A 60,948-nucleotide genomic window follows, 5' to 3' on the forward strand; every position below is an offset into this window, starting at 1 on the left:
GTGGTGGGGGTGTGCTCAGAGCAGCCTGGCAGCCCGGGGTAATTGAGCTGTGCGGGGCTGGGAGAAGGGGTGAGGGTTACACCGCCACAGCTCGGCTTCCCAGCCATGGGATCTGCTGCTTTCCTTGCAAATCATGGAGAGTTTAAAAGAGAACTGAGGCTTTTTTTGGTTCACTGGGTCTTTCTCTTCATCTTGGCTGATTGTCTGGCTGAGGGTCTGTAGGCTCTTTCTTCTCCTTTGCCCTGTGTGTCTTTCTCTCAAGTCCCTTAAAAGGTGTTTATTTCCAATGGATTTGTATCCATCTTTGTATACACACATACACATGCAATCACTCACACAAAGCCCCAGTAACAAAACCTCCGCCTCTTTCTCCAGAAAGGGAGTCAAATCTGCTACCAGTTACAAAATATGGGAGGGAAGTGAAGCGTGTGGGTGCCAGGGGTGGAGCAGTGAAAACAGGCAAATAGAAATGCAGAACAGGAGTTGGAGAGACAGAGATAACATGCTCTATAAAGGATTTATCAACATTTGCTCAGGATATAGTTATTAATTAGCAATGCAGAGAAAAGTCTTTTTACATCCCCAGCGTATGGACCAGCACATAATGTCATTCCTAGACTGCTGTTATCATCCATCCATCCGTCCATCTGCATTCTGTAGGTTCACACAAGAATTCATTGTATGTGTGGGGATGTAAACATCAGTTCACATCTAATTAATTTCCTGTCTAAATTAATTTTGCATCCTTTCCCTTAAATCAACAAGACTTAAGAGCCCACATACATTTCTTGAGCAGAATAGGAAGAAACTCTTGAATGGGCCAAGATGTCTTTTCTCCCTGTGGTCCCATCTGAGCACTGCCAGATGCTGAAAGAGCAGCGATTTACACGGCACAAGGCTGCTCTGAAGCAGAGGTCATTTTGGGAAGTTTACTGGAGCACAGCTTGCCTCCTGTGAAGCTTGGTAGCGCCCAGCTTCACGCTGGCTCCAGTTTGCTTTGCCTTTTCTTCCATACTTGGGTTCTGGTACAGTGAAGGAATGAAGAGCAGGAGCTGATGCACAATGGAGCAGGGCTGGCCCTGCAGGGAGCCTGGGTGAGAGATGCTTGGTCCAAGCAGCAGAGCATGGGGTTTGCTCCTGATGGGCTGGCTGGGGAGGAAGGGGAAGGTCATGAACAAGGTAAGGTGGCTGTTGGCATCAGCAAGGTTTTGGTTGGGTGGGGCTGATGCCTCTTCCCCCATTGACTTTGTAGTTGCGCTGGGTTTTCGTCTATTACTGGGAGGGAAGCTGGGAAATGACATAGAAAGATGGTAGAGTAGCCAGGAAGCAACAAAGCCACCTGCCTGGAGGAGAGCTGACAAGTCCCTGTGGGCTGCAGGAGGAGCAGCTCTCCTTTGTGCTCAGAGAAGTCCAGGAACACGGGCAGGGCCAGGCTACACCTCCCCATCAACCTGCATGGGTTATCTATGAGGGCCAGCCCAAAGAGTGCCCCAAAATCCTCACTGCCACTCCAGCAGTAGGTACAGTGGCCAGCTCATCAGTAACGTGCAGGAAAAAAGGGATTCCCATGAAATGCAGGTCTTCCAGTTGGAGAACAAAGGCAATTTCGTGTGACTTATCAGCGGTGCCTAATTGCGCAGGGTGAATAATGAGCAGCTGGAGAGGCAGCACCGCCGTCCCTCTGCGGGCTGCAGCCGGTGGCCACGGCTGGAAACCCCCATCAGTGCCAGCAGAAGGTGGGCATCCTCAGAGAGGGGCAGCCCCAGCTCTCTGTGCCCGTTTCAGAGCTGTTTGGGCTCCTCCATTGCAAGGAAATTGTGCTAATCCCACATGGATGTAAGAGGGGAACCTGCTGCTGGAAAAAGTCTCTCTGCGGTTGCTCAGACCTTTCATTTGCGCAGAGGGTGAATGTGTCATCCATGCCTGACCCAGATGCAAGGTGGCCTTTAATCACAAAGAAGAACCAGGCACCAGCATCCTGCAAAGGGCTTGCAGTTCCCTCCCTGTCTGCTGCCTCATCTCTGAGCAGTGGCCATGCCAAGGACCCCTTCCAGCTGACCTGCCACCCCTGTGCCCTCCTCTTCTGTTTGCACATCCGTATCTCTGCTTAATTCTGCTCCCAGACCTGGGCAGGGCTGTGGAAAGCGCTTTGTCAGAGCTCCTCACCAGGCTGATCTGCAGAAAGGGTTTTTTTCCCTTTCCCCATTGGGATGACTATTCCCACACAAGCAAAGCCTCTTAATGAATCCGTGGCAGCAAAGTAGGTAACGTGCTCTCCCTGCCAAGGCTGCTTGGCACAGCTGGAGTCACGTAATCAGGCTAGGCTGCCAGTCGGGGACAGAGTGGGAAGAGTTAAACTGAGGACAGTGCAGGGACAACTAATCCCCAACAGGAAGAGCAGCAGAGACCTCCCTGTCCTTCATCATCCTCCCCCTCCATTCATGCACTTTTCCTCCCTCTCCACCACATCCTATTCCTCTCCCACATCCTCCCTCTACTTATTTCTTCTTCCGTCTTTCTCACCCTCCTCTCCTCCGTTGCTTTCTCACTCCTCCCCCGTGGTTTCCCTCCGCCCCCCCATCCCCGGCCCCGTCTCCTCTCTCATGCTCTGTCATGTCTCCAGAGCTGCTTTTCGAGTGGGACCGAGGGACGGTGTATTTGGGCTGCGGTGGAGGTCACAGCTATATGGGGATTGTTTAAAAGAGATTTGCCCACATCCCAGCCCATGTGACCAGCCTCAGCTGCAGGTCTCTCTTTCTTAATCTGGAGATAAGCGTGATTATCCGAGGAAGGGCTGTTCGGAGCTTTGTAACTGTGACAGGGGAGCTTTCAAGTCGCACTTTGCTGGCAGAGCAGCGTTTAAAGCCGGGGAATCAGATTCCAAGCGTGGCTTTGCATCTCTTTTCTGCTGGGAGCATGGTGCAGGGCTGGCAGTGGGGATGGGAGCTTTATTAGGACTTTGCTTATGATGCGGAAAAGGAGTTAGGGGAGGGAAAATGGGGGAAGAAGGAGGTGAAAAAAAAATTCCAATTCGCTTTTTCCCCATCAGTGGTGGCCCAGGAGAGATTGGCACTGAGTCAAGGGGACAGGCCAGCCTGAGCCCTGGTGCAGAGCAATAAGGTCCATCAAACCTGGGGTCTGCCTTGTTTTTAGCCTGGGGTTGTGTCTCCTTGTTCTGCTCTACCCCGCCTCGCTCTGTTGAATCCTTCACACAAGAGGTCTCTGGGGCCCTGTTTGGAAATGAAATGCTGTTTTAGCAGCTCCCATGGCACAGCTTCCCTGGGAGAGATGGCAGGGCCAGCTTTGCTGCCCGATAAACACATCGGCCCCAGCACTCAAGGCAGCCAACTCCCTGTCCAGATAAATATTTGCTGGAGATGAGCCCTTGTGGGGCATCTCTGCAGCCAAGGTAAAAATGCAGGGACATACAGCAATTGTGTAGTTCAGTATTGTATCAGTGTCTTGTGTTGCTGGAGGTTGAAATATGTAACATCTCCTACAAGTGACACGGTCCCAAAAGATTTCTTTGGCCGGGACAGGCATCAAAATAGAGTTTAGTGGAAATGTTCAGCTCCGGAGCAGGTGCTACTTTGCTGCTATTTGTAGACTAGAAGCCCAGAGCAGAGCCTCGTAACAGCGCTGCTTTTGATGGAGATGGGTCAAGGAGAAAGGAACCTGGATGTGAGCCAAGGGCGGGAATCTGGGGCGAGGTTGAATCGGGTTGGAGTGCCAGCGCTTTGGGCCGTCGCTTGGGCAGGACTCACTGTTCTTGCCATATCCTCCCTGGAAACGCTTCAGCTTCCAGCACAGCAGCTGAGGCCAGCCTGATCCAAAGGACACCCTGAATCCCATCTGCTCTCCCCACACCACCCATTCCCAGAGGGTGGGAATTTGCAGGGAGAGCACCAAACAGCCCCTCTGCCTGGATTTGCTCATGGAGGGGCAGTTCCTTGCCTGTGTCAGAATACCAGGGGATGGAGTACATCCCTCTTCTTCCTCTCCCACAAAGGCACATCTCATTTTTGCATCATGCTGCCACAAGGGCCAGCCAGCCTTAAAGCAGCCCAGGACAAAGTCCTGTGCCTGGAGATTGAAATGTCTCTCTGCAGGGCAGGTAGCTCAGTGTACCTCCAGTGGTTGAAGAAGGGAAGCGGTTGCAAATGTATCATTTTGAGAGCAAGCTCTGAAACATCTCCCACGTTGCCTGCCTGTCTCCAGAGCCCCACACAGCTGCTCTGTGGGTGGAAGCTCTGTTTTTCATGTGCCCCCGTGAACTTTATTTTTTGCTGTTTTTCTTTGAACGCTGCTCAGATGAATCCTCTTCAGTGCCTACAGCTTATTCCAGGGCTTTACTGAGGATCTGGCCAACACTTGTAGCCTTACTCCAGGGCATGGTTCTTGAGGAAACCAAGTGGGTACAGCATCTTTTTAGTCTAGTATCTGTAAGACCAAACAGCCCAAATCCCAACCTGCAGCCGTGCTGTGCAGATAATTCCCGTGCCCCATTGGAGAACAAGAGCTCCCCTTGAAATCCCAGAGCCTGGGATGTGGCAGCGGGAACGTGGGCAGGAACATGTAGGTGTTGGCATGTGCAGGCAGGAACACGTGTATGCCAGGGCAAGCATGCCCATCTCTGCAGGCACCGGCTGTCTCTGCACCAGCCTCACAGGAATCTGCCCCACACCTGCCTGAAATGAGAGTTATGGGGTGTAGGGCTGATGGTAAATTAACCAGTGGTAAATGGAGGGAAGCACAGTAGATGGGTTTAATGGAGAGAGCCATTTGGGATGCAGCAAGGGAAGGTTTCCTGATGGAACGAACAGAAGGAGCTAGAAAAGGGAGCAGAGTGGTGGATAGGAGTGTGAGATCAAAGGCTGTGACGGGGCCAAGAGCGATGAGAGGTGGGAGCCAGGAGCAGTTTTTGTTCCTGGGTGTTGAGCAATGCTGAGGAGAGTGAAGGAAAAACACTGGCTGCTCTGAACAAAAGCCACTGAATGGGGAGATGGGAATGGCACGGAGGGGACAAAGCAGGAGGCACAGAGCAACCAGCACCAAGCTCAGGCGTGGGTGGCTTTCCTTGCTGGGTGGAAGATGGGCTGGAGAAGGGGCTTGCACCCAGTGAGGATGTGCAAGGTGGTCATGGCCCATGGCAGGGAGCCAGCAGAGTGCCACAAGTTTGGGGCACAGAGTGGCTTTGGGAAAAAGAAGCTGTCACAGTGACAAGGTGGGTGTTTCCCCAAAGGAGGCCAGTGTTTCCAGGATAGGGAAAAGGAGCCCTACACCTGGGATGGGAAGAGCGGAGTCATTTCTCCAAACACCAGGTTAGGGCAGTGCTGGAGTTTGAGCACAAGCTGGGCAGTAACACAAGCCTGGACAGGAATGCCTGCACAGCCTCCCTGAGCTGCACTGGGCCTGCCGCTCACCCTGCAGCACCAGGACTCTGCAGGGTCCAAGGGGAAGGGAAGAGCTCTGGCTGTTGAATTTGGATTCTCCTTTCACCCACCCAAGCATCCACCTTCACTGCACGGGCAGCTGAGACCCAAGGGCAGTTTGGGCCCTTGCTATCATTGCTGTTGGTCAGAGCCTTTTCTTACAATGCCCTGGCACCTCCTTACATGAATCTGGTTTTTGTGGTTGATGACAAGCAGAACTCTTGTCCAAAAGGCCATAATGTTTGGTTGCACCCTCATTGCTATAGTAACAGAAGTTCTCAGGACACCTCTGAAGTAGGTCACCACAGACCCCATTTTGCTGCGTCTCCCAGTGCAGCACAGCTCCAGAAACAGAGTGCACCCACCCCAGTCCAGCTGGGCATCACCGTGGCACAGCCCAGACCCTTTCAGGGAAGGCCAGGCTGCAGAAATGCCCTCCAGTGACAGCACCCAAGGGTACAAAGGGCTGTCCTGCACCTGGTCACAGGAAACTTCTGTTCCTCATGCAGCCCAGTGCCAGCTAATGGTGTTCCCCAAGTCAGGGCTCACTTCCAGCCTCCTGTCTCCCCATCCCCCACCTCCTTGCTGCCTCCCTCCCCCCTTTCCCCCAGTGCCTCTCCTCCTGCTTTGCATAATTTTCCATTTTCAGTGTCCCCTTTTCTTTTTCTCCTCTCCATATGGTGCGTCCCCCTCTCTGCCTGGCGCAGGAGCCATCCTTAACAAGCTCGGCAAAGCCCTCTCTCAGGGGCTGCACATGAAAGATGCTCTGTAAAAACAGAGGCTGGGATGGAGCTCCCCCTTTTTTCCCCCCTTGATTTATATGGGGCTGGGATGTGGGAACGTTTCTGGGTCGCATTTTAGAGCCGCCGGGTGCTTGTGCCTGTTCTCTCCAGCCATTCAGTGCAGACCCCTAAGGCCAGCTCGTCCTCAGCCTTTGATCTGCAATGCAGAAAGAGCATCCAAGGCAAGTTTGTGCCTCTCATCCAGCCCCTGCCCTCATTTTGGCTGGCAGGGAGGGATGCCCTGTCCCACCACACCGGGGAGAGGCCGTGCCCTTTCCTCTCAGTGTCCAGTAGCCTTTTCCAGCTGGCTACTTTGGCTCCCTCCCACATCCCTGGCACCATGAGGACCTTCCCACTCACGAGGTCCAAGGCACTGGGTCGTGGTGGAGCAGCAAGTCGTGGGATTTGTGATGCACGTCGATTCTGCACGTGTAACCCACCCCTGCCCCTCTCCAGCTCCGCTGCAGATACTGGCCAGTGAGCTCCCAGGGGTGCCTGGAGGGTGCTGGGGCCGAGCAAAGGGTGCTGGGGCTGGCAGCGCCTGCCCAGCATTTGATGGGTTAAGCCAGTCTCTAGCTAATTTCTCCCAGCGGCTCCCCTCCTCCTCCTCGTACTTCTGTATGCAGCAGGCAGGGCCTCAGCGCAGGTTCCTGCACTGAGCTGTTGCCAGGGGAGTAGTTAGGCGAGTCTGAGCTATGTGGGGAAAAGGCCCGGGCTGTCAAAGTGTCTGAGATGAACCATAGCCCGGTCCCCCTGCAGCTGGGCCCAAGCATGCATCAGCCCTTGTTTGGAGCCTGGGAATGGCAAAGCCCAGGGAGGTTCAAGGGCAAACTTGCTATTCATTAGTCAGGGGTCCTTGACGTTCCCACTCTCTGTCTCCCTTCTTCTTCTTCTTCTTCTCTTTTCTGTCCCTCTTTTGACAGATTCCTGGGTGCTTTTGGGGAAAACTCCCCTCCTCCTCCTCGCCCCAGCAAAAAGCCCTCCACATAAACTTCCCCAGCAGACAAGGCAGGAGGACAATAACGTCAGGGCCGCGATGCAAACGAGAGCCAGCGGAGCAGCCGCATCCCCCGGGTGTCCTTTCTGCCCGGCCCTTCCCGCGCTGCTGCGGGAGCCTCAGCCGCCGCATTCATTTCGCTCATCTTGCCCATCTCCGATGTTTTATTATCTTGATGCTTGCAGGAAATTGTAACTTGAGATAAGGAAAATGTCAGGCGCCTTCTCCTCTCTCCTGTAGCCCAAAGCAGCGCCAGGTTGCTCCGTAGGAAATGTAAATGCTTTGCCCAGGTGCAGAGGATGAGCACGAGATGGAGGGAGCCTCGAGAGGCCGCGCGAGCATCTCCGTCAGGAGATAAAACTCGCGGCGTAGGCGGAACACGGAGCCTCCCTCCCGCCCCGCTGAACGGAATATTTCATAGCTCTTAGAAGCCGAAGCTCCCTTGTAATTATCCAAAGCAAACAGCACGTGTTATTAGTTTAAAATGATTTTTTTTTTCCCCCTCCCCGGGCCCCTGGAGCAGAATGGACGTGTAATTGTGCTAAGGAGTTAGCAGGGGAGAGCACAGCTTTTGGTCACATTCAAGTTGGAGGGCTTGAGCCAGGGAGGCTGGTATGAAAGGCTGGTATTTGCATAAGCAGCGTGCATCCCTACAAAAAAGAAAGATATCAGGGGCTTGCAAAATTCAATCAAGGCTGGGAGGGAAGAAAAAAAAAAGGGGGGGGTGGAAGGGAGGGGGGAAAAAAATTGACAGTGAAAAAGGTTTTTCTAAGTAACACCCTGTCGAGATTAAATTGTCCAGAAAGTTTCTCCGTGTGAGCCGGTGAAGCGGAGGCTGGGCTGAGGGCAGGGGAGGAGCAGGGTCCCTCCTTCCTGGCCTCAATAGGGGACAGGAATCTGATTAGGCAGAGCGTTCTGCATCCATTTACCATTATTTGAGGGGTTTTTTTTTTTCTCTTCCCACCGCCCAGAATTGCTGTGGCAGGGCAGTTTATCAGCATATAAACCTCAGTGCTGGCTTTGTAAAGGCACAAGGAGGCACTGGAGCAAGTGTTGGGGCAGAGGCTGAGCTATAATTGCAATTGTTTATTCAGCTTTAAAAAAAAAAAAAAGAAAAAAAGGACAGTAAATCCACACACAGAGCAATGTTTTCCCTGTGCAGGGCACTGGGGAGGGAAGGCAGTGTTGGGGCTGGAACTGGGTCCTGGTGGAGCCCTATTTTTGCAGGCACCCTCAGTGCAAGGCTGAACTTTGCACAGAGAGAAAGTGCATGCAGGACATTTGAGTTTTCCTGAAGCTTATGTCGAGTCAGTTGGGTTGGTCCAGCCCCTCCTGCCCTCAGTTACTGAGTGCCAGAAGTTTCAAGCCCACCAGGCAGGCAGTGGGTGATTTCCAGGCTGGGTTGATGTCTGGTACCAACGAGCATCCCCTCTATCCACACTACAGAAGAGTTTCTTGTAGGACAAAACAAGTTCAGCCAGGACAGGGGACTTTACCTGCCAGGTAAAGGCTTTTCCCTGGTGAGAACAAGGATTCATCTGCCTCCTCCTCTCCTGGGCTTGTGAAAGCACCCACCATCATCATTCAGATCTCATCTGTCCTGACCTCAACATCCATTCCAGGCTTGGGGCAACATTTGGAATGACTCCTAATCTCACATAGGATAAAGAAGTGCTGAGCCTTGGCTTTTTGCAGCCTGGGTCTCCCTAAACACATGCAGCATGGGGTCTGTCCTCTCAGCACCAAACCCAACCACACGGGGTGGTTTTGGCCTCTGCCTCTCTTAAGTTTTAGGCTTGCTTCAAAGTTGCAGAAGGGAAGGGATTTTCCTTGGATTTCCATCAAGTGCTTTATGAATATTGCAATAAAGGGGTTACAGAAGATCTATTTTTAAGAGAGAGAAAAAATACCCATGAAAATTGCAGCCTGGACCCCAGAGTGTAGAGTATTTGCACAGTTCAAAGAGTTACGGTGGTTCATCCAGTCACAGCCTGGGAACGTCGCGGTGCGACCTACAGCAGATCACATGCCGGCTGCTCCCAGGGCGGCTCATTAGAGAGCCATACACAAGATTTATCTCTTAAAATGGGCCTGCAAATATTTTATAAAATTTGCAATATTTTATAAAATTACAATTTGGTGCAATAAAAAGAATAAATTAGCCAGCTGATGGTTCCTTTTGCAAGTGTACTCAAGGATTTGTTATATTAGTCTTTGCTCCTTCCAGTGTAACTGTTTGTGGGCAAAGCAAAGGGAAGATAGGAAAAGGGTGGGACTGGTTTGGGGGCTAGGGAATACACACTCAACATGGATAAAGTGTAAAGGAAATAGATGAAAAAAATCAGGAAAAAGGGAGGAGAACGTGCTGCAAGGTGTGAGATGTGGGAGGCGTGGGGAAAGCCGAGAAGGGGACTTGGGCTGAGCGTCACAGCTTCGGCTCCAGCTCGGTGGCTTGGTATCACTTTCTCCAGTCAGGCAAGGGCGCCGAGGGCAGGGAAAGTTAACACGAAGATTAAAACATCAGAGGGCTGTGCCTTTAGTGGCTCTGACATGCAGAGTAATCCCATGCCCCAAAGCCTAGGGAGGAAGGACAAGCCGCGAGCCCTCCCCTGGCTGGCGGTGTGCGGGGCAGGCAGAGGTAGTGGATTGAGGAGGGTGCAGGGGAAGCTTGGCATCTTGGGGACTACAGTTTTCCCAGTAAGGAAGAGGGTGAGGTGGTCCAGAGCCATGAGAAAGGTGTGGTGGGGAGGGAAAGAGGATTGGAGTTCTGCTCCACCAGGGACAAGTTGGTTTGTTCTCAGCCAAGCACTACTGGACCATTTCTCTGACGGAGATCATAACCACTCCATTTTCTTTCTTTCCTTCCTAGATCCCAGTGAGTGGACAAGGAACTTTTGAAGCCTGTGAGTTCCTTCTTCTAGTTGACTGCCACCTGCCTGGACTTGCCATCTGACTTCTCTGAGTTTCTCCAGAAGTGTCCCAACCTCCTTCTCCATTGGCCCCAGAGAGGAGACAGCTTTGTCTCGTGAACACAGTGGATTTCTGCATCACTTCGGAACACAGCGGTGCAGCCATGGGGAGGGAGCCAGGGCAGCACAGGGAGCCAAGGGATCATCCCACATCATCACTCCTGTACGTTGCCTTCAGTGCCCTCAATACCCCAGAGCAGGACCAAAGTGCTCAGGCAGAGAGACCTGAGCCAGTCACTGTCTCACCTGGTGAAATACCAGCTGTGTGAAGTTTGTCTTTGCTCATGGAGCAGAGCTCAGCCCTTGCTGCTCTTGATCCCTGGGTCTGTGGAGCTGTGGGAGTGCAGCCTTCCCAAAGGCACTGTGCTTGGGGCCCAGAGGACCATGAGCTTTTCCAGGCCATGCAGCCCTGCTGCTGTTGTACCGCACCCTCTCTGTTCCTGTAAGAGAAATGTACTGCCTGTAATTCTCTCCCATTCAAATCCTCCCAACCCCATGCACTGTTGAAAATAAACTCTCTCTTTTGCAAAAGCCAGCGTGTGATTTGGTGCAGTCTCTAGACGGAGGAGGCAACAGGCACAAAATAAACCCAGGCAAATCAAGAGGGAAGGGGGAGCAGCCGAGGGCCAGGCAGCCGGGCTGCGCCGTGCCCCGCATCAGGCACATTTCCCTGAAAGCCCGAGCGAATCCCTCGCCGCTCAATGATCTTTATTTGGTCTGAACCCCGTCTGGGAAGTAACCGCTAAACCCAATGCAAACAGACCCCCGTGAAAGAATATAATGAATATGTCTCTCAAATGATTTGGAGCCCTTCTGCCTGCAGAGCAGGGTTCCCCATTGTGCCCCGCTCCCGGCGTGCTCAGGGCAGGCTGCGCGAGGTGGCCGCTTTCCCAGCTGAAATCCGAAAAAAGCAAACAATGGGTCAAGGCCGGCATTGTGCGAGCCCAGGCAGGCAGAAGGAGCGCAGCCCGGCATGGCCAAGTTCAAGGCTGGGCAGGGGGCCGGGCGCGGGGATGCTAATGGGGGCTGCGCGGGGGCTGCGGAGCAGGGGGGCCGGGGGGGCTGCGTGCTCCTGCCTGTGCAGCCCTGAGCACCCAAAAACCACCTCACAGAGAGGCAGCGATTGCCAATACGGCGAGGGGTGCTGGGTGGGGACACCAGTGGAACTGGGAGGAATTTGGGTTGCTGGGGGGCTGATGGTGCTTGAGGGGGTGGTATTGCTGTGGGGGATTAGCGTGAGATGGAGGAGAACTGATGCTTCTGGGGGCAGGCTGGTGCTGTGGAGGCGTTTCAGGGGGAACTGGCGCTGCTAATGGATATTACTGGGGGAACTGGTGCTGTAGGGGGGCTGCAAGTGATGATGGCACAGTGCAGGGCCCTGCTGGTGCAGTGGGCATCCTGGGGGCGATCTGGGCTTGAGAGCCTCGCAGAGGACGCAGCTTCTTTGGGTCTGCCTGCCGCTCCAGGCCCGAGCAGAGACCCCCCCACACCCCCTCATCTCCCCGCCGCTCCCCCCTCCCCGGATGAAGTGTGCGGAGACAGGCGGAGCGGCCCGTGGAAAAACACCATGGAGGGCCTGCACAAAGGGGGTTTTATTCAAATTTGTTTAGAGTTTAGCGGATTTGCATGAAAAATGTGTGAGAAAAGCCGGCTCCAATGACCTCATCCCCAGCTGCCATTAATGTTCAATTAAGTGCTGAATAGTAGCAAAGGGGGGACCGGCCGGGACGTGCAGAGAATCCAGGCTCGGGCGCAGACTGTGAGAACCGGGCGGCCCCCCCGACCGTCTGGCCCCGGCCAGCCCCGACGGGGTCCCCCCGCCGCCGCCCCGCTCTGCGCCGCGAGGTGCGCTGAGCCCGTCGGGCCTCAGCCCGTCTGGGTTATTCCCCGGCTCAGCCGCATTCTGAAGCAGAGTGCCCCCTCGCCTCGTCTAAGGTGCGTGTTTGGAGGGTGTTTGCTCCCTCTCTGCGTTGCCGGGGCTGTTGTCGCTCCCCCCGCAGCCCGCCTCGCCCGGCCCGAAGCCGCTCTCCGCCTGGCAGACGGTGTCAAAGCCCAAGTTCAAGTCCACGCCGAGGGGCTCTGCCCTGGGATTCCCAGCTCCTTTCCATCCTCCGCCTTTTGTTCGCTTCTGACAATTGCTCTTTATTTCTTACACACCCCCAGCCTCCCCCCCGCACCCCCCTCCCTGCCCGCACTTGGCACCGTTTAGCTGTCTGCCTGCAAACTTAACAACCCCGGTTCTTGGTATAAGCACTCAAATTACCCTTCTTTCTACATATAAACACGGCCCGGGGTGTGCGGCTCTCCCCGGCCGCGGGGTCCCCCCGGCCCAGCCCGGCTCCCCCGCACGGACCCCGGCCCCGGCCGGAGGGAGTTTCTGCTGCGGGACACGGCAGGAGAACGCGAGCCGAACACAGAACCCCCGCTCCGCGTGGCTCCCCCGGGCTAGCGCTCAGGTAAGGGAACACACCCCCCCGTTCGCTTTTGGGGGGCTGCCTCTGCTTCGGGGCGTGATGACACAGCAGCTTTCGGGGAGCGATGGGAGGGTGTCTCTCTGTAGGGGCTCCCACATACTCCTGGCAAAACCAGCCCTGCCCGGGGCACGCTCCGAGCCGGCCTTCCCCGGGCGTGCGGACCCACCCCGGCCGGGCGCGGCTGGGACACTGCCTGGCGGGGGCAGTCGGAAAGCCAGGGGAGGCGGCCTTCCCAAACCTGCCTCTGCCCCGGCCTGCCTCTCTCCGCCCCCCTCGGGAGGGGAACACCCACCCGGGGAGCGGAGCGCGGGGCTGGGGGGCCTTTGAGGGCCGGCACCCCCCGGGCTCCGCAGCGCCGACACCCCCGGAGCCGCTGCCCTCTGGGACGGGGCCTGGGGCAAAGCCCTCGCCGAGGGTCAGCGGCGCCGTCCCAGCCGGGTCACACCTCCCTGTGCACAGGTGTGATGGCATGGGGCGGGGGAGGCCACAGCGTGCTCAATGACCCCACAAATACACCCCTTCCCCTACCTGCGGCTGGGTAGTGCTGGAATAAACTGGTCGGGACGGGGCGAGTCTGGGGGCCTCGGGCAGATTTAGGTTTTCGGCTGATTTATTTTTTTTCTAAGATAATTTCGGGTGAAGGAGGGGAGGGTAAACACGCATGCCCCTCCACCTCCCGGGGCTAAAATAGAGATAACGGATGCAAGGAGCAAACACACCTTCACCGGGGAAGTGAGCGAGGTTTGGGAGAGCGCGAAAAGAGAGGAGGGGATAAGAGGCAGAGAAGGGACAGGGAGGAGGAGGAGGGATAACGGGTAGGGAGACGGGAGGGGATCCCCCGAACGCCGCCGTCGAGGCCAGCGCAGCGACGCGGGCGCCCTTCCCGGCGCCTCGGGGCGGGCCCGGGGACAGCGGCGGGGCCGTGCCGTGCCCAGGGCCGGGCGCTGTCACGTCGCATCGCGTCACGCAGCACCGTGTGGTATAATACGGCGCCATAAACCATAGCGGAACATAAGGACGTACGTGTTCTTTATTTATGTACGGAGTGGAGCGCATATAAGGCTGTATTGCATTGCAGGCAGGAGTCGTCCTCGACGCCCCCGGGGTGTGGGGAGGTCGCGCTGTGCCGCGTCCCCGCCGAGGGTGCGCTGGGGTGGCCGCAGCCTCGCTCGGAGAGCGGGGACAGAGCGTTCCCCGCTCCGCAAACCATAAAACATCCCTTCTCTCTCACGTGCGGGTTTGAAAATAGCGGCGTGGGCGCACTCCGGCGCCGTGGGAGAGGCCGCGCTTTTTGTGCCTTTTTTTTTTTTTTTTTTTTTTTTTTTTTTTTTTTTTTTTGGTGGCTATTTCAAAACCCCACACTCGCACCAGTGCCGCCAATGCCCGTCCCTTCCGTGGGCCCGCACGCGTGAATGTACGCACGGCTGCTTCTCCCCACCCGTGCCTGGGAACACCTCTCACCCCCTCAGCAGAGGAACCAGGGGCGAGCCCCTCGGGGCACCCACTCGCACCCACCGCGGACTGTACACGGTGCCGGCCGACCCACAGAGATCACAAATTGCCGGGGATCAGCAGCCGGGGGAGACTCGGAACCCCTTGGAAGGATGGGAAGGATTTTCCCCCGGTTGATGGGAAATCAAAAATATCCCCGTGCGTGGAAACAGTGGAGACTGGGGTCTGGGTTTGGGGAAAGCGGGACAAAGTGGGGGAAAAAGGAGGGATGGTAAAAGGAATGGAGAGTTGAAGGAGAGGATGGAAGGAAGGAAAGGGAGAAGGAAAATGGAAGGATGGAAGGGGAGAAGGAGGAATAAAGGGTAGAAAAGAAATGGAGGGTGGAAAAGGAGGGATGAAGGGTAGAAAAGGAAGGATGATGGGTGTAGAAGGAGGGATAGAGGTGGGATAAAGAAATGGATGGAGGCGGGAGAAGGAAGAGTATAGAGTGGGAGAAGGAGGAATGCAGGGTGGAAAATGAGGGATGGAGGGGAAGAAGGAGGAATGGAGGATGGAAAAGGAGGGATGGAGGGAGAAAGGAGGGATGAAGGGAGAAAGGAAGGAAGGAGGGGGGAAGGGTACCGCGCCCCCGATTGGCTGCTTAAGCACAAAATCCGGAGGTGGCTTTGCGGGGTGGGGGCGCGGAGGGCCCGGGCGCTGCTGGGGGGCAGAGGTGGGTGCTCGGGAGGCTGCGGGCCCCCCCGGCAGCCATTTTGTGGCAGTACCTGCCTCGGTGCCAGGGCTGGGCGGTGGGGCCGGAGCCGAGCCCTGCCCGACCCTCCCCGGCCCGGCGGGGCGGTGAGGGGCGCGGGGGGGGGGGGGGAGGCCTCCACGCCACGGTGGGAAACGTATTACCGCGCCCGCCACGCTTGCCCATTGACAGAGATAAACATGCAAATGAGTCTCTTTGCATGTCATTAGCATACAGGCAGATTGTGGGGGGAGGGGCCGCAGTGTGCGCACTGCAGCGTGCTTTAATGCAACACCCAAACAGCCATTGCGGGTCTCTCCCGCCAGCAGCACCTGCGGCTCCCCGCGCCCCCCGCCGCGGGCACCGCGACCCCATCACCCCCTGGCACCCCCCTGGCCCTCCGAGCCAGCACCGCGGCTGTCCCGCCGGGCGCCCGGCTCGTCCAGCCTGCCCGGGGCTGTAAGGCACAAGGATAGGCAGGGATAAATAAAGCCAAACCTCGGGAAGCGGCTCTTTTTGGGGCTCTTTCTGTGTTTTCACCTTTTTTTCGTGTTCTTTCACCTTGTGCAGGGAAGGAGGCGGGCGGGGAGCCCTCGGCCACCGCCTCTTGCAGCCCCGCTCCCGCCACCGCCCTTAATTGAGCGGGTTGGGTGGAGTGGGGAAAGGGAGTGACAAAGCCGAGGAATTTGGGGCGGGAAGGTGCCGGGGAATGGGTACCCGGGCTAGGGGATCCCCGCGGCTGCCGGAGCTGGGCAGCGGCCGGGCAGGGAGCGCGTTTGCAAACGACGGGTGCGAACCCGGGGGCTGTGTCCGTCTGAGGACGCGGCTGTGACCGCGACCCCCGCGAGTGCCGCCCCGTGCGTGCCCGCACACGCGTGTGGCATTCCCGCGCGTGTCCCCGCTCGGGTGGGTGCGTCACACCGGCGGGGTATGAGCGTGTCCCGCACACGCGTGTGTGCACCAGAGCGCAGGGTGTTGGCACACACTCCCCGGGCACCCTTCCGCAGCGTTTCCCCCACGGGCGAGCACCGCACCCACGGCCAGGGGGGTACGGGAGAAGGGATGAGATGCGGGATCCCTCCCGGCCGCGTTTCCCCTCCGTGCCCGCCGTGCTGCGGCCGGGCTGGCACCGCACAGGGCCCCGCCGTCACCGCCCCGGGTTTTCGTTGAAGGGGGAACAGCTCTCCCGTCCTTGCCAGGAGGGCAGGAGAGCAGCGTGCGACGGGCCGCGGAGAGAGGAAAACGCATCCGAGGGGCAATTCAACCTCAGCGGGAAAAGGAGGGCACCTCCCGGGCGCCTTTTTGTGCCACTCTCTGCCCCCCAAATTCCCGCACATCTGCGGGGACAGAGCGAGGAAATGCCCTGGAGCCGCGGCTGCGGGGCTGGGTGCGGGGCTCGGGGGGACCCGCTGAGGAATGAACCCCAGCCCCATTTAGGGGGCACTCGGCTGGCAAGGCACCCCCTTTTCTTCTGCGTGCCCCCGAGACACGGCACAGCCCCCCGTCCCACACCTCCCCGAGCAGCGGCTCCTCCCTCTGCAAAGAAACCGGATTTTTGGTTCCGCAAGTACACCCGATTTTTATTTTTGCAGAGGAACACACTTTTCATTCCTCCAAATAAACACGGATACTTAAAAAAATTCTTGTAAATAAGCTTGATTTTTATTGTAGCAAACAAGCCAGCTTTTCTCCGCCCCGGTGGTTTATTTCTGGCCGGGAATGACAAGGCGGGGAGAGGACGTGGGGCCGGACCGGGCAGTGTTTTGGGGAGGGGAGAACCCCAACTTCGGCAGGCGTTGAGAAATTAAATCGCCCTGGCTCATCTCCGTGTCCCATCATAGAGGAGATAAAAGCGCCGGCGAATTTGTTTTCTAACACAATTTTTAAAACCCCGAGTATGTCCTTTGCCCGTATGTCCTCGGGAGAGCGAAAATTCACAGAGCATTCCCGTAATGAATTTTTTTTTGCTGAAAATTCCTCCCAAACTCAGTTAATAGATTATGATTACAAATAGTGCTGCCTCTTTTTTCATCGACTAAGTATACCATTGGAAATTAGAAACACCGATGTTTTGGTATTATTATTAGTATTTTTATTATAATTATCATTTTTATTATTATTATGTATATAGTTTGTTTTGTGTGTAGTGGGTTTTTTTAAGTTTAGAGGTTGGGTTTTTTTTTTTTTTTTCCAAATAAACCTGAAATATAATTTTTTTAAGCTTTAGCAGCCTTTCAGAAGAGGACTCCGGATAAAATTCGGAGCTTCTGCCTTTTAAAACGACAAAAGTGTTGGGCGAAGGTTCTGGGAGAAGCCCCGTAGCACGGACAATGCCGAGCGGGGATGGCTCTGTCCGGCGTGTGCCACTCACGGAAATCATCCTTTTAATTTCAGTCTTGAGTAAGAGAATTCCAAGAGTCTGGAAAAGTGATTTATGGAGACCTTGAGACCTGCGGCCGCTGGGGCGGCCCCGGCAACCCCGGCCCCGGCCCGCAGCAGCCCCCGAACCCGCTCTCCATCCCCCTGTGCCCGATTCCTGCAGGATCAGGACGGCAGGGACAGCGCTGAGGTGCCGGGCAAAGTTGGCAGCGCTCGGCAGGATTGCTGCCAGGGCTGTGTGGGGACCAGGGTCCGGCCCGGTTTTGCGGAGCGGGTCCCGGTGTCGGTCCAGGCTGTCACCATTTCATGCCGCCCATCCCAGGCACAGCCCTCACTCGGGGCATCTCTGCCTCCGGTTTGGGGCAGCCACGGGCGGGGAGCAGGAGGGGAGTGCGGTTAACGAAACTGGGCTCTATTTCTGGCCGCAGGGCCGGCTCTTTGTCGCTGGGACCGGGCAGGGCGACCCCGGGTCTGTGGCACCCCGTTTCACCGTCGGGGCACGGCGGGGAGTCCGCACCGTGCCCAGCCCCGGGAGCAGCCCGCATGCCGACGGGGGCGGCGGAGGCCGCCCGAGCCGCTCGATAGCCATTAAATCAGCCCCTCGGCTGCACTGGCGTCCCCCACCCACGATTCCCGCGCACTGGCGGGTGTGTTTGCGTTCGAGTGGGCTTCCACCGGTGCCAAACCGCGGCCCGTCCCCACGGTACGGCCCCGAGGCTGCGGCGGGCGATCCCAGCCCGGTAAAGCGGGGAAAAGGAGGCGAGAGCCCCAGACCGGGCCGGCCCAGGGAGGACCGCTCCTCCCTCGGCCCGCCGGGACGCGGCCGGAGGATGCGAGGGGACCTGGAGGCGCCGCGCCCCGACGGCGGCCCCGCCCCTGTCCAGGGTCCTGAAACTCTCCGGGGCCGCCGAGCTCGCCGAGCCGCCGACGGGACGGGCCCGGCGCGGGGGGCGGCGGAACCCCCGCGGGGCGCGGGTGGGACCCCTGTGCTGCGGGGAGGGACTGCTCGGGTGCGGGGCGGGAGGCGTCGGTGCACGGGAATGCCACCGAGGAGACGGTGGCTCTCACGGCGGCGAGACGGGCCGGCAGCTGTAGGGCCGGCCAGCGGCCCCGACGGCGCGTTTCCATGCGCTATTCTTCCCCGATTTACTGCTTGTCACCGGCAGCTCAATGGGGGTCCCCCCGTCTCCGGGACCTGCGCTGCCTTCCCCCTCTCCCGCCCCCGCCGTGCCCGGGGCCGCGCAGAGCCGACCCCCCCTCCCCACCCCCCGGCACAGCGCTCTGCCCGTCGGCCGCTCCCCTGCGCGGCTGCGGGGAAGTTCAAGAAGTTGCCTGGCCCCGCTCCCTTCCGAGCAGAGCCAGCCCAAACACCAGCGCCTGCCCCGGAATATTTCACCGTCGGGCAGAGGGAAGGGAGGGGGGAAGACGGCTTAAATCCACCCCCCCAAGCCCCTCGGGCTCTAATCTCCCATGCATCGTTACAACTGTCCGCAGCGAGGCGGGGGAGGCCGGGCTGCAATTAGCTATAGAGCCGCTCGCCTTGCAAACAGAGGGGCTCGGATTATTGCAAATTCATTTCTATTTTCCAGGCCAGCGCTTGTATTCTCTGTTAGCATAAGAATAGAGCCAGGCCCTGTGAACTCCTCCGACCTACTGACCCCTCTCCCCAGAAATGAATAGCAGCACTTTCCGTCCCCCCCCCTCGCCAGCCTCTCCAGCAGACTCGAGCCACGGCCTAAATTCCTAATCAGGGTAATTTAATATATCTTAAGCCCCTGGCTGCTTTATTTTCACTCCTTTTTTTTAGTTTGTTTTAGGCATTCACTGGCTCTCACCCCGTCATTAGAGATCCTTATTTGACGGATATAAGAAGCTGTTATGAGACTACAAGTCTCTTTTTATCTTCTAAATAAGCTGTGCTTCCCCGTAATTAGAATGGTGTTCCCAGCCTTTGAGGCCTTTCAGGGCCGCCTAACAAAAAACTTGCAGGAGCTGAATAATCCCGAAGTACAGACTCCCCGGCCCAAGCAAAGAGCCGGGACAGAGAGCCGCGCCGGGCGGGGCAGGGCAGGGCGGTGGGAGGCGGCGGGGGCACCCACGCGTGGGTGTAGGGGTGGCCTCGCCCGCACCCCCGGAGCGCTGCGGTTTCGCTGGGACCGGGAACACCGCTCGTCCTTTGTTCGGGGCTCTGCTCTTGGCGCCTCCACCCCTCTGCGAGGGTCTCGCCCCCTCGCACACCCGCCCTTGTGGCAGCGTGGCCCAACCCCACGGGATAACCGCGGCACCCGGCGCTGCCCCGGCCCCACGGCCCCGCGGTGTCGCCGCTCTCTGCACCGGGAGAAGCGGCCCCAGCGCGGCCGGTGTGGGTGGGGGGGTCCCGGAGCGCCCCCCGGGAGCCTCGAGCCGTCGAGGGGATCCCGCCGGGGCGCGCCGGCCGCCCCTCATTGGTCAGCGCGGGCTGACGGGCGCGCTCGGGGCCCGCGGATTGGCTGGCGGGGCGGTCGGGCTCGGTGTCGTCACGGCTGCTCGCTCGACGGGGCTCCCGCGGGCGCGGGGACACGGGGGGCGCGTCCCCTGCCGTGAGCGGAGCCGGGCCGGGCCGGGAGAGCACCGCGTCCCCGAATATAGACACACATAGGTGTGTGAAATAGATGTGGAAAGTGGCTTTGGGATAATTAGCCTTCTTGATGTGGTTGGAGAGTTATCTAATCCAGAGGAGCCTAAAGGCATCATTACGGAGACAATATTTCAGGAAATCCAATTCATTGGAGCAAAAATATGACATTCATTTTGCTGGTTATGTTATTACAAATATCCTTCAAAGCCGACATTTCACACGCCCTCCCTCCCCCCCAGAAAAAAAAAAAAAGTGAAATAAAATAAAATAAAATGACCAGACTAAAAGCCGCAAAGCTATGGGATGGGAGCTGGGAGGAGGAGGCCGACGGCAAAGGGATCAGTCCTCAGCTTCCAGGACCCGAACGCAGAGGGCTGGATAGGATACGATTGTGTTTGATGCTGGAGGGAGCTCCCGGAGTGGGGCAGGGAGCTGGAGGGGTTCAGACAGAAGCAGCCTCAAACACGGACACCAGCGCTGCGGCTGTCGAGGGCCGGAGGAGGCCGCCCCATGCTCGCCTTGCGCTGGGCTGCGCCCTATTTTCAGCTCTTCGCGGAGGAATTTGCGGTGCGAGCGGCGGCGGGCAGCGGGCAGAGGGCAACGGGCAGGACGGCTCTGCCCCGTACCACCGATCTCGGAGCCGAGCGGGGTAAAACCACGGCCCCTCCGGGCACGGCTTCGCCTCTGCCGGCGCTGCCCGGAGCTCCGCTGCCCGGGCACGGCAAGCGCCAGTGCCACTGGTGACACCGGTGAGACTGGTGCCCGCCGGGGAGCAGCTGGCCGGGAAAGGCTCTGCCCGGCTCTCCCTGCCCGGATCAGACGTTTCCCACCGTTTGTGTTTAGGGCCGGGGACAGGCGCGGAGCGGCAGCCGGTGATGGGGTGGCTGTCGGTCGGTCAGCATCTCCCCAAATCCCACTCAACGAAATCCGCTCCTTGGAGCGTCCCTCGCCTCCGCTCCGCACCTCACACCGCCGGGCACCCGTCCTGCTCCACTCTGGGGCAGGACACGCGTGGGCCTCCGCCGTCGTGCTGCGCCCCGCGCGTCTTTTTGTAAAGAGACGGGCAAAAGGGGGGAGGAAAACGCTGTTTCCCGGCCCTGGTCGCCAGCCTCGGCGGGGAAGCCGGGCCGCCCATCCGGCTTCGGTTTCCCGAGCCATGCCGGGCTCCGAGAGGCCGATGTCGGCTCGTCCCGGCGGGGCGGCGGCGGATGCGGGTCCCGAACCGCGCCCAGCCCGGCTCCTCCAGCTGCTGCCACGTCCCCGCTCCAGCTCGCAGCCTGGTTGTTTTGTTTAATTAAACTCAATGTCAGTGTTAATTTTCCGCCTGGCCGGGCAGCCCTGCCTTTGCCGGAGCCGGAGTTTGGTTACAGATGTCAACGCGCCCCATCGGGGCTGCGCCGAGCCCGTGGAGACGCGCCGCGCCCGCCACGCGTGGCCACGGCCACGGGTTCATCGCCGTGGGTTGCGGGACCGGCAGAGAGCAGGGGCCGGACTCTCCGGGACCCACCCCTGCCACTGGCGTCTGGGTCCTTGCAGGGGCAAAAAGGGTGGACACTCATCGTTGTGATGTGTGTGGTGTAAAGTGCTGTCCCTGTGTGTCTCGCGTGGATTTCCACGGAGAACGGGGGAACTGGTGGCAATCCGTCCCGGCAGGGTGGGGGGACACGCTGGGAAACCTGGAGATGCGTTTTGGGAGGGAGGAGATCCTTCCTGGTGCTGTAGGAAAGAGGTTCCCTACCGAGGTTCGTGCCTGGCTCTGGAGCGTGGAGATGCTGCAGGGACAAGTGTAGGACCCCGGGCCACTCCCAAACCAATGCCAGCTCTGGAGATGACCCCCTCCCTCCCCAGAGGTGTCCCAGGCCAGCCCAGGGCACAGGACAGTGACAGGGAGGGTACGCTTTCTTGCCTGCTCTTGCCCTACTTTCTGCAGAGTCCTCAGCCCCAGCTCGTTCATTGCCTTTCCTGTAGCCAGGCACCTCTTTGCTCTCCCCAATTACTTTTCCAACCTTTCCAAACTTTTGGTGGCTGCAGCACCCTGGGTGGCTGCAAAAGCAGCTTCCTGTGCCAGGCATCCAGCTGGAGCATCCAAGCCCCTCTTTCTGCAGGCTGGACGCTCTTTAATTCCTCCTCAGACTGCAGCTATTGCCCAACTCCAAGATGCCTCCTCGCCCTGCCCTGTGGGATGCCTTCAGTGAGGCAGTGACCCACATGGCACAGGGTGAGCCTGCTCCTCACCTATCCTGCCCTCTTCTCTGGTCTATCCTGAGTCATTCCTGACATGGCTCTTGCCAGTGCCCAGGTTAATCTTTTCAATCAAAACCTATGTCTTGGAGTGCTCTTCCTCCATGGATGTAGCTGTTTCCTGGCCATGTAGGTGATGGATTTATTTTCTCTGTGCTCAACACTGAGTTCCTCCTCCCTTTGAAGGCCAAGTTCATTAGCACGATGAGTTCCTTTCCATAGCCCTCCACACAGTGCCAGGTCTTACATTGGAGCAGCAGTGGATATTGTCCTGTTGCTACTTCCTCCCTGCTCCTGGCACTTCTGAAGGCTCACACTCCTCTCTGCTGCGGGGCTCCGGCACTGACTGCTCTGAGCTGGGAACCCCTCGGGTTTGTTATGCCACTTTGTCTCCTAACTTTTAACCGGTTATTCATTCCCCAGCTGCTTTTCAAACTTCCCTTCTCGGCAACAGGCTCAGCCTTATTTACCAAACAATCAGGTTTATTGCTGTTTCTCCCCATTCTTTGTTGCCATTTCTATCTGTTTTCCCCATTAAACTCAGGACGTTGTGGTTTTCCGGACCCCCCGTAGAGCCCTTTTGGGGAAGTTGGCTATCCTCCATTCCTATTTACAAAGACCGATTCACACAGGAGGCTAAACTACAGCTACTGAAATAGCCATTTCATATTTAGCTTCTTCTAAAAGCCTCCCCTCAATCCCATGCTTTCTCACTGCCTGTTTCTGTGCACTCGATCAAGCTGTTTTGCAACCAGGGCATCCAGGCCCCCATAGGACTGGGAGATTTTCTGTGAGAGGATGGTAACACTATCCAGTGCAGGGGAGTCTTCAGTGTAGGGGTTCATACCATTTTCTTCTCCTTCCATTCTCTTCTCCTGCAGATTGCAAGCCCCCAGACACCCACCTTTGGTGCTTTTTATTTGTTTGTCATCAGCAAATCGTTCCTAGAAATTCCCTTTGTCCTGCTTTGTTTTTTTATGTCGATACGGGGGAGTTCACCTTGGAGGGGAATTTGGGATGGGATCTGGGGGCTATAAGGGGTCACAGCCCTTACATGGGTGACTGGTAGAAACGAACCACCACATGCTTGCCCCACTCTGATGGGGGAGATTTACTACTACCATGTATCCCTAAAACTGCCCACACAGATCCCTCTCTTCTGGGGGTTGCCACGATCCAACTATCCCAGTCCCTTTTCCAAGACAAGCATCACATCCCAGGAGATAAAGGATGGATGATAGTGGGCTCTAAACAGGAGAACCCAGAGGGGCTGCAGGGTTGGCCAGTGCCGGTCCCTGAGCAGATCCAGCCCCCTGGCATGTGTCCACCCTGTGCCTTGATGGAGGTGCAGGTGTGAAGAGCAGGAAAGCGGGCCCTGCCTTATTGGAGCGGCTCGTAAACAAAGCCACTTGAGTGGAGAGGATTCAGAGAGCCCAACAGCCGCAGGAAACTATAATTACGTTTAAATATTGTTAGCATCATTATCTTTTATCCGCCATCAGATTAAAACAATTATGGCATTTTCAGGAATCGTCCTTGGCATTCTCTTGACCGACGTTATCTGTCAGGCAGGAAATGTGATTTTCACTTGGAGAGGTGCCAGCCACCGTGCGGCCGGTCCCACAGCCCCTGCGATGGGAGAAGCCAGCAGCCAGGGTGAATTCCCATTTTATGGAGAAGCCCACGTTCATCCCATTCCCTGTGCTCAGGCATCAGTCACTCCATCCTCGTCCCCATATTACTCTGAATTTCTACCGATTTGCCTTGGGATTGCCGAGCGGTGGCGAGGGGAGGCAGAGGTGGGGACACCGGGCTGTGCCATCACCTCTGCCGGTGGCTGTGGCAGCGTGCCGGAGCGGGTGGCCTTGGCAAACACAGCTCCGTGCCTGAAAGCTGTGGTGAGCAATTTACCCGAGGAACTCATTTCAGGAGATCTAGTCTAAGTTAATTAAAGATGGCTGGCTGGGGTCATCGCCTTGGCAACAATTAAGGGCAGGAAAGACGCCTCATTAGTAATAGTTTTTAACAAAAACCATAATTTTTCATATCAAGACAATCCCGGACGCATAAGACGGGGGGCAGGAGGATTATTTCTATCTGGCTTTCTCTTTCCCCACCCTGCCTGTGGGTTAGCTCATAAGGCAGGACTGAGAGATGAGAAAACAGGATTGAGAGGAAAAGCCCCTTTGCAGATCTGTGTGCTGGTGAGGGTCTGGTGGCCAGTGGCCAGTGCCTGGCAGCACCAGAGCTATGGAGAAAGGGGCACATGGATAATGGGGCTTATGCCTGGAGGGTGAAATCCAGTTTCTTGGGAAGGGGAGAAGCCACAAACTGGCCATTGCTGCTGTGCAGGGGCTGCCTGCATATCCTGACCCAGGGAACATGGTGCCAGGCTGCCACCCCCAGCCACCAGCGATGAGGTTATTCCTCCAGCTGTGCCTTTGTTTTTTAATTTCCCCCTTGTACTCCAGAAATCTTAATGCCGCTGCCTACTAATGCCAGGCTGGGCAGAGCAGCTTTATTTTCTACTTAATTAACTGTCATCCAGTGATTGATCAATTAATGATGGAGCCATCATGGTAATGCTCTGGGAGCTGGTGCGCCGGGGCCAGGCCGAGTCATGTGCTTGCCTTCCCACTCCTACCTGCTCCGGCACCCGGCGCGCTCCCCCCGGCACCAGGGCTGTGCCGACTTCCCTCCTGACAGCAAAGGACACTGTGACAGATGGAAAATCCCTTGCTCCCAGGAAATTTGGCCATTTACAGGGCAGCTGCATGAGGGATTGGGGATGAGCGACTGGGGAGCAGGAGTGATGCTCCTGCCCTGCCATCCCTGACTGGTGTCTGGGGGTGGCAGAGGGGCCACTTCCCTGCTGGACACAGTGCCTGCTGCTTTGCTAAGCTTTAGCTCAAGTATTTCTGCAGCTTCCTCTTGCCTTATAGTGGTATTTTGGCTGATTTTGACCACCTGGGTGATGCTCTCACAGCTGACCAAAAGGAGTCAGGGTTCAGCAGAGCAAACAGCAGGGCGGTTCTGCTCTTGGCCTCCTCCTTCTCCTCCAAAGTTGCACACACGGCTCAAACGGGAGAGATAAATATAAACTCCACTCAGATATCCATAGAAACAGAGCTGGAGATGGAAGACCCCATGCAGATAAAAACCTTTCTCCTTCCCACACACTGCTATTCCCAGTATTATTCCAGAGCATTTTATAAAACCAGTAGAGCTGGGCAGGGAACAACAGAAATGACCAATGAGGTGTTAGCAGGAAAATCCCGGAATGGGGGAAACACTTTTTCTGCTGAATAATTCTCTGTTATAAAAAACCCCATCAGGATCGTGTTTAAGAAGAGGTGAGGCTGCACCTGGAATAGCGGGGCCCGCCGGCACACACGTGCACGGGGCTGAGAGGGATGCAGCGAGGAAGTGGTGTAAGTCCTGTCGCTTAATTACTGTTTCCTCTCCGCGCCCTGCAAAGTGCTGAGATGCGGATTTGATGTGCTGAAAAGCGTCTGGCATCTTGTCATGCACCAGCCCATCTCCAGCATTCAACAGCTGGAGAACAAACCTCCCCACGCACCCCCAGGTGTATTCCTGCACCTACAACATCGCTGCCTGTTTATCCACGGATCGGTCCCGGTGATAACGTGTTTGTTCAGACAACTCTGACGGCTGCTGGGGAAGAAACCGAGTTGGTACCAAAGGGAACCAGCCGCTGCTCAGGGCTGCGTGTGCAGCTCCTCCTCCCCACCGGCTCCAGATTGAGTTGTTTGTCTCATTACATCTCTGCACACACATCCGCACCCACACACCGACACATATATAATCCCGTGCGTACAGCCAGGAGAAAACCTTATATAGTATTATAAACATCGTGCTATTTTTTGAATTAAAGCTCAAAACCGTTCATTGGAGATGACACACGCAACACGTTCAAGCCCAAGAATAGGTTTGGAAGCAACTCGGGAAAATATCAATATTCTCCAGCGTTTCCTTACATCCCAAAACCAATCCAGCATAATTTCTGCTATCAATAATGCATGTTTACAGGGAGAAGACATTCAAGGAGGCCCATGGCTCCAGCCCATCCTCCCTTTAGGGGTGACGTTTCTGCACTTCCCTGGGCTGGGAGAAAGATTTATTTCACCTATCCTTATGGCAAGGAAGCTGTTTGCGGAATTAACCCCCCTGGGAGTTTTTTGGGTGAAGAATAGAGCCTTTTCTCTGCCTGCTCGGTGCCTGGAGGTGCTCGGTGGTGTGAGGTGTGGTGTGCCAAGAGAAGCTTAAGGCAGTCCCTGGGCTCGTGCCGGCTGCCGAGCTCCCACATGTCGTGGCCATGTGGAGCCTAGAAATAAGCTGAGGTTTGGGTGGCAAGGAGGGGTTTGCAGTGTGCCAAGGTGGGGGATAAAGTGGGGAGTGGGTGGCAAAGCAAATCTCCCTCGTAGTCACACAGGAGAGAGCAGAGAGCTGGAGAAATTGTGAATTCATTTGGAAAAGTAAGGGCTGAGCACCCTCAGCATCTCCCTAGCTTGTCTCCCCATCGGCTGCACCCTGTGTGAGGTAGTGGGAGCTCAGCACATCCTGAGGGATTTTTGTAGGACTGAGCACGGGGTGGAGGAGGAGGAGAGGCCATGGGGAGATGAGCTGGCTGCTCACCCACACAAAGGGGCCCAGACCAGTGGTGCCCAGCATGCTCTGACCCCATGTGGGGCAGTCAGGAGGGCACAGATATATTGTGGCCAGCTCAAAAAGATGGTTCAAGGCAGAGCTGGAGCAATTTAAAACCAATTAATAACTGTAAACTGTCCTGGCCATTGCTGTTCATTAGGCAACCACAAAGAAACTTTATTTTAGAGTTGCAAGTCCTCTTTTTTTTTTTTTTTTTTTTTTTTTTTTTTTTTTTTTTTTTTCCAGAGAGAAACTTTTTAAATATGTAATTGGCTCTGGGAACCAGGACCCAAAGGGGTTGCAAAAGCAAGGGAAGCAATTGCCTTAATCAGTCCAAGATCTCTGATTTATTTATGTATTTATTTCTATTTCAAAGCAGTGCTGCTCATCATATCAGAGCCTTTAGAAGCACAATTATTCTCTCGACAGAAGAGCTAACCTAGGCTGCGATTATTTGCCTTTCTGAAAGGCAGCGGTTCCCCGTCAGCCGTCCTTCCCACGAACGCAGTCCCGCTCCCGCATCTCTCCGAGCGATTTTAGCATCTGAGAAACATTCCCCCCAGCCTTCCCAGAGCCACAGCCTGCCTGAACACCCAGCCTTTCTGCCGAGCTTCCCAGCTTCAAAGAGTGGGGCGAGCGTTCACTAAATAATAATTCTTTATTCCTGTTCTTTGGCTGCTTTTCAATCGGTGGTCGGCAAACGTGCTCACGCCTTTATGGCTTGTAAAAGACGCTCGAGGTCACAGGTGGAAGGAGCTGGGCAGACCCAGCCCCAGGTGGGTTTTGGAACATGGGGGTTTGCTTGTGTTTCACCCCTGAGAAAAGCTTTATTTCCGGGCTGTGCCTGGAGCTGGGATCGGGGTGGAATTCAGAGGCGATGCTCTGCTGGCCTGCAGAGACAGAGGGTGTTCCAGCAGCGGAAGGGAACAAGTGGAAAGACAGGAAAAGAGGGAGCTGTCCTTTGAAAAGAAACCTTCTGGAAGCTGCAGCAGGATGCCCGGGGTTGGATCAATGTCCCAAGCCCTGGCTGCCCACCCTGGGAGCACCCATCCACAGGGTGAGTGGGCAGGTCAGCGCTTGGGATGGGCAGGCTGGTTCCTGCGAGGTCAAGGGGGCCACTGGGGTGGATCCTACTCCATTTCCTCCACCAGCGGCAAATTTTACCCCATAAAGAGAAAAATCCCTTTTCAGTGCAAGGATCCCCATCTCGGGGGGCTCAGCTGCCCCATCCCTGGAAGGTTCCCACAGCGAGCACAGATACAACACCGCGTCCCCAAGCCACCACGGGACTCCTCCGCAGCAGCACGAGCCATCCGTGGGCTCGGGAGAAATCCTCGCGTGTTGTTTCCCCCCCATCCCCGTCCCTGCAATGCATATTTTGCGAAGGTTTAATTGGCAGCAATTATTAACTAGCACAGACCCTGGAAACCTGCCAGTCAGGAAAATAATGAACCATTTTAATACACATTCAGCCCGTAAACAAATGTGGCTGCCAGAGCCATTGCGGCCGCCTGGCACTGGGAGAGGCAGCACAGAAGAGCAGCAGGGAGACCCAGGGCAGCTCCACTGTCCTTCTGGCACTGGGCTTGTGTCTGTGTCCCCAAGGCCACCCCGTGTCCCTGTGGGAAAGGCCTCACTTTTTCCTGGGGTCTCTCCACATGACCCTAACGCTGCCCTGAAATAGGAGCATCAGCAATGGAATGGAACCAATCCCCTGTAAATTTAGGGTGTAGATTTGGGCTTTGGGATAGTTTTGGTGGGTAGAGCTGGGTCTGTGCATTGGGAAGTGGGCACAGAAGAGCCCCAACACTGAATCCTGCATCTCTCCCTTGCTCCCTGCCTTGCCCTGCATCTCTCCCTTGCTCCCACGAGCCCAGATAGGGTCCTGGCCCCTCCATCCCAACTCCCAGAGTCAAAGGCACGGGGAACAAACCCGCTGTCCCCTGGCAGATCCCTCCTTTATCTGCGGGCAGGCTCCCCCCAGACAGGCTTCCAGGGCATTCAGGCAGTGGGCAAACAGCCTCTCTGCCCGCTGCAGGCAGGAGAATGGGACGCTGTGTCCCTAGAACATCCCCGGGGCACTGGCATCCTCCAGCACCTCTCAGCATCCCCCTGGCATCCAGCTCAAAAAGGCAGGAGCCCCCTGCTAAAAAAAAAAATATATATGGGACACAGGCTTGAAATTTTTCATTCAGGGAAATATTTCTGCAAAGGAGCCGCTTTAGGTTTATTCTACAAGGGATACATTTTTCCGTGTTATTTTTAAATTTTCTCTCTCTCTCTTTTTTTTTTCTTTTTTTTTTTTTTAATAGTAAAATGGGCTGATGGTTCTTTTAACTTTCAGTAATTTGTGGAAATTAAAAAAAAAAAAAAGAAAATCATTTGCAACGCGACCCAGATTTAAATGGCACTCTGAAATGGATGTCGCCTGGCTTTGTTTTTTTTGCCTTTTTTTTTTTTTTATGAACTCACTCCCAGAATGGTGAAAAATCTCTCAAATCTAGATCATGAAAGTGTAATGAATTGTTTTCCTGTTTTTTTTAAATGTTCCTGACAAATAATTATTCTGTATCTGAAAGGAGATTAAAATAATCTTCGTTTTACATGTAGCTCACAGAAGCATATTTTACCATTGGAAAATAAAGTAAAATAGTATAAACCAGAGAGACTTAAAATATATAAATTAGTAAAAAGGTGGAATCAGCTCTTTCCTCAGGTTCATGTGTGTAAAAAGGCATTTTTATATCTTGCCTGAGCTAAGACTATTGCTGCCTGCTTTCAGAAGTGGTTTCTTCCCTTGAATTAAGTACCAAGGTAGTAAAGATACAGTATTTATAAGCCAAAAAATAAAGCAGGCACAATTTATTAAACAGCTACAATGTGACAATAAATAATTTTAATGTCAATCAAAATCGGATTATTGTCACTGAAATTTGGATTGAAAAGATAAAAGCCTGAAAGGAAGAATTGAAATCCAACACTGGAGACGATTCCAATATCTTTGTTCCTTGCAATAAATATTTTGGGTGAGAGTTTAAACCAGCTCATTCTTAATTTGGGGGGAAAAAAGGTTGGCTGTGGTAGACTTTTAAGAAATATACTAAGAAAATAAATTCATGTTTGGGATTGGTGAGAAGACCTTTTTTTTTCTTGTGAGAAATAAAACAGTTTTATTTTATTGTATTTTTTAAAAAAACCGCTTGGGTTTAATTTTCTTTTCAGTGTCAGGCAGTGTGGAGAGAGGGATGCTTTTCTTGACCCAGTGAATATTCCTCCTTCTTCCTCCTATTTTGGAAAACCCAAATCAGCACCTCTTGAATTAAAATCAGGCACAGCCGCCCATGATTTGGGATGGGAATTTTTTGGTGCAGCCTCACTCCAAAGGCCCAGGGAGCCCTGGGTGCTATGGGGTGCTCTGTCCGCATCAGCCCCAGCCCCAGCTCCCTGCCTGCCCTGCTGGGCCTTGGGGACAAGGGCCCTCTTCCAAAACCCTCTCTGCAACATTCCCCTTTGCTCCCAGGGATATTCACAGGGGTAGTATGTGCATCCAGGATGAAAAAAGCCCTTTCTCAGGGTGGTAAAACCCGCAGTAATTCTCCTGGTGGGGAGCAGGGCATGTAGGAGAGCGGAGGCCAAAGACACAGCTCTGGGAGACACATCCTCATCGCCTATTTTTTAACCCCAAAATGAGGATGATGAGGACGGGGTGCAGGCAGGGCTTCTGGCCTCTGCTGGATTCCCCTGAGGGGCTGAGACCCTCTGGGCAGGAGAAGGGTCCCTTCCTGACAGCCTTGCCCAGCTGCCCGCCTTGGCACCGAGTTCAAACCGTGCCTGGAGCAGCAAACATTCAACTGGAGTGGCCGAGGCAGGAACACTCCGTGTGTCTCTAGGGCAACGTGCTCGTTCTGCATCCCAATAATGCCCAATCCTTCCTCGAGACAAAGCTCCCAATTGTTTTTACAGGGATTTAGGTGCATGGTATAAATAAATATGCATATTTATATATATTTAAAGGTGGGCATGTGCTCACCAAATTAATATCTGATATTGGTGTAAAGGCAGGGTGTCAGAACACGCAGGGATGGAGGTGTGGGTTAGGAGTGGGATGTCTAAGTTTGTCCCCAGAGCGGCTGATGGATGGACAAGGAGGGGGCCGGGTGGTTTTAATCAGCATGTGTGTGTGTGTGACAATAGTTGGGTGAAGAAGGGGACCTGACACCGGCATCCTTGATTTGTTATAAATCACACACATAAAAATTAGGGGGGGGGGGGGAAATTAAATCTTGGGGATCGCAGTGCTTTTAGTGCCAACTCAATCCCCAAGCTGGAACAAAGATTTGCCAGCCCTGAAATAAATGATGCTTCACCTAATGGCTCTTATCCCTTCCCCACTGCCTCCGACCAGGCAGCTTTGGGGTTTTAACGATGCCGACGTGATGAGAAGCAACGTCTGGGCCTGGTGCTGATTTTTACCAGCAAAGGTAGCCCTGCCAGGTGGGGTGGAGGCCCTGGGGGACTCGTGGTGGGGAGGGGAGGCTCGTCCCCATGTCCCCAGGTCCCCGCTCGGCCGTGGCTCCGCTGATGCTCCGCAGCCGCCAGGCTCCTCTCTCTGCTCAATTGCACAGCGCGCAAATGGAATCGCTCTCCTCGCTGTGTTTGTGGCCATGGGAGTGGAAGAATTACATTGGGCTGAAAATAGTATTTACTTTTACTGATTGAAAAATAGATGTTAGGGAAAAAAAAATAAAAAAAAAAAAGCAAAAGCAGGAATTGAAACTATAATTACAACAAACCATATGTAAACTCCCAGGTAAACACTGATTATACTGTGTCATTTCAGCCAGACTTTATTAGCGAGGGAAGAACAGAATCTTCTTTCTCTCTCCGCCCGCGGCGGATGCAGCACGCAGGATCCCACTGCCTGCCATTTGCAGAACACTTTTCACCCTAAAAAATCTCAGGTTTGTGACCTGATCCTGCCTAGCTCTCATCAGCTGTGTTCCCTAGATGAGCTGTGCCATTCCCCTTGCATGGCTGCAGAGTGGGGCTCCCAGGGTGCTGCTCTGGGTGCAGGTCTGAGCTGCCCCCGGCACATCCTCTTCTTTGGGGAGAGGCAGGGAAGGGACTGGAGCGTGCCAGGGGAAGTGAAACTCAGGGTGTGGGACCCAGCTGCTCACTCCTACAGTATCTTGGGGTGGGATGGGATGGGATGGGAGGGATGGGATGCCCCAGCTGCAGAATCCCCTTTCTCTCAGGCAGTTCACAGGCCTAGCTGCAGGAGGACGGGGCTGGTCGGATCCATCCTCGGAGGAAAGCTGGAGGAGATGAGTGGCTGCAGCCTTGCCAGGCCCTTTGCTTGCTCCCTAGCAATGGAGCCAGACCCCCTTTGTCGAGGAGCTGCATCCCCAGAGCTCAGCACCCCAAATGCAGGAGAGGAGCATGATTTGAATATTGTTCCTGGACATCTGTGTTACACAGCATCCCACTCACTCACTGCCACAGCACAAGGTCCCATAAAGCCTCCAAAATCTCTCCTCCCTGCCAGGTCTGGTGGAGGCAGAGCAATGCCATCATGACACGTCAGTGTCCACTGTGTCACTCTCAGGACACCTCAGAGCAGTTGCAGCATCCCCTCCCCTGCCCAGCAGCGCCAGGGTCACCCGGCAGCACTGTTCCCTTCGGATGATTATTTTGGGGATCTCTTGCCGCAGTTCCCTTGCGGGGTGGATGAGGGGAGATGGGAACGGAGGGGAAGAAGGAAACCACGAGCAGCGCGGGGAAAGCCAGGTATCCTCCTTACACAACGGGGCCGAGGGCTCGGCGGCCTTACAGCTTTGCCATAGTGGCACCCTGTGGCAAAACGCATTACTACAGCTGGCGGCCAAACCGGAGGGGACGCGGCCCGGGGGCCTCGCCCTGGGGGCTCGCACCCTGCGCGGACACACACGCAGGGCTGGGATGCGGGGAATGAACAGCCGGGGGTGCCCCCCACCGTGACATCCCATCCCGTGTGGCGGTCACACCCATGTCCTGGGCTCAGAGGGATGCTCATCCGGCCCGGACATCCCCAGGGATGGGGCTGGAGCCCGGGCAGGCTCGCTGGCCATCGCACACCGCTGGCGTGGGGCTTTCTGGCGGCACCGAGGGGCCGGGCTGTGCGGCGATGGGCAGCGGGTGTGTGCGTGTGCTGGTTCTCTCCTCCCGGAGCAGACCCCGAGTGACGGAGCGAGCTCTTTGTCTGCCTTCGCCTGCCTGTCACGGCTCCCGGCGTTTCCCAGCCACCTTGCACGGCGCGCAGCCACTTTGGCAGGAGCTGTCTCGGAATTTTAATGCGGCTGATTAACGCGCCGCGGTGTGATCGTGGAGCCAGCCGTACCCCTTCCCCAGCCCTGCCTTTTGGGGGAATGAATAACCAAACCCAGCCAGGCACCCCCGCTCAGGGCGCCTCATCCTGCTCTGAACTGAGCTGGAGAATGGGACTGGAGGCAGGAGGCGATCCCAAAGGATCCCAGAAAGCTGAGGGGTGTGACAGAGATGTCTTTGCCATCCTGGCACAACGGTGACAGAGGTGGTTCTGGGGCTGGCACAGGGATGTGCCAGGGGTTGTGACACACGGCGATTTTTGGGAAGGGTCACCTCTCCCTCTGGGAACAAGGGTGTGCAGTGGAAAACTCCAGGGGCAGGGGGACAGGGTGGAGAGGAAGCCTGCGTGTGGAGCAGGGAGAAGATGGCTGAGCAGATCTCTGTGCCACCCAGGAGATGATGAGGGGGAGTTATTGACACAGAGGACACACTGCTAAATTTTCAATCTGTCCCTTTCTTAGGTGGTGTTGACAGAAGAAGATGGGTAGGAGATTTCAATGGCAGGCACACGTGTCCCAGGAGAGGGTGAGACACCACCAGAGATGGAGCAAGAAATGAGCCTTGGACAGCTGCAGGAGAGAAACCCAAACCTTCTCTGGAAAGTAGGGTCACCTCCAGGCTGGGGACACCTTATGAAACACCCATCCCTCAGGCATCTGGGAGCATCAAGCAGCCACCAGGAGCTGGCACGGGTCCCATGGGCACTGGGGAAGGTGCAGAGCGCAGCAATGAGGGTGGCAGGTGCCACTCAGGGCCCACCTCGCTGCTGGGATGTGCCCATGGATAGAAGGGGAAATGTGAAAGGGACAACAGGGAATCCAGGGAACACAACAGCACCTAAAGTAAAGGGGTGAAGACACTGAATGTGTAAAACAAAGGTGGTTTGGGCTCAGATGGGAGAGAAAATCCATACCTGGAGCATCTCCTTCAGTGGGAGATGATTTCAGAGGGGTTGTGAATGCTTGAGCAGGCTCAGGATTTGCCTGGGAAAGGTTAGGCTGGTGTTTCTAGTGTGATTGCAACCAAGCCAGCTCTGCAATGTTTATTCATGGTGGGGAAGGAAGGGACCAGCTGACCTTTAGATCCCCAAAAGCATAAAGAGAGGGAATGGGCCCTTTTCTGTGATCACGGACAATGATTGTACCGCTTCACCTCAGGGCTTTTCAGATGTCAGCCAAGTCCCAAAAATTAAATAATGAAGAAAGGAGGAATAAACCCCAATGCAAGCAAGGCAGCACAACCTCCTCCCCTGCCTTAGGGCTGCCCTTACTAAAAGCTCAGCTGATCCTATTTTTGGGAATGAAAGGTGAACTCCAAATGCAGAGCAAACATCCCTTTATGGGGTCTCTCTTTTCACCCTTAGAACAGAGACCTCCCCATTTCCACAGCTGCTGGGTGCAGCCTCCTGGTCCCACCATCACGTCCTTTTGTCCCAAGCAAGAGCTTCCTTTGGGAAGGCAAATTCATTCCCATGCACCTTCCCTGGATCTCTCAGGGTCTGTGTCCCCTCTCCAGCATCCCTTCACCCTATTAATATCCCTTGACTGTCCTCACACCTGCAGACAATCTGGTCCCCAACCACCTCCACCTCCCCCCTTCCTCAAAAGCTTCCCTCAGCTGTCTTTAAGTCGTAGCTGAAATCTGTGGTATGTAGGAGGAGAAATTCAGTCTGACAGCAGTTTAAAACACCGCACTACTTGGCAGATTTAAATGCTATTTTAAATATAAGCTATGACACAACGGACAAAAATAGCATTGAAAATACCCTGTCATGTTCCATATTGCGAGGAATAGGGAAGCAGACCAGGCTAGAAAGGAGCAGAGAGAGGGGCCAGATGGAGAGGAGAGGTTATTTTGTTTGTTTTAAAGAAACTGGATAAATGTATTTTGTATGTGACTGAGTAAATGTGTTTTATAGAGCAACGAGCCAAAAAAAAAAAAAATAAACCTTCTCATGAAAAATCTACATATTTTATTTGATGTGGGATCTGCCAAAGCAGGTTTGCTGCTGAGAGGATATATTTGTTATCAGGTTGTTTTGGAGATGCTCAACACCAGCAGCCACCAGCTACTGAAGACCACTTGGTCTCTGCCGAGTCTTTTTTTTCCCTTTATTTATTTATGTTTTAATAGGAATTTGCTCTTCTCAAAAAAAAAGGAAAAGCCATTTAAAATACCTGGAAGTGACTTTTCACCTGTGACTCCCAGCTTGGTGACCCTGCACTGGAGGAGCTGATGGATTGCAGAGCTTGGCTGGGAGTGTCCCTGCAGGGTCAGCCCGTGGGACCAGGGAGGGAGGGAGGGAGGCTGAGCCACCTCTGACTGCCCAAGGTGCCTGGGTGTGTGCCTGGGACATCCTGGGACCTCTCCTGACCCTGCAGCAGGGTTGCTTCCTAGCATGGGTAGGAAGCATCTGGAGCATCTGGGCCCTGAAGCTGCAGGGCTGCAAGGACAGGTTTCTTCATCATTCTTCCTGAATGCAACCACTGCTCCCAGCTGCTCTCTCATCACAGCCTTTTCTTCCCCACACTGTCTTACAGGGCAGGACAAACATCTGTCCACACGTTGGGTTTGTCTCCTGGGGCTGGGTTTTGTTTCCTTCCAGTCCCCCCAGTATAACCAGCAGTAAATCTGGTCATGAGAATGACCTGAGGAGAGTGCAAGAGACAGGGGAGAAGTCAGAAAGTCAGAATGTGAGCAAGTCTGGGCTGCAGCACCATGAGACACACTGGAAAGCCTGGAGACAAGGGCTGGTGTTCCACACTAGACTGTCCCTACCTGGGGACAGGCACAGGGCTGGCACCTATGGCATGGAGGTGCCAGGTGCCAGCTGTGTCCCCAAAATGGGGCAGAATGCAAGGTTCTCTCCCAGTTCTGGATCTGAGCAGCTCTGCCTCTGGCTGCCTGATGGCAATAGCAATTGCCCCTCTTGCTGGGGTAAGGATTTGGTCCTGACAACACCTCACAGCACAAGTGACCAGGGTGGCTGAGCTGCCAGGCCTCTGATGAACACCCTGGCAGGAATTCAGGGCTCTCCAAGCCTCCTGCATCCACTGCTAATCCAGCAGTAGCAGCTGAAACAGGGGGCAAAGACACAGAGTGAAACATTTTTGCTATCATCTTAAAAAGGTCTTTTTTATTTTAAACCCAACATGTTATTACAATAGAAACACACAATTTGAAGAGCTTAACAGAACAGTTCAATGGAGCCAGGTTAGCATTAGAAATCAAAGACTGAGATCTTTCAACCCCTTAAAAATCACCATGGCCTGGGAAAATGTGCCCCCCAGGCAGATTTCTCTGACCATCCAGTGGTGAATGCATCAAAAGCTTTTTATTAGGAGAGAGAACAGCCCTGAATCTGTGCTCCATTCTCACCTCTGGGTGCCCACTCCCAGCCAGGGGCTCATGGCTCCTCCTGACCCTCAGGCTGTGCCCACCTTGGGGTTCCTGTGGACAGCAGCTCTGTGGGCGCTCTGGAAGGAAGGGACACCTCAGGCACTGCTCGAATCAGGAACAGCATCTGGAACTGCTCACAGTGCCGCAAAGTCCGTGACCTTTTCTGCCTCTGGACTAAGGCAACTGGCAGAGCAGGGCACCCACACCTCCACATCTTAATAAAGATTTTAAAGACTCCCAGTTGCCCTGCCTGCTGCAGGGCAGAGTCAATAGCAGCGGTTTCAGCATGGAGTCTGGCTCCACATGTGTGCCAAGTGGGATGTACCCAGCTCTCAGCCTTGTGCACCTTGCAGAGGGGGCTGTGTACCCTCCCCAACACCTCCCTGTGCATACAGAAACCCAGAACTAGAGGGAAACAGGAGGAACCCTGATGAAAGGTGAAGGAAAACTCCTGGTAGGGCCAACAGAGGCTTTGCTGGGCTACAAGACTGAGTGGGATCACTGCTGCCAGAGCTGGGAGCTCCACTCACCAGTGATTTTCTTGCCCCACTCAGAAAAGCAGAACCATCGCTCTGTAAAAGCAGCTCTGTTGTGCTTCTTTTTTATTTCAGATGAAAATAAAAGCATTTCAGTGTCTTTTGATCTGCCTCACTTCCTTACTGACACATTCAGGATGCTCACAAGCATTTTGGTGTGGTGGGTCCCCATACCTCAGCAAGGTCCCAAGATTCCCTGGGGGATTGCATCCGTGCCAGTACAACCAGCAGCAGAGAAGCAAAGCAAGGGTGGGATGTGTCCCCAGCCTCCCTGCCTTTCCCTGGCTGTCACCCCTGCTGCAGAACAAGCCTCAGGGTGCAGAGTTACTGATGCTCAGGTGAGGCAGCTCCGGGTATGCCGGGCTCCTGCCCACCTGCAGCAGGTATTGCAGGGCCAAAGCTGCTCGCTGGAGTGGTGGCATTGCAGTCCTGCCTCCTCTCACCGCCCTGCCCAGCTGCGACAGCAGCTCAGCTCCCTCCCTTGCTCTTTGTTAACCACTGAATTCATCTGACAACTCAAAGAGAGAGAGAGAGAGGGGAGAGACCCTGCGGCCCGCCGGCGCGGTTCCCCGGCTCCCCCTCTGCCCTCATTTGCAATGCTTGAGTGGGGATTTCTCTATTTACTAAGCTAACAATGTGGGTTCCCAGGGCCTGGGCTGATGATGACATCCCGGCGCTGGTGGGTGGTGGGGCCGGGGGGGCGGTGAGGGCTGGGGGGGATTGCATAATGCCGAGGCAGGCGTGGGAAACCACAGCATCTGCGAGAAAAGTCTCTGCCAGCCGCTTTGAGCGTGGCTCAAAGGGCTCCGGGGGAAGCCACGGGGCACAGGGAGCCCTGGGGACCGGGCGGCGAGGGGAGATGCTCAAACCCGCATCTCACCGGCACGGCCCCGCCGCCACCGCCTCCGTCCCCGGAAGGGTTAACGCGGGCTGCCACGGGTCTGCTCATTACAGGGTTAAGGGGGAGATGGCACTTGCAAATCCCTCAATTACCCGGGCCAGAAGGCTGCTCAGGAAGAGCTTTATTAACGGTTGCCGTCTTCATTAACCGCTTCTCCACAGCTGCCTAATTACGGCCGCCATTAGGCTCGCTGGGTCTCCCCACCACCGCCCTGATCCCCGGCCCCCTGATTAACCTTAATTACACCTCCATCCTCGGAACGGGGCGCTCACCTGAGCGGGGCCGCGGCCAGGGGCTCGGGGCTGCCTAATTGCGGGCGAGCCCGGCGGGGCGGCGCGGGGAGGGGGCCGGGGCCGGGGCCGGGGCTGTGGCCGTGGCCAGGCGCCCGCCGCACGCCAGATGTTCGCTGCTGAAAAGGCGAGGGCTGCCCTCGCACTGAGCTAAGCGGTGGCAATGAGATCGGTAGCAGGGCATTGAGGGAGGCGGTGAAAGGGTTTCCCACCTGAGCCGATGGGGCTCTGCTGGGAGGAGAACGGGGCCTGCCGGCGAGGGAAGGCAGAGGGTGAGCGTGGGGAGATGCCGTGGGTGCTGCTGCTTGTCCCCCCAGAGCTCATCCCCGCCAGGAGACTCGGCATCCTTGGAACGAGGTGGTTTGGAACTAGATGGTCTTTAAAGTCCTTTCCAACCCAGACCTTTGTACGATGATCCCTCTGGGTTTCTCCCCAGCCCTGTTCCTTTCCGGTTAGGCTAAGGGATGTCTCGGGGCTGGATGCAGCACACGTGGGTACCAGTGCCCGGATGCGGCTCTACCGTGCACGCCCAAGCTCAGCGTTTCAGGCAAGGCCACAGATGCTACGGAGGGTAGCAGAGATCCCGCTGCCCTCCAGCCTTGCTGTCCCCAGGATGCCACCACTGCTCCAGGACAGCCCCAGTATGATGTGCCACCCGAACCTCCTCCTTTCACAAAGAAGATGCTGCTGCTTTTTCTCTCTCCCTCACGGAACATGGTGAAGCTCAGCTCCTCAAGCACAGGGAAAATGGAGCTGCTTTCTCCCTCTCCCTCGAGATGCCCCTACCACCTTCTTCCCCCTCCTCACCAGACACCTCCCTTTTGGGAGAAAAAAAAAAAGATAATAAAGTTCTTATTTCCACCACATTTGCCATTTCCTGGTCTAAGTAAAGAGTGTCATAAGAGTGACAAGCTAAAAGCCACTGATTACTGTGGATTCATGGCATTTATTCTCCTCGTGAAAAGAGCAAACATCAGAAATAATGTGGTCCGGCCTGCCTCGGAGCCTAACCCTGCAATTAATCAGCATTCATGTGCAGAAGGTGCACGAGCATCTGATATGTAGAGAGGGAGTAATTAAAGGCAGATGCAATCTCTGCTTCCCGCAGGCCTGGGGGAGGTAACCACGCTCCCCCCTCATTGGGGTGCAGCCCCCCAAAATCAGCTCTGCTCCCCCTTTCCCCCGGAGCAGCCGCTCCCTTTGCCCCGTTCGCCTTGGCCGGGTGCCCGGGCCCGGCTCCGCTGCCCGGGGCCAACGGGCCGGCGGCGGCTCTGCCTCGCTCGGCTCTCGGCACAGCGAGCAGGAGCGCTGGGGATGCGCTATTTAGGCGAGCTTCCGATGCCTTGAACCCTGACATGGCTCGGTGACACCGCGAGGTCCCCGGAGAGGGGGATTGCTGCGGGTTGGAGCTTGCCCGGGACTATCACTGGCCTCCTCCCGCCGGGGTCTGCCCCGCTGCTCCCGCTGATCCTGTCGAGACCTTTAATCCGTGGGGGATCAGCAAATTAATCCACTAAAGCATGAAGGGCCTGAGCTGTGTTTAATCGCTCCCTTTTGTGTCAGGGGACGGCTAAATGACCATACAAGAGAAAAACCCACAGAGGGGTCAGAGGGGAGGCGGTGGGCGATTAACCCCCGTCACCTCCCTCCAGGCTGCGGCGCGGGGTGAGACGGGGCCGAGCCCGCAGCCGCCGGTCCCGGCACCAGTTGAGCCGGTGTCCCCTCGTGCCCCGACAGCCCGTGTCACCCATCGGGGGTGGCACTGCTGCCCACAGCCCCCCCAGCACTATGGGAGCTGCCCCAGCCGCGGGCAGGACGAGCCTTCCGAGGTCTCAACCTGGCTCCCAGCAGACAAGATGTTATCACGGCAATTACCCCCCAAAACATCCTCTGGGAGCTATTCCGGCCGAGGGGTCAGCGGTGCTGAGGGCGGCCGAGCGCTCCCGGCGGAGGAGGAGCCGTGCCGGGGGAGGCTGAGCACAAGCACAAGCCGTCTGCCTGCTCCGGCACAGATTGTGCCAACGCGTGGTTGAGCGCGGCGAACGCTCGCAGCCAGCACCCTTCAAAAATATCACTCGGGGAACAAATGACACCACCTCCCCCTCGCCATCCTCGCACACCAACGCCCTCGCCCAGGCAGGGGCGGCCACGCCAGCCTGGGTGCTGCGGCCCCCCAGTTTCTCCCCGCTTCCATTTTCTTCAGAAGGAGAATAACCTGCAGTATATATATATATGAATGTATATATATATATTTTCCTTTCTGGAAACTAATGGACTCCTTAAATAGCAAAAATTGCACCCTGTAATTAAGATCTTGCTTTTTAAATGATTAATCATTCTAACCCCTTCCAGCGGCATCCCACTTACTGCTGCTCTCATATTGAAATGCAGATCTGAGAGGGAGGGAGCCGAACAGGTCTGTGGAGAGGAGCAATTAAATCTTCCAGCTGTCGCTGGTCCACCCCATCCTCCATTTTTTCGGGAAGCCCTGGGCGTTGTCCGCCGGGCTGGCTCTGTGCCCTGATTCACATCCCCCTTTATCATCCTCTCATCTTCATCCTCCTTCCCACCTCCACCCCTTCTTTCTCTGTTGTCTCGTGGTTTCTGGGCTCAGTGACACTTTGTCACTGCAAGGTCTGACCTTCCTTTCTTTAAAAGTGCTGTAAGCTCCCCAAAAATCTGCATGTACCCCTCTTCTTAGATGAAAGGATGTGAGTGCATGGTAACATCAGCCTTGGAGAACCAGCAATTGCAGTTCAGCCCATAACAACCAGATCCCTGTTCAGGTCCTGCTGCTCTGCATCTCTGCCTAAGCCTGTCTTTGCAGCCCTGTGAGGTTGCACCCTCCTGTCCTTCTCTTAGCTTTCCTCTGAACCACATCCTGCTGCAAAAAATCAAATCCTGCCAAAGACACCCATGAACATGTGCCACTTTCCTGCAAGGGATTTCCACAGCCTTGGCACAGAACCTCATTCACACTTCCCCAGGACCAACTACAGATTTCTCAGGATGCTTCACCAGGAAAACGGCTCAGCTGCGTATAAACCATAATAAAAAGAATGTCTTCTGGCCTAAATCCATCCTGTAGATTCTCTTTGGGTTGGAGGGTACCCTTCAGGTGATTCCAGAAGCATGCTGCTGGTTTTTCGGCCTATTTCTGAAGCCATGGGTGGATGGAAAAAAACCGGGTAAAATGCATTAGGTTTCAGTCCCCAGCAGTGCCAGGATAATGGTTTGGGAGGGGCAGGCTCCTTCATAATCATCACCCAAAGGGAAAGGACCTGGGGTGTGCATTTCTGTGTCAGTGCTCTGCAATAAATCCCCCTTTCTGTCAACCCCTCCAGCCAGTCTCATGGCAGGTCTGTGAGATAAATGGGACTGCAGCCTCCATTCCCATGGGCCAAGGAAGAACCTGGTACTCTGGATCTATTGAAAAAGGACAAGAGTTTCTCCAAGAAATCAGAGAAGGGACTCTCTGGAATTTCTGTGCCTCTCTGTTTGATTTTTCTGCTATGGAGACAGAGAGGAGACAGGAAAGTGTGTGCTCATATGAGATGGGGGAGAGGGAGTGGCAGAGAGTAAAATAAGTGGGGTTACAATGGGGAGAGGCTGTTCCCCAAAGAATGGAAATGAGAGGAGAACATGCCACTCCAAGGGACTGGAATGGAAAGGTGTTCCTATGCTACTGTAATCTCTAAAATAGAAGATTCCCAGAAGATCTGGGAAGGATGGAGACTGGAGCTCCTCTGGACCATCCATCCCACAGTCACTGCATGGCACATTGGGCCAGCACAGTGCTGAGCCCAGGGCAGAGCATGGGAAGGATGCTCCATGACCTGGGCGAGTGAGGAGTGGGCTTCCTCCACACACACACCAGACAGCAAGCCCTCAGCATCTGCACTGCTTCCACTCCGATTTCCAGGCTTATTCCTCATATTCTGGGCTGCAACATCTGGCTGGGACATGGCTGTACAACAGGACATGGTTCTCCCCACCAGGTACTGACCCACCCCAGGGCACAAGGCAATATTTCCAATGAGGCCAAGGCGAGTTCCGTCCCTCCCCCCTCGGCCTCTTGACATGGATGTATCCCAGAGGGAAGAAGGTCCTTCTGTACCTTGTCCCATCTGAAATGTGTTTTGGTTTCTGTGGTCACCAGCATGTCTTTTAGTGGCATGGACAACACTGACCAGGGGCTTCATTCCCCCCTCACCCAGCTAGAGCTCAGAGGCCTTTTTCCCATGACAAAATCGAAACAACACCAACAGGCCACATAATAATCAGCAGTGAGACATGGAGAGCATGAGCTGCCCTTCCAAAAGGAATCATTCCTTGCAGCCTCTGAACTGTCCTGGCACCCTCTCTCACACAGTCTGGATGCTCCAAAACACCCAGTGATCTTCCAGGATTTAAAAGCATTAAATGCCTGGGTTTTTTTGCTGTTTTGGCTTTGGTATGGGAAAAACATAGGCAGCCAGGCTTATATGGCCAGGAGCACCACAAGGGTTAATCAGTGGGAAGCAGAGTCGGATACAGATGAGTCTTGATGAGACTAGATTCCCAGGGCACCATGAAGAAAGTCAGCAAACCCCACCAAGCTCTCTATTTATGGATCCCTACTCCTCTGCATGGCCCCTTTCTTCCTCCTCTTTGCTTCCCTCTTTTTACTCCCTGCCCTGAGTTGCAAGGCACAGGACCCCGTCCTGTCCCCAAGCCCTCTCCATACCATCATTTGCATTTTCACCAGCCTTGATTAATGCCAGAGCCTGTTTATAGAGTTACAATCTCCAAATTAGGTTGCCGAAGGCATCCCGGACCAGCCCTGGAAAAATCTCGGTGGCTGAAAGGAGCCATAACTAAGCCTCAAGCAGACGTCTTTATTCAGCTGTAATTGACGTTTAACAGACGTCTGTAACTTCGTCTGGACTTATAAAAAACCCCAAAAAAAAGTTCTCCCCTCTCTTTATGTTCCCCCCTTTTATCCAGCAGTCAAAAGTGTAAGAGCCCACCACACCGGCCCCACTCGGTCAGTGTGCAGCAGGGGCCGTGACAATAGTGGGGCTGAGACAAAGCCACAGCCCACGCTGCACACACTGGCGCCTTGTATGTCTATTTACCTCCTAGAGTGGTTTATGCTAATTTATTGGCGAGCAGCGACCACTCCTGCATACTGATGTGCCGCCACTTCTGTCTGAGTGGGGGCCCTCGTCTGCAGGCAGGCCTGTGGGGGCACCCCCTTCCCCCACAAAAAGATGCTGCAATGCTCAAGGTGTGCTCCCAAACCATCCAAGCTCCCGTGCTGATGCCACGGTGGCTCTTTGTTTTGGTTTCCTTTGGACGCAGGGTGCTGGTGCTGTCCCTTTGCACAGGCACTGGAACCAAGCAGGCAAACCCAACCCACAGCCACAGGAGCTAAGGGCAGGGGAAGAAACGCCAGAGATAGCTGTGGAGACAAATGGATTTTCATATAAATATATCTCCATGATGTTCTGCTGACATGTGTGAGTATGGAAGGGTGCTCACAAGTCAGGAAGACACTAGAAATCAGGATAAAATTATTTTCTTCTTTCCTGAGTGCTTACATTGTGTACTATTCTTTGCTGCACAATGGTTTATTTCATCACTGGGACATGAATTCTCAGATCAGGTTTTACCTGCTAGTTCTTGAAGGCAAATTTTCCTTTCTTCCTCAGGAAGATGTGGTGCTGCTCAGCCCTGGCCATGGAAAAGCCCTTGTGCTCTCCTGCAGATGATCAGACCATCAGGAGGACAGTCAAATCTCTCTGCAGACCACATCCTTCCCAAACAAGGCTTTTATAGAGCATTTCCAGTGTAGAGGCTGCCCAGAGTTACAGAGTAAATTGGTTTTAGTGGTTCAGAACTCCCCAGAGAAAAGTGAAGCCATATGGGATGCTCCTGCTCTCATTCACAAAGCACCTTCCAGCACCTGCCAAGCACAATCCAAGGCAAAGCCAAGGCTTGGAAGCAAAGCCAGCAGACAAAATTGAGACAAAAGGAATAAAGTCAGCAGCAATTAATTCTGATGCTGTGGATTTGCTGTGTGTAGCATATGGAGCTCCTAAAAACCTGGTCAGTGCCATGACAGTGAGAAATTCGGGGGCAGTCAAAAATGGGTCTTCATGTCCATGGTGTGAGCATTGGGTCATTGTATTGCAGATGGTGAAGTCAATGAGTCAGAGAGTTAATCCAAGAGGAACAGAGGCCATTTGCAGGTTTAGCCAAGCAATGGGCCAAGAAGATCTAAGATATATGTCAAAAGTCATTCAGCCTCCCCAGGAGAGGATGAAGGGAGCTGTGCTCCAGTCCCCACCCAGCTCTCTGGCTGCTCATTCACACAGGTGATTCTTGGCTGCAGAGCAAGGCAGGAGACCTGTCTGTGCAGTGGAGAGCATGACTCACGGCTGGCAGAGACACACACAGAGTGAGAAATCTGGCCTAGAGTACCAGAGGGCTGCTAAGGTCCCAAAGCTGAGAGCTTGCCCATGCCAGAATGGCCAAAATCCAGGAAAAAGGGTAACAGAATTAGGTAGGACTGTGTGAGAGCCTCAAAAGTCAGCAGACCTTGCCTGTGCTTTGCTGCTCAAGCTTAGAGAGATTTGAGCATATCCTTCAGAAGCTGCTGGCTAGGAGGGATCTATTTGGGGTGGGTGCCCTCTGCCAAGCATGGAAAAGAGCCCATGCAGCCATTGCTGCCCGTGGCAAACACAAACTGATAGAGCACCTGCACCCATAAGTCCACCTTCCTCCAGAATGCCACACATAGCTACCTCTGTCCTGGGAATACAGGAGAAAGTCATCATGCCTCTGATGTGACTTAGGACAACCTCTAGGTATTGAGGAAGCCATCCCATTGCCCATGGCACTGGAGGTGACATCAGCACTGGTGCTGCCCCTACAGCCATCGAGGGACCCTCCGCAAATTGGACAAGAGCTCACTGGGCCAGAGAGACCAGTCTGTCAGCTGCTTTGTGCTGCTAAAGATCCAGAAAGGGGCTGTATCACAGCCATGGATCCAGTATTTTTTGTTTTAAACCAGGAGGCTCAGGGTTTCTTTGCTTTTTGTGCCTCTGAAAGCAGCAGTAACTTTTACATCCCCTCTGGCATCTTTCCCTGGGGCTTTCTGCACCAGCTGGGCACAGGGCACGGCCTGAGGAGAGGGAGCAGCTTGTGATGCTGTGCCAGAGAGATTTATCCTTCCCCTGGAAAAGGAAGCAGCCTCTCTGCATCTCTTCCACACTCCTGCACATCAGTGGAATGAACCCTGGTCACCTCTATCAGGATATCGAGGGCTTGCAGGAGTCTGGGGTCAAGCAAGACTTCCTGGGCTGAGGCAGGAATGAGTGGGTTTCTCCAGCTTCCTACAGCCGTGGAGAGGGAGATTTCCTGCACAGGGCTGCTCACAAAGAGCCTGAGCTGCCGTGCATCAGTAACACTGGGATGCCTTTGCTCGGGGCTGCTGAGGGAGACTCGGCAGCAGCACAAGAGAGGCACTGGAGGGGTACACGAAAGACTGAGAGCCTCCTTCCTCTCCCCACATTCTACCTGGGCGAGGGCAGGCAGGGCGAGCAGGGCTCTGAGAAGGTGCCAACGCGGCCCTGGCAGCCCGCAGTCCTGCCTGCACCGCTGCCTTGCAGGAGAGGAGAGATGCGAGCACCATGTCTTAGGCGAGGGCACCTCATGCTGGCAGCTTCAGAAATAGCCTGGAAGCCTTTGTCTTAGTGCTTTCCCTTCTTTCTCCCAGGGTCACACGGCTGGTGCTGACAGGATAAGACGGCGCTCTGGAGCAGAGAGAAGCTGTGGGGACTAAAAAAGCAAACCAAAACTGGAGATTATCCTCCTATTTCCTCTGCCACATGTTCCCCTGCAATACCATGCCCAGAGCCACCCCTGCATGAGGCCAAACCAGGTTTTTCTCAGACACCAGCACCAAGCATCCTCCACATCCATGTCCCCACGGTCCCACTGTGCCCAAAAACACCAGGACATGGGGGCTGTGGGGTGGCTGCCCTTCCACAACCCAGACAGGGACAGCCCCACGTGTGGTAGCAAACCCCATGCATTTAGGGCTGTCTGCCTGACCCCAATGCCCCAGTCTCCCCTCCAACAGCTTCTGCATTTTCTCTCTCCTCCCAGGGCAAGCTGCCTCAGCAGGAGCATCCCCGGGCCTCGCCGGCGAGCTGTTATTTGCCAGGCAGAGGTGGGTGAGAAAAGAAACACCCTCCCTAAAAAAATCCCAAGATGTCTGGTGTGAATATCCTGATCCTGCTAACCCTGGAGCCGGCCGCGTGCAAGCAGCAGCCCCGGGTCTCGCTTAGCAACAGGGCACGGAGCGGCCCGCGGCTGGCAGGCAGAAAAAAGGGTCTTTTCTTGTCGCTGAAAGATTCATCGTTGGGCTGAAAGTGGCCCCTCCCCTCTTTCAAATACTTGTCAGCAGGGAGAATACAGCTTAGATACTGGGCTGATCAGATCATGGCTAATCTGTTATTCCTGGCCGGGAAAACTGCCGGAAGACTTTCAAACAACTTCACTGGGAGCGTGTGCGGCGGGAGGGAGCGGGCAGGAGGTGCCGGGCCCCTGGCAGCCCCAGGCCGGCATCCCGAGGGCATCCCCTGCTCCTCAGGTGAGCAGGGAGGGCAGCACTGGCTCCTCACCCCGTGCTGACCACTCAGTGCCATGCTCAGGGGTGGCAGAGGGGAAGGGGTCAGTGCTGAGCAGTAGAAGATGGGCTGGCCAAAATGTCCCTGTGGTGAGAGCAGGCTGTCCTCCTTGCATGGCTTTTTCTCACAAATGAGGTGGTTTGAAGATGTTTGTCACTGTTGAAGGACTTTGGTCACTCATGTGTGGGAGCCTCACTGCCACAGACAGTACCAAGGAAAGGATGGCCAGCTCAGAGAAAGGTGCTTTCCTCCCTCTGGGCTGAGGTGTTTGTAAGGAAAAAACCAACCAGTCAAGTCAGACAATTTGTGTACTCAGTGGCTTGCAGAAATTTCACATGATAGCCCAGATTCTGCTCCTGTACATGGGATAGATCTAAGAGATGCAATATCCTACATCTCCTACATGTCCTGCTATGGCCAGCATGTCTGGCTAGCCCAGGGAACAGTGGCAATGCACCCTCACTGCCAGAAACCCACTTCTTGCTACAAAACCAGGATAGGTGGACCTACTTTAACCACTGCCACTGCACACACAGGTAAAATCAGGTCAGCACATGCTGCTCTGCCTCTCCCCAGATGCTCTGCATGCCCATACATCTTGGTCATGTACCTTGCCCTGCTCCCTGGCTTTCCTCCTGCTGCCTTGTTCACTGCATTCCACTGTCAGCTTGGCTTTAGCCCTAAATCTTTCTCTTCCGGGCGCAGCAGTAGCCCAGATTATTGTCCAGCACATGCCATGAAGATGGACCTTAGGTGGGACAGCTCTGTGATAGAGAGGAAAACTACCCTGAAGTGGCCCAAACTGATGGCAGCCTGTAGGAGGGGGATGGATGCCCAGCGAGCCTGGGGACTGGCCTTCACCTCAGCAAGCTCCTCTTAGTCAGGAATAATTAATTACCTTCTCAAGGATCTTAGCTTCAGCCCTTCCCTGCTCATGCCCCAGCCCAGGAGAGGAGGGAGGAGGAGACGGCAGCGAAGAGGGTAGAGAATTAATTGGACATTGTGTTGGGAATCGCCTCCTGGTTGCTGTCAATCTTGGGAGTGAACAGCCTCTTGTCTCACTCAATAGGAACTTTATATGCTCCTTTAATCCTTCAGTCTGTATTGTCAGAGCTTCCCCCCTCCTCCTGTCTCTCCTTCCCACCACAGGACTTTTGATGACCCCAGCTGTCTGAGGCAATACAAAGAAGCCCCTTAACTAACACCCTGTGATCTATACAGGCAATAAAGAGGGTCCCCTTGACAAGGATTTGTGGGCAGAATATATGCAAATGCTGGGAGGTGAGTGGGTGGGGAGGTGTGCCAGGAAAACCGCAGTGCAGAGGGCAAGGCTCCTGGCCCTGGGGATGCCATGGCCCTGGAGGGCATGTGGCACAGGTGAGGGGTGGCCAGAGAAAGCCAGGGCTGGCCAGGGCTGCTGGGCCATTGCACACCCTGCCACGGGGTAAAGTAACCAGGAGAGCCCTGTTCATTGGGGCTGCGAGGCCAAGGCATCCGTGGGCACATAAATGGGGGGCTCCTGGCCGATGTCCCCCTGAGCTTTACTCCTTGATGGCCACCTCCCGAAGTCAGGAGGCCGTGCTCCTTCCCACATTAGCACATGAATGGAGTTAGGGGTGGGGGGGAGGTGTGAAGGGGGGCAAGCCCCCACTGTCCACTCAAGCAAACAATTTGGCTAGCAAATTGACATAATTACAAGGGACAGAGAGAAAAGAAAGGCTAGCCCCCTCCCCTGCGCTCCAGAGGGCCCGACCCCTGCCGAGTTACTTAGACCCTTTGTGCGACTCAATGCTAGGTACTGATGAGGGGACGTATGCCCTTTTCAAGGGCCCTAAGCGACCGGCTGCCCTAATCTGATTACAATTTACAGCGCTCCTTCAGAGGGGCTGCAGCGGGGCTCATGCAGGCCGGGCCTGGACAAGCCGGCCCAAGGTGGCTGGGTGTGCGTGGCACAGGTAGCACCACGGCCAACAGTGTGTGAACATCACCAGCAGCACCTGCAGCGTGGCTTTCAGTGTGCCACCTGTGCAAGGTCAAGGAGGCTGAGGCCATGGCTGTAGGGATGTGTGGCTTTGTACACATGGGCAGGCCAGGCCTGGACATGCTGCTTGCGCTGGCCCAGAGCTAGCTGGGTGTGCATGGCACAGGTAGCACCATGGCCAACAGTGTGTGAGAATCACCAGCAGCACCTGCAGTGTGGCTTTCAGTGTGCCACCTGTGCAAGGTCAAGGAGGTTGTGGGGATGTGTGGCTTTGTACATGTGGGCAGGCCGGGCCTGGACTAGCTGGCCCAAAGATGGCTGGGTGTGCGTGGCACAGGTGGGAGTATGTGCACAGTGGCACCATGACCAATAGCACCACCAGCAGCACCTGCAGCATGACTTTCAGTGTGCCACCTGTGCAAGGTCAAGCAGGCTGTGGGGATGTGTGACTTTGTACACCTGGGCATGCTGCCAGCAGCAGATACGCAGTGGCTAGTGGCTGGGGTGTACAATGAGCCCATTTCAGCCCAAATCTGGGTTTGACACCATGTATGTGCACCTGTGCAGACCAGCAAACATATGGGCACAGGTGTAGTAAGCAGGCAAACCCCCTTGTCCCAAGTAGATCCACAGATGGGCCCCTCTCCACCGAGAGTGGGGACAGCAGAGGTGAGCAAAGGCCTTCTGCCAAAATCTCTGCGGCAGCTTGCAGGAGCAGGAGTGCGAGCAAAGCCCACCACCTGCCTATTAAAAGAGGGATTAAACTATGCTGTTCCTCCCCCCCACCTCCTCCCTTCTCTCTCTAACATCATCCCCTTGGGGAAACTACCACCTTTACATGAGATTTTCCCTTTTTTTTAACCTCTTTTCTGCTCCATGCCACAGAGATCCCAGGGGATTAGCAGCCAGGCTGGGCCTTCCAGCCTCCTTGAAGGCAGGTTGTTTCAGCCACCCCCCCCCCCCCCCCCCCCATGGGAACCTGCCCCAGGACAACTTTGGTCAATGGCTCCGGTGCTTCCCAGCCAATTTGTACCACCTAATCCCCGCGAGTATCTCCAGCCTCTTTCTCACACGTTCTCCCGCCTGCTGGAGCAGCCCAATCCTCTGCTCTCCACGCTCCCCCGTCGGGAAACCCTCCGTCCACCGCTGGGGCCGCGGGCGCACTTCAAACGCGGCAGCCCGCTCCCGGCATTGTTTGGCAGGGAATTAAAGCTGCACGGCCAGCCCCAGCGAGTGATTTAGGCACTGAGACCAGACTGAGCCCCGCCAGAGCACGGGCAATAAAACGCTTCGCTGCCCAGCAGCCCCGGCAATTTAGGGGTCTTCCCACGAGGAGGAGGCACAGCCCAGAGGGCCGGGGAATTGGGTCAGGGCTGCTTCTTTCGGCACATGCACATGGAACAGGACCATCTCCCAGGGCTCACAGAGCTGTCACCAGAGATGTGGGTTGGCCACCTTGCTGAAGGAATGAGGGTCACCCAGTCTTTACCATTACATGGACCCTCGCGAGCTGCTGGGAGGAAAGACCAGAGGCCACGAAGGTTGGACACACAGATTATCTGGGGCGCAGACAGAACTTAAATGGTGTGGGATGAAGGGACACCAGTCCAGTCACACAGGAGGAAACGCAGTACCCAAAAGGTCTGCTTCTGCTTTTAGATTTTTCAGACTTGTGGGGAAAAGTTTTGGACTTCCTTTCTGAAATGACATTGCCTGTGGTGCCTGTCAGTGAACATCCCTGTGGTGGTTTCTGATGCACCCTCTGGATGAAGCCGTGAGCAGAAAATGGCTGTTACATCCCTTTCCCAGGGCAGAGAAGCTGGGATGAGATCCCCCTCCTTCAGCAGATCCCAGCACAGGGAAAACACTTGCCCTACATTTTCCCATCCCTGTCTTAGAGAAAGGATGAGCTCAATGTATGTTTCAGCCTCTGCAGGGATCATTCTCCAGAGACCATTTCTAACCCCTGTCAGACCTGCCTTTGCCATCATAAAAGAAATATACAATACACCACTTGCTGGCAAGCAGGCTGGAGCTCCAGCTGGCCCAGCTACGATATTTCTGAATTTCTCCTCAGCCAACCAGCCCTCTCCTTGCATGCCACACTGCTGCTGTGCTGGAAACCAATCCTGTGGAGGATTTTAGGCCTTTTATTACTCTTCTTTTTTCAATGGTGAGGTTGTTTCAGGCCAAATGGAGGCAACGTGTGTACAGGAGAGAGCGTCTGGGTGCCTGGCTCTCCCCGTCCCCGCCATGGCAGGGGAACACAGTGTTTCGGCACCTCCTCCTCTGTCACAATGTTTTTCAGCTCCACCAAGCAAAGTGTCCAATTAGAGCAGAGCCTCTTGCTTCCATCTTTGCCGACATTTAATTAACATGCTGCTGCTGGCAGCCGCTGACAAATTCCAGAAACATGTTGTAAAGGGTTTTTGTCTTTACCCAGCATGGAAAATGAGGGTGTCATATCCCAAGGGGATGTGAATAGCTGCTTTTGACTCCCCCCCTCAGGTGTAAGAATTACAGCTAGATGCAGTGAAGAGACCTATCAGCCCTCCTACCTCCTTTTCCTCCCTCCCTTTTCCTTTCCTGCTCCTCATATTATATCACCCTGGAAAACATGCAGGATTTTAGGCCTGGTTTTCATCCCTGTGTCCTCCAACTCTGGCTGAAGCCTGATGGTCCAGCTAAGAGATGGGGGCTGTCTTCTTCCCATCAGAATAGCACCAGACAGTGGAAAGAGACATCTGATGGCACTGGAAGAAATGGATGAAGCCAAAAAGGAGGAAAAGGTCCTTTCAGCCTGTGCTGTACATGCAAAAAAGGTTCCAAGGAGCTGATGGAGGCCTTGAAAGAGCAGTTCAAGGGAAGGTGATGGCAGAGGGCATCATGTAGAAGTGTAGCTGGACCCACAATGGCCCTCAGCCCCACCGTGGATGGCAGGATGAGTACAGGCTCAGCTGCTGCACCCCTGCATCCCTCCTCAAAAAGAACCAGCCCAGCCTGTGCTTCCCACCGTGGGGGCTGTCATCTCAAGGAGCCAGCTCCCAAACCAAGTATCTCCCCAGACTGCATTATCAAATACGTTGTCTAACACACCCAGCTCGTGCTGCCACCGTTCATGCCTCCACTTTGTCCCCAGGGCACCAGGAGTGTCCCAGCGCCTCTGCTTTGCCCCGGGCAGCCAAGAGCTCTCCTGGCAGCGGCTGTGCCGCACATCCCATCCCATCCCTGTGCCGCACATCCCATCCCATCCCTGTGCCGCACATCCCATCCCTGTGCCGCACATCCCATCCCATCCCTGTGCCGCACATCCCATCCCTGTGCCGCACATCCCATCCCATCCCTGTGCCGCACATCCCATCCCGCTCGGCCGCTGACACACGGCAGCACAGGCCTGGAAAGAAGAACACGACTTTATTATATCCACAAAAGCGGCAGAGCAGGGCAGAGCCCCGCGGTCTCGGGGAGCGGACGGTCTCTCTGCGCTCGGTGCTGCGGCGGGGAAGGCGGGCGGGCGGCGGGGCGCGGCTCAGGGCGAGGCGGGCTTGTCGGGGTTGTGCATGTGGTACACGTCGCTCTCCTCGTCCTCCGGCACCTGCGGCAGAGCCCCCTGAGCCCCCCGGACCGGGCCGCAGGCCGACAGCGCCATCTCGTGCCCCCCGCCCCGCTCCCGCTCCCGGCCCGCTCACCTCCCAGTAAATGCCGTCCTCGAAGCAGTTCTCGGCCGCGGCGTCCCCCCAGATGGGCAGCTTCAGGATGCCCCCTGCGAGGAGGAGGGCAGGGCGGTGGGCACGGGGGAATGCGGGTGGTCCACGCAGCCCTGGCACGGCGCTCGGTGCCGTCCCCCCAGGATGGATCCGGCACATGGATGCCGCTGTTTGAGCATCCTCCCCTCTCCGCGCTGCCCTCCGGCTTACCCACGATGGCTCCCCCACCGAATGCCATCAGCAGAGACACCACAATGCCGGCTGCCTGGAAGCCTCCCTGGATGCTGGGTGTCCGCGTCTGGTACACGCCCGTGAAGTCAAACGCCTTGATGAACCTGCCGAGGGCAGAAATGGTGAGATTGCCCCTGGCAGGAGGGCAGAAATGGTGATGATAGCCCCTGGCAGGAGGCATTCTCTGGCTCCGGAGGAACCATGGTGCCTTGCCCTTTTGGGAGCTCTTCCCTACCCCCATCCCTCTTCTGTAGTGGACCAATGACCAAAACACCACTCACTTCTTTCACTAGCCCCTGGCAAAGCTTTACCAAGGAGGAGCCCAAAATACAAACATTCTCTTTGTAATGCAGACTTTTAGCCTTACCTGACCCCACAAAACAATGCAGGGTAGAGGGAGAAGCACATCCCTCCCCACTGTGGCCCAGAATAATGCCAAACAGCGGGACTGTGGCTCACTTTATGAGGCCACCAAGAGTCAGATGCATAAGATGAGGCTACACTTCAGTAAGCCAAACACAGTCAGTGCAACACATATTTTTGAGGGACATCTCTGGGCAACTCTGAACTATTAACAAAAGCTGTTATTTGCTCCCAGCCCACACAGCTTCAGGTAAAATCTGTTCTCAGGGAATATTTTCAAGCCATCTTACCCTTCCTTTCCATACACATCCTCCGTGGCTGCAGCGGCTGTGATGGCCCCCACAATGCCCCCAATAAGGCCTGGCATGGCATGGAGGTTGTGGATGCCACATGTGTCCTGAATGTGCAACCTGGACTCCAAAAAAGGCTGAGGGGAAGGGAAGTAGAGAGAAATCAGGGAATTGAGTGTGGTCCTGGAAAGGATTAGTTTCTTCCATGGAGGACTGCGATAAGCAGAGAAAGAGGAGAGATACTGTGTCCCATTAAAGAGCTAAAACTTGTAGACAAAGATGTGAGCCAAGCTCAAGATAAACTAACAACACATCCTCCAAACACATTCCTGTTGGGAGTCTGAAACTTGTTGAGCGTTTTGGGGCAGTGAAAGGAGACAGAAGGGATCTCACAAGGGATTCTGGAAAGCAGGAACCATCAAAGGGAAGTGAATCCATTTCTGGCCTCCTCAGCAGGAGCAGGGCTGCAGGCCCCTGGAGCAGCACTCACCGTGAAGTAGACATAGCCCAGGGTGGACACGATGCCAGAGATGGAGCCCACAATGAGGGAGCCATACGGGGTCAGCATCATCTCGGCGCTGGTGCCCACGGCCACGCCGCCGGCAAGCGTGGCATTCTGGATGTGCACCTGCAGGGGCAACCACTCTGCCTTGGCATCCCAGGGACATTGCAATTGCTCAGGGATGGTGCAAATGGCAAAGCGGGAGAATCAGCTCTGAAAATGTTTCCAGAGGAAATATCAGGGCCCATTTTCCTACTTGGTGGTGAAAAACAAGAAAAGAACAGGCAGCTTCTGTCTGTAGCACAGGTGCACAGAGACTCCCACTCCCCGTACCACACACGTTCTTTGCATCCACAGATATGGGTGGGGAGTTGTGATGAGATGGAAATTGTCTCACCCGTGTGTCATGCAAGCTCTGCTGTCACAGAGACTTGTCACCCACACATCAACACGTACGAGTCAGCCCCCCGATTGCTCACGAGCTGCTGCGCAGGCCTTGTTTGATGGGGAGCGCTGCCAAAAAGGGCTCTGCAACATGTCCAAGAGCAAGTCCAGTCCCTGCTGTGACTTGGCAGGGCATCACCCCACACTTCAAGCCCTGCAGGACCCATTCCCACTTTCTTATTCAATACACCCTCAGAGTTTCTGGCTGGATGCTGGTTTCACCATCATCCCTGGAAACCCTGTGTCTGTTCAGCAAAACACAAGTGCCAGTTGTTTCCTAGACCTTTGATCAACCTCATTATATGTCCCTGGGGCAGTGCAGGGCTCTGTGCTCCCATCTTACCATGTCAAGCTTGCCCTTCTTTTGCAGCATGCTGGAGAAGGCCATGGTGGTGAGGACACAGGCGGCCAGCGAGCAGTATGTGTTAATGGCAGACCTGTGCTGGGCATCCCCGTGGTCAGAAATGGCTGAGTTAAAACTGGGCCAGTACATCCACAGGTACAGGGTACCTGGTGGGATGGGGCACATGGGATGAGGAAGAGAAAGGGAAAAGAGAGAATACAGGGATTGAAAACAAAACTCTTCTGCACAGGGGGAAATTACATCCCATAGTCCTGCTTCCCCAGATCCACACCCCGCATTATGAGACCAGCATCGGGAAAGGCTGGCACAGAAAGGGAACCAAAATGCATCCTGATCTTCCCAAGCACCATCTCAGCTCAGCCACTGATGAAGAGAGCTGAGTAACTCTGAAATGCGAAAGACCTTTGGGATACAGAGCTCCTCAACTCGTGCTGGTTTCATTTTTCCCAGAGACACGGGAGGAACCAGCCCTGTGCAGCTGAGAGCTCCCCATGCAGCATCACCCCAGGGTGAGGGCTGGCTCACCAATCATAGCAAAGAGGTCAGAGTGGTACACAGAGCCCTGCTTGTCCTTGCTCTGCTCCAGGTTGGGTCTGTACAGGATCCGTGTCACCGTGAGGCCAAAGTAGGCTCCGAAGGTGTGAATGGTCATGGAGCCACCTGCATCCTTCACCTGCAGCCATGGGAAAACAAAGCTTTGCCTCTGCAATCTCCACTCGTTCTGGAGCTGAGGCCTGATTTGCATCATGCCCAGCTTGTCTGTGCACTTGACAGAGGGACCCAGTGCTCCTGAATTGCCAGGCTTATGTGTAAAACTCCAGAAAATCTCCTTTCCCAGGGAAGCATGAACCACTGCCCCTCACCTTCACAATCTGCCTATTTTTGCTGTCTGGATTCTTGCATTTTAAATGCCTATAAAGGCAGTGCCTTGGTGGAGACATAGCAAAGGGAGACAGTTTGGAGAGGGGCAGAGAGAAAGGAGCAGAACAAAGCAGGTACTACCTAAAGCCTTACATGAAGAAGGTTGAGGAGGATGTACTCATTCACTGAAAAGAGTGTGACTTGAAACAAAGTCATGACAAGGAGCTGTATGGGGCTGGTTTTGCCAAGGATGGCCCCAAAGGCGATGCACACAGAGCCCACGCAGAAATCAGCATTGATCAGGCTGGAAAAAGGGAAGGAAAATTGTGGTTTAATACGGAAAATCTTCTCTGTAAATCACTCTTACCCATCCCCACCTCTAGAGATGCCACCTGAAGACAAAGAAGTGGTTAGGATTCCCTGGATTTCCCACTGACCTTCCTCCCATCCTCACATCCCAACATTTTTCAGGTAATGTGGATGATCTGTGTTCCCTGCACTGACATACAGGAGTTGCCAACTGCTTGGCTCTCATTCCAGCTCTTCCACTGGCCAGGCCAGAGGTGCCATCCCAGAGCCCAGCTCCTCCTTACTTCTCCACTCCAATGAAGATCTTCCCGTCCTTGAAAGAGTGGAACCAGCCTTGCATCAGGAGAGCCCACTGGATCCCAAAGGCAGCAAGGAGGAAATTGAAACCCACAGCTCCGAATCCATAGCGCTTGAGGAAGGTCATGAGGAAGCCAAAGCCCACAAAGATCATCACATGGACATCCTGGAAAGCTGTGCAGAGGGAAGGGACTGTCAGCTCTGCAAGGACAGCAGGGCTGCAAGTGCCACGTGCATTTGCTGTTGAAAAGAAACTAATTACATCAGTAGCAGTAGGGGGGAAATTCAAGAGAAATGCGTGTTTGCCTCATGTCCCCATGCTTCTAAGTCTGAAAATGGCTCAACTTTTAGAAATTGGCTTTTGGTTAAAAGGCTCAGCCTTTAAAGGAAATGTTTACTAAAAGCTGCGTGCAAAAGAAGACCTGAGAGTAATGGAGTGTACAAAGGAAAACCTTTTTCTATTCAGATTGTTTTTTCTCCTTTTGTGAAAAACTCAAAACCATCACGTGAAATGAACAGTAAAGTTTTGTTAAAACACATAAATGGCCATTTTGGGTAGGTCCATTCAGTGCAGGGTCCTGGTGATGGCTCAGAGCAAGGAGAGCACAAGAACAAAGAAAGTTTACAAATACACTTCTAAATGCTTTGGAAATCAGCAGCAAAATACCCTTGAGAGCAGAAACCCACCGTGTGAGATTTTTAGTGCTCAAACCAGAGAGACCCAGTTCTTCCCACTAATGGTCAGAGCTGCTCACCCGAGCCCCTCAGATGCCCTTCCCCGGGGGAAACCAGATCTGTGTGAGCCTCTTGAAAGACCTTTTGGTGCCGTAAACCTGCTGTACTTTTTAATGCTGCACCTTTCTATCAGATAAGCATTCCTTTGCAATTAAGTGAGCTGAAACGCTTGCATACTTTCAAATTGAACCATGCAAACCCTAACACTGCAGGCCTCCCAGCCAATGGAAAGAACAGGAGACCCAAGGCTGGGATCCCCCTTGGGAGACTCCTGCCAGCAAAACCATGCTGCAGAGCAGATAAACACAGCACTGAGGGAGCTAAACCAGAATGTTCTGCATTTTGCAGTGCAGAAATTATTATAGCCACTACATCCAGCAAAGTCTGTGCACTCAGCGAGGGTGTAAGCTCAGGGCAAAGGAAATTCTGTGGATGCAAGTCTGCTCTACCCCGAAACTGTGCTGAAATCCATCAGCTCCTGGTCCATTTTCACAGAGCTTATGTCTGCTGTTTCCACTGAGGGTGGGTGAAGACTTGTGTGAAGTGCAGCTCTGTAGAAGCTGAGAAGACCTTGTAACTTGTTTAAGGATGAGCATTTGGACAGGCTTAAGCCATGTAGTGCCATGCTAATCTGATTGCTTTTAAAAGATGTCCCCCATGTCTATGAAATCACTCTTTAAAAAGGAAGGAGACGAGATCTGCAGCTGGCACTGTTCAGCAGAGGTCACTTCCAAAGCACTTCTCCACATGTCCTAAGAACCAATCTTAGTTACTGTGGTTTTGCCACACAATCCCGTAGACTTTCCCTCTGCAGCTGTATTTATTTCTCCTCTCTCTTTTCCAGTGTAAGCAGCACAATACACAGCTAGATTTATCTGCTGCCATTTGCATCATATGTTCATTTTCTCACCCTAAAAGCAGAAACACACAGGTCAGAGTTAAAGCCATGGACTGCATGCCTTCCCAAAACCTAGAGGATCCCATTGTGTTAGACCCTGTATGAACTCAGGAGGAAGAGCAGATCTTTCCTTAAACCACACCCAATCTAAAACCTTTTTTAACCCTTGCCTTTGTTCTCCCTTAGTAAGAATAACATTGTTATCATTCAGAGGCAGTACAGGCATTGCCATGCCCTACAGGTTTTGTAAGCCTGCTTTTGTGCCAGGACAATTGCCATAACTATCAAGAATAAGTGTTTGGGCTTTGGGAATGCTCTCGGGGACAAACAAATCTCATTTCTTTTACCCTAGAGAGCAGATGAGTCACTGATTACAAAATATCAACTTGCAATCCAAAATGAGAAGGAATTGTCTCACTGAGTGGACCTGGCAATGGGCACCATTGACACAACCACATATTGGTTTCCTGAAACCAGGACAACTTCCTTCTGCCTGCCTTCCCAATCTTCTCTGGCTTGAAGGACCCGTTCATTTGTCACTCTTATCCCTCTGCCACTGCAGACAGATGCTGTGGACAGCAGTGGTCACAGATATGTTGGTACAAATGATCTTCGGGTGATCAATCACCACAGTCTTCTGAGCAGCACAGGATGGACACAAGGATTAAAATTCCAGGGTTTGGTCACCTCGTCATGTTTGTCCATCTTTGCAGAGAGACAAAATTTCTGATTAGATAAGGGAGAAAGAGCAGCTGTGCTTTTGGGCACGTGAGCTCTTCCTCAGGCCTGAAAGAGAAACGTAATTCAAAGCTAAACTGAGCAGTTGCCCTTAGCTTGATTTAGTTGTGTTGAATCCATCTTGCCATTTGAGGGGGAATATTTGGCACTGCAGAGCAGGAGTGGGATATGAGGACAGAAGAGATGTCACTTCCTTAGCTCCTACACACTCTTTCTTGGACTCCTGATGTCCTCCCAGCACACCAGTGACAAGAGCAGCCCTCAGGCACTGCTGCTGCTTCACATCAACCTGTGTGGGGCTGGTCCCAAGGGCAGATGTCCAGGGAGAGCCCAGGGCAGCCACGACCGTACATGAACCTGGAGGCTGACTGAGCAGTGGGTTTCTGTAAGCAAATCCTTCTCTCAACTAGCTAATCCTCAGCAGCCACAGGTTGCTATAGCTCCTTTGATTTAGCAGGTGTTTTTAATGGAAATGTTCTAAATAGATGCATGACTCAGGCCTGTTGCTTCCTTGGAAACAATTGCCTACAGAAGCAGCATGTTCTGAAAGGCTCACAAAGATGACCAGCCTTGGAGATCAAAGCCACCCAGAGGCACTGGCTGGCCAGAAGAGCTTTAACCTTCTGAATAATTTCTGTGTCACTGTGATGCAGAACCCAAGAACCCCGCGAACCTGGCAGCTCAGGAGGACTCTGGCACCAAAATGCCAGTAGCTAAAGGGTAATTCACAAGTGAGGGGGTGGACGGAGGAAGAGGAGGAAGATGTCACAGGATCTCAACAGCCGATCCTCTGTGTGCACAGAAAGGCTTGCTCTGATCCAAAGCTGAGGGAGGGGGCAGAGAGCTGAAACTTGCAGAGTGTTGGGAACACGTCAGCCCTATTCCTGGAAAAAAGACGTCATGGTACGCTGCTGACAGAGCCCCAAGGCACCAGAGGACCATGAGGCTTTTCTCTGGTTCTTTGGTGAACCCCAAGCCAGCCTCGAGGCAAGAGTGTGACCTTCCAGCAATTGGTGGAGACAGCACCTCTGACAGGCTCTGCCCCAGCACAGGATAGGACGGATGGGATGGGATAGATCAAGATGGGATGGGATGGGATGGGATGGGTTGGGATGGGATGGGATGGGATGGGATGGGATAAGATAGATCGGGTTGGGATGGGATGGGATGGGATAGTTCGGGATGGGATGGGATGGGATGGGATGGGATGGGATGGGATAGTTCGGGATGGGATGGGATGGGATGGGATGGGATGGATGGGATGGATGGGATGGGATGGGATGGGATGGGATGGGATGGGATGGGATGGGATGGGATGGGATGGGATGGGATAGGATGGGATGGATGGGATGGATGGGATGGGATGGGATGGGATGGGATGGGATGGATGGGATGGGGACCAGCCAGCACAAGGATTAGGCTCCCAGAATACTCACAGGGGTATCGGAAGTAGAAGTCGTTCTCCATGTCACTGGTCAGGTTCATGTCCCGTTTCTCCTCCTCCCAGTGCGCGTCAGCCTCAGCGCCGAAGCGCACGAAGACCCCGAAGAGGACGATCATGGCCAGCTCCCAGAGCAGGCACACCAGCGGCAGCCGCCAGCGCATGTTGGTGTTCTTGGCCATGCCCTGGCGCTCCTGTCCCTGCACAGGGGCTCCCGGGGGCTGAGCGAGCTGCGGCCCCCGCGCCGCCCAGGGCCGGGCACATATATCGGTCAGGGAGGGCGAGGTGGGGCCCAGGGAGGTGCCTCCGGCGGGATCACGTTTCAGAGCACTGGAACTTCAGCAGGGCTGTTTCTCTCACCCACCTTCCTCCCCGGTAGGAGGGACAGCCTCAGCACCTTTCCTCTGAGCTGCTCCGAGCACCTCTGAGCCCTGCCTCCACAGGGACCAGCAGATGTGGAGGCCAGTGCGACTCAGTGTCCAGCCCCCTGCTCTGCCCAGTCCCACACCCTTTCCCTGCCCCTGCCAGGAGCTCCTTGATCCCGCTGTCCCCTCCCTCCCGGCTCTGTCCCCTCACCCCCTCCCCAGCTCTGAGATCTCCTTCCCCAGCTGGCACTGTGGGTGAAGGCACTGCCCTTTGCTCCAGCTCCTGGCTTTTGGAAAAGCAGCTGAGGTGCAGAACAGGAGGAACAGGAAGGTGTGATCTTCAAACCGGGTACTGAGATCCTCCATGAATGCAGAGACACGTGATGGCCCTGCCAAGGCTGTAAGGATGTTCAAGTGACACGTGTTCCATCATTTCCCAAAGTGATTTACCCAGAGCATCCTCCTGGCAAAGCAAACTGAGCTGGGGCTGCATAACCAGGGCAATACTGTGAGA

At 54.8% G+C, this 60,948-nt stretch overlaps 1 protein-coding gene and 1 long non-coding RNA gene across 6 annotated transcripts in view; one reads left to right on the plus strand and one right to left on the minus strand.

Moving 5' to 3' along the window:
* LOC128934915 (uncharacterized) overlaps nucleotides 1-10,715 on the plus strand; it is a 43,576-nt gene extending 32,861 nt beyond the window's left edge. For all 5 annotated transcript variants that reach the window (XR_008482896.1, XR_008482897.1, XR_008482898.1 and 2 more), the window contains one exon: nucleotides 10,081-10,715. This is a non-coding gene — a long non-coding RNA (uncharacterized LOC128934915). The remainder of the gene's footprint in view (nucleotides 1-10,080) is intronic.
* A 41,703-nt stretch (nucleotides 10,716-52,418) lies between these two features.
* On the minus strand, nucleotides 52,419-60,251 carry RHCG (Rh family C glycoprotein). Its single transcript, XM_054272883.1, has 10 exons — nucleotides 60,065-60,251; nucleotides 56,245-56,431; nucleotides 55,805-55,955; nucleotides 55,316-55,463; nucleotides 54,770-54,936; nucleotides 53,971-54,108; nucleotides 53,481-53,617; nucleotides 52,807-52,931; nucleotides 52,579-52,652; nucleotides 52,419-52,484 (listed from the first exon to the last, which is right to left on the minus strand). Exons 1-10 carry the CDS (start codon nucleotides 60,249-60,251, stop codon nucleotides 52,419-52,421), a joined length of 1,380 nt encoding a protein of 459 aa, XP_054128858.1.
* Nucleotides 60,252-60,948: the final 697 nt, after the last annotated feature.

The sequence above is a fragment of the Melozone crissalis genome, unplaced genomic scaffold (assembly GCF_028551555.1).
Source record: "Melozone crissalis strain CALT ecotype California unplaced genomic scaffold, PUWL_Pcris_2 ptg000014l_1, whole genome shotgun sequence".
Lineage (NCBI taxonomy): Eukaryota > Metazoa > Chordata > Aves > Passeriformes > Passerellidae > Melozone > Melozone crissalis.

What these genes read in the sequence shown, in the direction of transcription:
- RHCG (XM_054272883.1), bottom strand. Translation starts at nt 60,251, where the DNA reads ATGGCCAAGAACACCAACATGCGCTGGCGGCTGCCGCTGGTGTGCCTG. An exon ending in TGGGCTATGTCTACTTCACG is followed by an intron (nt 53,618 to 53,970) that starts GTGAGTGCTGCT and finishes CCTTCCCCTCAG; the next exon opens with CCTTTTTTGGAGTCCAGGTT. An exon ending in CGGTGGGGGAGCCATCGTGG is followed by an intron (nt 52,653 to 52,806) that starts GTAAGCCGGAGG and finishes TCCTCCTCGCAG; the next exon opens with GGGGCATCCTGAAGCTGCCC.